Source organism: Patagioenas fasciata, chromosome 1, assembly GCF_037038585.1.
Source record: "Patagioenas fasciata isolate bPatFas1 chromosome 1, bPatFas1.hap1, whole genome shotgun sequence".
NCBI classification, from domain to species: Eukaryota; Metazoa; Chordata; class Aves; order Columbiformes; family Columbidae; genus Patagioenas; species Patagioenas fasciata.
The window spans coordinates 77,544,936-77,616,119 of NC_092520.1; the positions used below are offsets into that span (position 1 = coordinate 77,544,936).

A 71,184-nucleotide genomic window follows, 5' to 3' on the forward strand; every position below is an offset into this window, starting at 1 on the left:
TGTATAGTAATTGTTCCCTCATGGCAATTGTTTCCCTCAGGGCCCTCACACTACAGAGTCTCAATGATTCTCTCCTCCTCTCCTTTCTTCCCATCCAAAGCATACAGTTGTCTGGCCTTTTCCCTGTGCTTTTCTTGAGTCACTTCTACAGGAATACTGACAAAATTTGCCCTTATCCTGATTACTTCTTCAGCTTCTCCTTTCCATTTTCTCCTCAATGCCATGTTAGCCTCGGAACACAACACAGCGTCCAAGTTGACATATGCTAGGGATCACCTATTTATTAGCTGTAAGCTGTGTTATCAGTGTGTGTGAGATGACACAAGCTGAGAAGTTTGATCAGACAGTTTTTACAGTAGATTGGCCATGCTGCTAACCATGAACATACAAAGCCACAACTATTTTGATGTGGTTCAACTTCTTGCAGAATGTGGTTATCCAGCCCTCTTCACTCGTTTTTGTTTTGCCTTTTTTTTTCTAATATCACTCCTCTCCCATGCAAATGTATCCCTCAGCACTCAGAAGCAGCTCCCAAGGACCAGGCTCTTTGGGTCTGGAGACCCTTCTCAAGTGCTTGATGAAGCTGACCTGTTTGTTCTGTAATAATGATGTTTTCATCAAGAGAAAGCAATAGATCTTAGGGGTACATAGCTGTCATTGGCCTGTGAGATATGAGACCTAGTTTCTTCTTCTGGCTTCAATGAACACTCACACGTGTTTTACTAGTTAGTCACTGGATGAAGCACATAAACAGGGATGCCAGTCTGAGTCTTCTCTCTCTCAAGTGAGTTTGTGTTGAAGTGACTATTCTCACTTAACACTGGTGATTTATTCAATTTGCTTCAAACTTCCATAGACTCAAGCAATAAGTTCTGAATCGGGTCAATTTAGACACAACAGCAAAGTGAAAAATAATGCAAGCTAACATTGTGCTCTGGAGATCCTGGAAATGCTGAGGTCCAGTCTGATTTCAGCCCCTCATGTAGATGGAGCACCATTACAAGTGTGCTCCTTGTTTTGGCTCTTGTAAATCTCGGCTGTGATCTGTCTATCCCAGAGTTATCGTACCTATGAATTTAAAATCTTGACAGCTGAAAATAATCAGTCTACCAAGAGCCAAGCAAACCTATGCTGAGATCAAAAATGAGGCAGCTTTTTCTCACCTGCCAAGACTTCCAGTGCTAGATGTTTTTCCAGTTGCACTGTGATCTGCCAAACATAATGTTTTCTCCAGATGCCATTCTTCTAACCATGTGTTTTAATCGTTGAGAGCTTCTTGGTATTATTTCCTTTTTGGCATTCAGCCCATTTAACTAGGCATAGAAATAAAAGTGCTGGAAGGCTCTTGTTTTTATGACTGTTGGCCACAGGTAGTTTTTCAAGATGGTGGCATATCCTGACTGAAACAATAGATCAGTGGTTGTAGCTTAGTGATGGATAACACATAGTGATAGAGGAAAGATATCCTTTGCATATGCTTGGAAATGCTCTAATGAAAAATTGTATTTTTAAAATAATTATGCACGGAACTCGTACTATTTCAGTGAACTTCCAGAGGGCAGTACATGGATTTAAACTCAAAATGTCACTTTTCCTGCCCAATGTCTTAATCAACCTTCCTGGGAGCGTCAGAGCTGATGCAGCCAAGGCTCCCAAGTTCCTGTCCCCCTACCACCCCCTGACCTGACCATTATGAACTTGGAAATTTCCAGAGTCTCTGAACATCTCACCACACTGGGCGTCAGTGATCTTAGCAATACTAGAACCCCTGCTATATGACTTATGGTTGCTACTCAGTGGCCTGCTTCTTAACAACAGCTGCAAAACTTACTGAATTCTTGTGAATGCGGTAGTTGAAGCTGGTCAGTGGTGGGTGGCAGCATCATAATCTCAGCATTTTTCAGAATTTCCTGCATTCTCAGCTAGTGATAATGGAGTGATCACTTTGGGAATGCTACACTGCAGCACAAAAACATTCAGGTTGTAAATAATTGTGGATTTCAAAACTCCTCCCAGTTGAGAGAACTCATTTCTAGCAAAAGCTCTCTGCCTTTTTCTGACATGTCCGGTCTGGCCACAAATGGAAAAAAAGGTATCAGGCTTGATAAACTACCAGACATGATCCAATGCTGTACTTAGTTTGGAAAGGATATAAACCCTTAACTTACTTGATATGAAGTGCAGGCCTAAGGCTAATGTGAGAACGTGTGGCAGTGAGAACAAGCAGCACAGGCATTTGGAGCATTTTTGAGCCTGCCAAATATTGATCGGTGAGGGCTGGGAATGAGTGGAGAAGCGTTTCAATTTGACATCCATATGCGATTCTGATGCTGTCACAGTGAATTAGCAGCGCTATCTTTTCCCTGTAGTTCATCCCAAGCTTTTGTCATTGAAGCCTCCCCTTTGCCCGTATCTACTTGTTAAAAGACAAAGTGGGGAAAAAAAAAAGGAATAAATTCGCAGAACTTGTGCCCCTAAAAAAAGCCTCATTGTGTTACACTAGTATCCTCTGAATGGAGACTCCGAACAGTACTGAACCATCCTTGCTAAAGACTGTTACAGCATAAGTGTTATAGCGGGCTTAAGCTACGATTACTCATTTTGTACAGTCAATTAATCCACTAATGAGGAGAAATGGGGCAACAGTTTAAAATTATTAAATCTACTGGGATGATTTGTTTTGATAGTCTCTCTTGACCCAAGTACATGTTTCGGCTAATGCAACAGACTTAATACCTCTGGTAATCAGAGCAAGAAGTGATGGGTCATCATTAGCAACTGCAAATTAAGAGTTACATTTCTTCTGGAAAGCAGCATCTTCAACTGGGCTTATTTGTTGCCACTGCAGATCATCTGAGAGTCACAAGTGGTACATTCAACTGACTAATTTGTGTGATTTAGTGGAAGCTTTTTAATACATACTTACTGTTCCGTATGAGTAGCTTTTCTAAATAGTTGCCAAACAGAAAATGTCACAATATTGGACTTCCCCATACAGTCAGTACTACTGCTCTTATTTATATAATGTTGATGATTTTTTTTATTGTTGTGCAGTTCACAGTTCAGATGATTTTTTGATTGTAGGCTTGAAATATATTTGTCATATCTATGAAACTGAGGAATGAACAAAGGAAAGCCAGGCAAGCATGGAAAGCATCAGTAATTGGCAGCTTCAGAAGATACAAGAGCCATTCAAGGTATATATTCACATAATACTTTCATGTGGATTTCACAGATCCACAATCATGTTCAGTTCAGGAGATTGCCAAAGGCATGAATGAAGATGATGTAGCATAGATTCAATATTTTTACAGATACTAGGAAATCCCTAAATCCCCTTAGAAAAATACTGATAAGCAAATGAAGACACAGGTACAAAGGAAATCGTCCACAAACTGAACTCCATTACAAGATGCTATGGGGTGGGCACTGAAATAAAACAAGTGGGTGGATGTAATATAGCTAAATTATTTCAGATTAACTTATGCAGATCAGTAGGCAGGGAGCTATGACTTGAGAAGACCAAGATATTGAAGCATGGATTGAAAATGCTTGAGAGCAGCTGGATAAATCGATGGATGCTCATCAAGCAGAATTTAGGGGACTGTCTGTGGTCAGCTAGCTATGTAAGTGGTGCTGATAACCTGGGGGACACAAAAGAGGCAAGGAAGGTTGCAGTGCCCTCAGCAAGAACAGTTTAAGGGTGAGTCTCTTTCTCAGAAATATGTCCAGATCTCGATGGGGGTTTAAGACTCTTTCGTAAGCTGCTCAAAAAGCAACAGTTTGTAAATACTTTCTTTCATGGAACAAAACATGCCTGGTCCTGGAGAAAAGAGGAGAACCTAAGTGACAAGAGGTGTGTTCTTTCCTTCTATGCTTCTTGAAGAGTGAGGAACAAGAAATAGCCTTTCTTCACTAGCTGGTGTGCCTGGGACATTGAGTTGTTGTAGGTTTAGAGGAAATCTTTTCTCAGGAGATGGTGTGTATTAGCCTTTGGAGCTTGAGTCCATCTTGTGTTTTCTCCATTTTTAATCTTTTCTATGCAATCACTGTCAGGATAGATGGTCCCTGAGAAGGACAAATCTGGAGAATGGATTTGCTTCTGTATTTTTGGTAGTTAATTGGAGGGAAAAAAAGAAAAGGCAAGCTAGGAATCCTGAGCTTTGAATGAGGTGAGCTGCAGAAGCCATGACTGCTGGCTTTTGCCTGTAGACAAAGGTTTCACTGCAACAGCACTGCATCAGTTCAGCAGATCTCACTGGAGGGGCCTGGATTCCTCCCACTTTGGGTCTGTCCTCTTTTACCTCTGCAGATGTTTCTCTCTCTGCACTCCCCTTTCTCCTTCTCCCTTCTGATGCAAATTTTTCCCACAGTCATATTCCCTCCTCACACATGGCCATCTGCCTCTACTTTTCTCCTGTATTCTGTTCTATTTTGGTCCTCATATAACAGATGAGAGAACTTGTGATGTCCATTTTCTTCAGTGAGGTCAAGACTGGCTACTGTCTCCCATACCACCATGCTGCTTTTCCCTTTACACAAGGGCCTGTTGCTGCTGTTACCTGTACTGTATTTTTTTGTGGGTGTAAGGGCCTTTATTGGTTGGAGTATTTTCTGCCAGTCAAATAGCATTCTTCTTATCCTGTAAGTAGCATAATAAAATCCATAGGCACTAGGTGCAAATTGTCCATCTGCTATGTATGATCTCCTGCATCCAATTTTTGTAACAGCTCTTCCTCTTTCTCTCTTTGGATTCATTGAAGTCCAAGGAAATTATGAAGCAGCAAATTCTTACAGCTGGAGCAAGGAGTTTTCAGAGTCAAGAAAAACCTGTTTGTTATACTTGATACTTGATTTCTTGTTGCTTTTTCCTCAGCCATTTCCCCTTGTACCTTCTTAACAGTGATGGTAAGGGAGAGTTATTTATTCTGCAGGAGTGGGCAGGAACTGTTGCTCTGATCCTTGGACTTCAGCATAAACGTGGACTTGAACTTAAATATGCTTGAACATAAAACAAAAAGACAGTCCTTGTCCAAGACTCTGTGCCACTTTCTCTCACTATGAGGAGGGAGCTGGCGACATTCAGACCCTCTTGGAGAAGTGCTTCCCAACACAAAAGGGATTATAAACAGTTTGTTATTGTATACAAGAAAAGTGGCCAAAGCTATGCTCTTCATCTGTCTGCCAGCACCTGTGACTCTGGACAGCTGTCACTAGGATGGACCTTATAGGAACAAGAAAGTGAGACCCGTAATCTCCCCGGCTTCCTAATGCACATCTGAAGTTCTGGGTATTAACGTAACGTATGGTAGCATTAAGGAAGTTGTCTTCTATATGTCTGACTAGCTGCCTGAGGGGGCACAAGGGAATTAATGTTTTAGGGACACACTTTTAATGGAATCTGACTGTTTAAAAGTCTCATTCTCCTCCCTTGCATGCTCTGCTTGGACTTAATCCTATCCAACCTGCCTCCACAAGCCCTTCCTAACCTATTGTTCCACTTACCTTCTTTCAGATCCTGCCTTTGTCTGGCTTCCCCTGCAGAGCTTGCATGCACAGAAAGGTAGCTGCTGAGTCTTGAAGTGAGCAAGATGAAGTATGGTTCCCTAAAAATTAGGGGCCTCATCTTTTTCAGTGCCTACCTCCCATGGAAGGTGGTTTGGAAAGTAAATGGCTACATGTCTTTGCAAAGGAGTCCCCAAAACCCTGAGCAAAAAGACAAAGGCAGAATCCTGGGAGGCACAGAGAAAGGCTTGATTTGTACATTCTAGGGAAGCAGATGTCCTGAAGGTATTGGTACTCCATTAATCTACTTAGTGTTTGACTGTTAAGAAGGAACATCAGGAAGGATAACTAGCAACCACAGTGCCTGCCCTGAGGTAGCACTCTGCCTGCCCAAGTGCTGCCTTTTTCTGGCTGCTGTAGAGGCAATAAAGCAGGCAAGGAATGTCAAAGTTCAGTTTCCAGAGGAAAATAAATTATTTTACTCAAAAGTGGAGTGTCCCTTCCTTAATAAGGGACACTTAGAATCATGGGATCTCATCTCTGTCACTCCCTTCCATGTGCTGATGTACCCTTTTTTCTGAAAGCCACCAGCCCTCACTGGATCAATGAGGCCTGATCAATTGTTTTTCCCTCTGAATTATCCATATGGGGTTGTTAGCTGAGCTGCTGGCAGAAAATGAGAGACAGCTTTCTGCCTGTTTACTGTAAAGAAAGCAAAGCAAACTACAGGAGGGGACAGGCTGCAGGATATTTACTGTCAATACAGCCGGAGAGGGAGAGAAGATATAAGGAGAGGGGAGCAGAGGCTGCAGACTGCAACCTAAATGAATTATCTGAGTGTAAAAATACCCATGTGGTTTCAGACAGAAAGTGGGTGGATTGAAGACAACAAGCGATAGCTGAGAGTGTTTAACAAATGGTTTAATGAAGGGCTAGTGAAGCAGGGAAGAACTTGTGGCACAAAGAATAATAATGCTGTGCATGAGCATATGGAATCTGCAGTGCAATTGGAAAGGCACTTCCAGATCTGCCCTGAGACAGAGCAGTATCTCAGATTTTTTTGTGTGTGCCTATATGCAAGATCCAACATTTAAAAGTAATAAGATGATGAATAATGATTGAACTTAGAAAATAATAATTGGAGCTAGTTTTCTGAAGCAGCTGGATGTCACCATTGTAACTCAGACCAGAATTATTATTCTTTTTTTTTTTGTAATAGGCATACATCCTTGCTTGTCTCTCCTCTTCTTCATCCACAGAGGAATTAGGTGACCTGAGTTTTAACAGGGCAAGAAGGATATGACCGGCTCACTCTGAGTGTCCCTCTACTTCCAGAGGCAAGTGAATGAGTGAAGAGTGAAATCACACTTTGGAGAGCAGCACAGACCATCTTGCCATGAAACCATTCACAGATGAAGATGTAGAAATCTACATCCAGAGCAAGGTAAGGCTTTATCTGTCCAGATTTTCTGTCTCCCACGCTAGGTGTTGATTCTGAAGGGTGCCAAACTTGACAGTTAGTTGCTTGCCTGCTGTCTTCGTTTCTGAAACAAGACTGGATGAAATTTCATGAGAACTGTATTTCTAATGAGATTTCTAGGTTTCTGTTGCAGAATGTCATCACTGATCTCAGCTGGTAGCCTAATTTTTCAAGGTGTCTATCCTCCTCTTCTTCAGATGTCCTGAATTTTTCTCCTAATCTGGAATTCCAGAGGTGATACTAGCTGTAATTGCCAACATTTAATCTAATGAAAGGTCCTTGTTTGGCGGCCTTGACTTGACAGAGAAAAGACCGAAATCATACCAGGCGTTGCCTCTCAGAAAGATGCATGTAGGAACTAGAGAGACAGATATTGTTAGAATTCACCCATTGGTCTGTCACCTCAGCTAAGATACTTCTCTATTACTTCTCTATGTACCATGATTAAAGTAACATGCCTAATTAGCACATGCAGGCTGGAACCACATTTTCTATTTTATGAGATATTCCAGCACTTTTCTTTAAAATGATGAAATGAAGTAAGACAGAGTAAAATTGTCAATGAAATAATACTGCTTATTAAAAGTAACTCTAAGTGAGCCATAACATTTTTTAAAGCTGACATGTTTCCTCACAATACTTAGCTAGTTCCTGTTTTATAGTCTGCTTTCCCCAACAAAGTGCAAGACACTAAAGTGAAAAATCACTTCAAAATGGAAAACCGTAAGGCTTTCTTTTCTGTGAAGGGTGAAATATTCTAGTACCATGAATGGGCTGGTAAAAAAAGGTTTGTTTTCCCCGTGAAAATATTTTGGTGACAAGTAGGTGTATTTCTGTGAGAACTTTCATTTTCAGCCATGCAGTGTTGTGCACTGGGAAATCATTCCATGAGAATCTGTTCAATGAGCTGTAATCGTGTATACTTCTCTAAAGATTCATAAAGCGGAGCTACAAAGGAGGGAAGAGAGGGAAGCCACACACAGGAAGATGCTCATATGACTGCCATAAGTACAAGGAATAGAAGCAGAATGTAGTTAAGTGTGGCTCAAGGTTGCCAATATTTTAGGTTCTACTGAAAGTCTGTTTTCTAGCAGCCTTCCATGGCTGGATTCCTAGTTTCTGCCTGCTCCTGAATCTCCTGTCCAAGTGAGGCTGCCGAACCATCAGGCAGCCCCAGTTCTGCTTGTCAAATGCTGGCTGTTTTAGAAAACAGGTCAACCACCTGGTGCAATGAATCTCTATGGTACCAAAGATTTCTTTCTTAAGCACTCAGAAAAGGAAAAACTCAAGTGCACATGGAGTGGATGTGACTGGGTATATAAGAACAAATCCAAATATTCTTAATAATCCCCAGTAAATCCCAGTCCTGCTTCCTTCCTCCATAATAAAACCTCAGTTGACCTTGTTGTTCTGGTTTTGTGCATTTGTTTCAGCATGATTTCCAGAGTTAAGACCTGCTAAAGGGAATGACAGTAGGTGGTAGAAGTCATTGTCCAACAAAGAGCTTATTCTGTTTCTTCTCCCAACATGTCTGTGCTGGTGCTGAAGACATCGTAGATAAATGTCTTGGCTCTTCAGAAGCTGCATTCACTTGCTCATGTTCTGTCTTCTGATTTGTATGCCTTCCCTTCCGTAGGAAAGTTGTATCTTCCAATAGCATGATTAAGGAGCTAATTGCGGTTAGCAGCAGTTAGCATCAGCTGTCACACCGACTTTGTTCCTTTATCCCTGCCCCAGTGATGAGAGGTACGTGCAGAACGAGGTGTTTAGTGATACCTCCTGTAATATGTTTTTTGAGACTCTATACTCTCTTAAAGATTTCATGACAAATGCTATTGCCCAGTCAGCAGGTGATTAAGGCACAAATAAATGAGGCCAGGCTGGATTGGACGGGTTCTCCCAGGATACTGGAGATGGCAGAAAGTGTTCCTAGCAGGTGTCCTGAAGAAAGAACGTAGCATAAGCAATGTATACAGGGGTACTCTTAGACCTTTGTTTGAGCTGACCCACAGTGATTGCTTACTTTCAAGAGAAAAAATCTGGGATTTGTGCCTGAAAGCTCATACAGGTGGACAACTTTTTCTACCTCTCATACCATTTGCATGTTTGAGAAAGCATTAGGTGTCTTGTTGAGCAAGTCAAGCTTATTGGTCTGCTCTACGGAGTTCTTGGTGAGCATGGTGGAGAAAATAGCTGTAGCTATGGAGCTATAACTGTAAATGAAAACTGAGATGAGGAGGTGAAAATGAACATGGGCTAACATTTTTCAGTATAAATGTTCTTGATTAAAAAAAGTACCTGTAAACTAGCTAAAACTGTTTTCAGAGAAGAACGATGAATTGGAATGAGGAGAAGAGTGAATTACTAGGGAAATCAAAGGATATTATATAAATGTAAGGAACTCTATGGTGTTAACACAGCAAAGCATAAGGATGTCAACGGTAGATGAGAGGCTGCTGAAGGAAATGTGATACTGTTTGATGTGTTTTCCACTTGCAAAAACTATTCAGGCTTAGTTCAAATACCATTAACTTTGTTGGCTGGGGAGGAAGATATTCAAACTCTGCTCATCTTCAAGTTCAGTGTTAGTCAATTGCTCTTCATTGTTAATAGATCTTAGGCAAGCACTAGTCCTTTTTAGTGCATTGTAGGGGTCTGTTGTTGTGAAGAAGTGCAGCAATTATGTTTGACTGTGGCAGTTCTGCTTGATCATTCACTTTAGACAAGCTGTTAATGAATTAAACACCCATGTTTCATGCCTGCAAATAGCCCAACTGAGGTTTAGTTCTAGCTTCAAGTGAGTTTTCATGTTCTGATCTAGTCCTTTCAAACCTCATATTTGTTTCTGAATTTTGTTCTTGTCTCCAAACAATGAGATTTAGCAGAATATGATGAGAAAAAATAAAAAGCAAGAAAAAATTAACACAAGAATTTCAACCAAATGAGATAAAGTATTAGTATGCAAAAAAAGCACAGTAAACAGTCTTCCTATCTCGCCCTGCATAAGTAATTCTGGATTAATAAGTAATAAGGAATATTTTCATAAATGTTGTTAGCAGTAGCTAAATCTCCTCACTTTGGTAAATGTGTAAGGATCTTTGGGAAATATTTAAATGTCCTTTACTAACATGGTTCCTCCATGTTCCTCCCATTGAATCATCTTGTTCAGATTTTGACCACCCCCTTATGCTCTATTAATTTTTTGTAGTATATGAAGGTCCAGGTTCATCTATATTTTTCTGAGTTGTCCATACATCATCTCAGTCCTTCCAAGACTCAGACCTTCCACTGAAATAATTTTTAATACATAATTTTGCTCTACTGCTTGAATCAAAGGACTATCTGTCAAAGTCACACAAATACCCAGTCGCCTGTGGGACAACCTGTGGAAAGATACCTTCTTACTATGTAGGAATGGACTTTCATCTGTTCTTCTTATATGAAGACAGTATGGCTACTATCAACAGATTATGTAGGCATCTAAATGCTAACGTACAGGGTACCTGTAATTATTGAAGTCTTGTCAGCTCTTTGAATGAAGCATATCCTGGCTCTGAGAATGGCCAGTATATGCAGGGAATACCTGGGTGTTCTGCATCAAAATGGCTAAAGAATAAGACTATAGTTCATTGATAGCAAATTTATCCCTGAACTCCTTCCCTTCCATCCGATGATTTTGGCATGGAAATATAAATTGAATATTTCAGTTTGGAAATATTAATTAGTGCTCAGCAGTCTTGGGTATTGGCCCTCTGTTGTTCACAAGCAAGAGCTCTGCTTCATAGTAAGTTGCTTGTAACATGTAGGAAACAATAAGTTTTATTCCCAGGACAGGCACAAATGTTTCAGGATGCTTTAAGTCAATTGCCTGTTTTCCACTGGAGACAAAGACTGCAGTTACCTGTAAAATGAAGTGTCTTTCTTGGAACTGACAGATGGAACAGCGACATGATCTGGTTTCCAAAGCAGTGGAGGAGGTGCAGAAAATCATCCAGCAACTGACTGCGGAAATCAGCTATAAGGCCACGCGATTCCAGGCTATCTCCAACTCTGGCATTCACAATGAGAACATTAAGGTAAGAACAAGAGCACTAGTGTGCTCTCTGGCAGCTTGTAGTGAGTCAGTAAGTAATTTCTCCAGTGTCTAATGTCTGAATGGACAGGTACCTCAGCCAAAATGCCACAAACGATGCATTGACACTTCACTGTGGAAGTTCTAGTGACTGACTGAGTTGTGGGGGCTTACTCATGGACATCTTACAACTAGAGAAGCATCAGAGAGGGCTGAGTAAATCAGAGCCTCTTTTTACAGCTGTTGCTTTTACAAAGAGAGTCTGTTGCCAGAGCTGTCAGTCTGCAAGCAGGAGCCAAAGCTCTTTGGAAGACAGAAAGAAAAACTTGTACAGCAGTAACATAAGAATTAAAAAAATTCCTTCATGAGCTATGACTCAGATTTTCACAGGTGGAAAACCTGTTAACTCACTAAAAAAAGAAAAAAAAAAATCAAAAATTCTTCTTCTGCTGTGAACATTAGAAAGCTCCTTCAGAGAAATATGTTTTTTCTTAGTCACAGATTGGGACTTCTTTTTTACTGGGAAGAAATATGCTTATTGGTGGGAGAAGTTAAATGCGTCCCCTTTTTAGACCATCAAATACCAAAATAATAATGTTCTATCCCAGCTGTGACAGCAGAAGACTTCATTTTCTGTGACTACTTAACACAAGAGCAACTACTGTAAGGATATAAGAAACTATCACAGCAATGGCAGCTTCAGATTGAAATGATCTTTTTCATCTGAAGTAGTTTATAGATTCCAGCTCTGCCAACCCTGATGCTAAAATGCAGCCAGTTACAGATCAAAACACACCAAACATGTAAAAGCACAAAGGAACTTTTGCAGCTGTCTGAGATTGAAAGGGGAGAACTCTCTGTGTTTCAAGCTACTGAAAGGACATGGAGGTGAAGGCAGAATATAATCATCCAGTCTGAAATGTGGCTATTGCTCTGAGGACAAAAACATTTGAATCTATATTTTTTCTTGAATTTCAAGTATCTCAAGGCATGTAGCTTTGCCGGTAGGAATGACCGCAGTGATGTAAAAAGGTGCCAAATCTTGGTCCGTGTGTTCTTTAGTGCCATAGTCTGCTACCCACCTCCCTGCTTGGCTAATGGAGTCTGACAAGACCAGGGGCAGATTAAATTGCTGTTCTGGAGAATAAAGCAGAACAAAATCAAAGCAATCTATTCTGAGCAGTAATTTGGTATTATGGTAGACTGATCTGAACAACATCTGCTTAAAAGGAATCCCCAAAATTAATTTTCTTTAGAAGTAGCAGATTTGTTCTTCATAATTAACTGAACCCAGTGCTATAAATATGTGATAGTCATATTAGAAGGGCCTGGGTAACTGTCCTGTAGTTATAGGGCAGCAAAGACTGAGTTAATAAGAAATTTTTTCTGTCTTGGGCTATTCTGTTTCCAAAGAATAGAATCTTTAATGTTTCTGCTGACGTAACTCAACATAGAGGAGACTTGTGTCAAGGGAAAACCAATGTATTAACTATTCTGTGCTTCATTTTGCAACATCTTTTTTTCCTGTCAATTAGATTTACATGAACTTTTCAGAACTTTCAGCTTCTGCTTAAAAAGACTTAATTTAAGCTGGTGAGGGGTCTAGATTTGTTTAGAAGCTACAGGCCTCCTTCTAAATTTGCAGGGCTGGGTGGGGAATATAGAAGAAATGTCTTTAGATAGTCAATGTTTTTCTGTAACCCAGGGGACAAAAAGCCAAAATATTTAATAAAAATCTTGAAATAAAGTTCAGGTGGACAAAATTGAATATTTTGGGTTTTTTTTTAAACTGTTAGGTGTTTATTTTTTGTTGTGGCCCACCATTTTTGCAGCTGTCAACTCTGCAGGGCTGATGCAAAAGCCATGGAGGCTTCAGTAAGGCGTAATGAGGAGGTCAGCATCCAGACTAATTACTAGTACAGCACTGCCCAGCGGCATTGCTAAGTGTTTAACTGTGCAACTATGGGGAGGGAGGGGGGATTTTCCTTTAATAAATAGGCTCAAAGGAAGCTTGCAGCTTTGCTCTGTGGATGAATGACCTGGCACATGCTTTCTCTCTGTTCTGTGTACTTCTTGCTTTCCTTTCTGCTTCTCTCAGGATCAGCCAGCTTTACTGGCCAAGTGGTCAGCTATGCTTCGGGGGAAGCGCCCGTTCCACCCATCCATCCAGGTACAAAGCCTTCCTGGTGCCTGCTGGTCCGTGTGCCTGCTTCCTCCTCGCCCACCCTCTTCTCCAGACAACTTCACCCATCTAACTGATCCCCTCCCATGCTTATTTCGTCCTCTCCACAAGAGACTTACTTTTTGGCTCAAAGCCTAAATATTTTATTTCTAACCTAATGCTTCTACCTGCCTAGGATATCCTGGCCATAATCACACAAATTAAGCTGTATTTAATTTACCCAGCATACTGCAGGCAGGTTTTTAATACGGCACAATTGGCGATAAGTTACCCCAGAATTTAGTGCTGTTGCTTAAGCCTGTGACTTGCTGGGGCCTGTGGTCTGCATATGGCATGTAAGGCCATGGTGTGACAGAACATAGGTGTGGGACTGGGATTTGTTTAGGCCAAGAGGGACACCAGCTGTCCAGCTTTACAGTGCCATCCCAGCCTCGTGATTTCTGGTGTTTCCTGGTAAGACCCAGGTGGAGGAGCCTTGTGACTTCTGTTTGGAGGCACCTATGTAACACCTGCAACTCTTCCCTTTAAAATCTGGTTAGTGCCAGTGCATACAAGTCAACATCTTGGTACAGGAAGGAATGTTTTTTTTTATCTGAACATGTGTTGAAGCAGTGAGATGAGCAGTAACTGTATGACAGCCATTGTAATTTTTCCTTGTGGAGCCTGGCACTTCACTCCTGAGCTGTTCACAGGATTTCTCAGCCCCAACAAGCCTGACTTATGCAGGTCAGCTTCATCTGCAATGTCATCCTCCCAGTATCCTCCTGCCTTTAGGTGGTTTATACTGGACAAAAGAAGGGCTTTCTGGTGTTTTCCTTTGCTATTCCTGTGCTTCTTGCTGGCCATCTTTTGTATTTCAAATCTCTTGCCAGGGAGCAGAGAAGACCAGCTGCTCCCTGTGGGAGAGGGAACCGGGAGGTGAACAACAACATGGCTGTCCTGTGGTCCTGGAGCGAGGCAGACCTAGAGAGGGCAGCTGGGGTCAGCTGAGAGCCTGGATCATCAGGCAAGTCTGTACCATTAAGGCAGGTCTAAGGTCAAACCAGGAGCACTCATCAGGGTCAGGATCAGGCCCAGTGACAGTAACCAGGGCCAGATGCAGTCTATGGATTGCCAGGCAAGTCCATAGTGGCTGGGTGGGTCTGAGGTCAGGTTGGGAAGGCAGTCTGCAGGTAGGACAATAAGGTCAATGGTCAGTCACAGGCCTAGCTGTCGCACAGCTGCAGACTGCACTCCTATGACGCAGCCCACTGCTGAGCTGAAATGAGGTTCCCAGGCCCATGAGCAGAAGGTGTGGGTAGAAGCTTCAGAAATGTTACTCAGGGCCAACAAAGCCTATTAGTGCCCTCAGGACCCTGGCATCTCTGCAGTAGTATTTTAAATCATCTGAGCTACCAGGAGGGCCACCAGAATGTTTTAAATTATTACAGGAGAGTGACAAGGGCATTTTGCTCACCTCGAGCTAACCACCTTGCAGCAACAGTGGTCACTTCACATCCTGCTCATGCAGCAGCCTCGCCTTATTACTCTCAATATAAGTTGGGCTTGGTAGCAAGTAGAGCTGAAAAGCTGCTGGGTCGATGTGATAAAAGACTGAAGAGTTTGAATGCCCTTTCTGAATACCTGGAGCCACGATTGCCAAATGCTTCCAAACAAGTGTTTGGACATGTCTGGCTATGCCATGGGCCAGTATGAGGTTTCATGATATTTGTGTCACCCTATTTACTTTTTGCAAATACTGGTTCAACACTGGTTTCATTGGAAAATGGTCATTCTCACAGTAAGGCCAATTAATTGGCTTGCAAACAAGCCTATTTGAGGGTTTGTTGTCTATTGGTTATTGTTTCCATCCTTACACTGTTTCTGGCTTCCGCTCAGCAGAAGACACAGATTCCTGCAGTACAGCTGGCCAAGACCTGAGAGTTGCCACTGCCTGCATAGGTTCAGGCATGACACTTACCTCACATCTGTCTCTTAAAGGACAATCATGAAGAGCGAAACACTTGTAAAATAGAAAGGGTGATCCTTTTATTTTACTAGGGTCTATAGTTTACTTTGAAAGAGATCAGAAGAGTGCACTTTCTGGCATAGTTATTACTACTATTGAACTCTAGGCTTATCTCCAGTAACAGTTCTGAGGTAATAACTTGCACTATGGTTTCCCTTTGCTGGATTTCAAAACACACTCCCTGGTGTTTTCCTGCTCCATCAAAGCTGCTAGTTATTACATCTCATGCAGTTGCAGACTAGAAATAACAAGGAATGAGGGAGACCATGGCAGGCATGGTGCCAAATCAGTCAGTGAGCTTTTGTCGTCCATAGGCCACAGCTATCACATCAGACTCCTCCTAAGACAATTTCCTTTTAGTCTGTGTACCTCCAAAGTAACCTTCAGAAAGGCATGGAACAGGTCCTGGCCGTAATCAATTGTTAGTAACAGAATCAGTTTTGTGAAATGTTAGTAACACCATCACACCATGGCTTTTCCTTTCCTTCAAAGCCCCCGGTTTTACCTGTTACTTCCTTAACCCTCGTCTCCTTACTCATGGATCTGCCCTTGTCTCCTCTGTATCTTTCTCCTAGGTCTTAGCACCCAGCCAATTCATCATCACGGTCCCTCTGCGTGGCCTGAGCGGGTACAGGGAATGCCAGGTACGGCACTGGCGTTATTACACCGTGCATGGAGCCAAGCTCCTCTCCTCTGTGCGGGACCCTGAAGAGCTACATCAATGGCTAGAGGTGAAGCAGTTCTCAAAAAGCCTTCAGCAGTGGCATGAGAAGGATGTGAACATTGAAGGTGATCTGGTTCCAGCCAAAGTACTTATCATCTTCCGTGACCTGGTGGAGAAGTCGATCATCTCCTGTAATCTCTCCAGTGAGTTCAGTGCGGACAGGTTTAAGGGGAAGTGGCTGTTTTCTGCAGCTGGTAGAGGGGAAACCATTACACACACAAGGTGTTTGATTGACATGATCAGAAATGAAAAAGCAACAAGCCCTTCCGAAATCAGGGGGGGCTTTAGCCCATTTTAGCAATGCATATAGGCCTGCATTGAGGATAGACTAATTTCTTGGTCTCTTCATACCCAAAACGTTGTTCCTTTCTTAGGAATTTGGGTACAGTCTCCAGCAACATCAGCCTGACATTCAGCCAAGATGCAACACAGATTTTCAGAAAGTTTAAGAATTTGTTTGGGAAAAATCTTTTTTTCTACTACAGCAGCCATGGTATATTACTATCTAGACTACCAAGGAAGATACTACAGGAAAATTGGATACAGGGAAGGTGCATGAGTCAGAGGAAAAAGTGTGTGAAGGTGTTTATAGGGCAGATAATGCTCTGGGGAAACCTTAGCTGCCCAGAGCTTTTTGGCATGGGGTGCTGGGAGCCAAGTAGAAGGATTTCTTCTGAAGTAAAGTCTGTTGGACATGTGCTGTTTTCCCCAGTGCCCAGGCTACTCCAGTTCCATTCAGCAGAAGTGGACTCACAAGGTTTGCTTTTAGTAGTGGTGCTGATCCCTCTGTGAGCAATCCAGAGTGCCTGTTTATTTCCTGTGGCTATGTATACTGGAAGTGCTCATCACTGACGTAACGCAATCAGTGGTGCATGCAAAATGTCTTCATAGCTGCAACATCTGTAGCAAGATACTGCCTGAGCAGTGATCCTCATGCTCAATTCTTGGTATCCTAGAAGCTAATTATTGATATCCTTCAGCTATTAAACACTTGGCTTGGTCCAAGCTAAGTAGTCTGTGTCCCTTTTATTCACATTAAAATATTGTGACATGCTCAGATCCAGACTGTGGTGCCTCTTATAGGATGTTTCCAGGATGACTTCATTCATCAGCAGCCTGATATGTGTCTTCTGTATTCCAGCAAAATAGGAGATATTTCTACTCATCTCATTGCACTCCGAATTTTAGTCACAGGAGAAAACATGTTAAAGTCATGCTCAACTACATCTTTGCATTCTTCCAGGAAATATGGAAAGGTTGATGGGCATGAAGTTTCACTATTGAGGCTCACAGAAAAGACCAGATGGAATGGGCTTGCATCTGAGGCTTTACTCATTTGAAAATCATTGTGTTGAAGTGAAAACCTGCTATTGTGTCTAACATCAGTGCACCAAGATTTTGAGCCAGGGACTGATGTTTGGGCTGATGATTCTGATGCCTTTTTTGTAATGCCACATGGGAGGAGATGGACATAGAGGAGATTAGCTAACGTGAAGTCTGGAGAAGTAATCACCATTGTTGTTTGTTTCTGTGAAGAATGAACATCCTTCATTCCATAGTACAACTAAAGTTACAGAAAAATTTCCCTGATTTCATTGCTTTCCTGGTTTATAATTATTTGAGAACCAGCAAAACCAGTTTTTGAGGTGTCTCACTTTTCATCGATAGAAAAATAGGTAGTATGATTACAATGCTTTTGGAAATACTATGAATGTATTTACAGGCTGACACACTGGTCGCTCTAATGATTTTCAGTTGCTAAAGATTCCCTTTGAGGGCTTGGGAGCAGTACAGTTCCTGTTTTGGTGCCAGGCTTGGCTCAGCAGGGAAGTAACATGCAGATTTTACTGAGGGTTATAAAGTTCTGGTTGGGATGGACTCCACTATTTGTAAGGTAATTGACCTCTCTGCTTGCTGGAAAATATGCTAAATTACCATTGGGAGCAGGCAGATATTTCCTTTGTGAAGGCAGATGATGTTCCTCACTGTCCTTTCAAGTCTGTTGTATGGGCTTCTTGTGGAATTGCTCCTTAGCCCATGCCAGTCAAAACGGGGTGGGTTAGCACGTAACTATTTAACCTGCTTATAGTAATCTGCTCTGTCTTTTACTTCAGTAGGTTAGAGCATGACCACGCAATTGGCTCAAATGGCAAAGCTGAAGGGATAGTGATCCTGACAGAGTGACAGGGAAAGGTGGGGACAGAAGCTTTGTCCATGAACACAACCAACAGGAAACATCTCACTAAGTCCATTCATTGCACTTTTCATTCCTTTCTGCTCTCTTAGAGCACATTTTTCCTGGAGACAAGCCATTCTTCTTTCACTGAGGAAACTTCCTTTCTCCAAACCACCACAGAACTAACTCTTTTTGACATTCACAGTCCCAGTGAGGCAAGCAGCCCTCTTGGCATGACTGATCTGCACAAGAGCCCATGAATTCTGGCATTATCTTCTGTGCAAATGTATCTCCAGAGACAAAACTTAGGGATACCCCACAAAACATTCAGAGTGACCAGCAAGGGTAAGTCATTTGGTCTGATCACAGGTTCTCTGAAGGAATAAGGAGATCTTTAGACATGAAGTGTTCATCTGATCCCCTCCAACCTGCAGTGATCTCTTTGTTGTACTGTACCATTAGAAACGTTAAGTTGCACCAGCTGTCTCTCTGTACTTCTAAGAGAACCCACAGAGGAAAACAAAAGGAAGGTAAATGAGAGTAAAACTGAGAACTTAGTTGTTCCTTAATCTTTCTCCTGTTCTTATTCCCCAGGGTAGATTAAGATTATAACTTTTATTTTGTATTCTTCTTATGGCACTGAAGAGAAAGTGTTAAGGTAGAACAGTAGAACTGCAGGGCCCTAGACAGCCTTTTGCTTGGTTTGTGGAAAATGACCTTTTCCTCTTTATTGCTGTCTCTCGCTGTTCCTTCACAGGTAAAGTAACGGTGCTGGAGAGCTTCAGCTCAGTTGTCCGAGTGGCTGTGGAGACGTCAGAATCCCAGGTTGAGGTGGAGCTGGTCCCTGCTGTGGAGATTCCAACTTGCTGGCCTGAGAAAGCCCGGTGGCCTCGTTGCCTTAAACGTTGGCCTCCCCAGGAAAAAGTGCAGTGTGTCAAGGTGAACAGTGTAAAAAGCACTATTAACTCTGTGCTGATACCTCACAGGTGTCTGACAGTGGCTTCCCAACTGAAGGACTGCATGGCAGGCAACAGCATGGTTGGAAGTTGTATTCTTGAGAGAAGTGATATTTCAAAGTATTCTGTCAGATTTTATTTGGATTCCTTTTTCCCCTTTACAGTGGTGAATTTTGAGGAAGAAAAACTGAGTTAACTGTTTATTTTATGAGTCTCTCACATCTCTGCCTGTCTAGCTCAGTGCTGATGTGCATCATTCTTTCTGTTCTGCTCCATGTGAGCCTTCTGCAAATGGGCTGCTATCTTGTATTTTTCCCTCTGGCCTAATCCCATTTCTCCATACCAAGCTCATGGCTGGATTCTGGCACTCCATCTCAGCCCTAGCTGCATGTTCCTGCAGGTCCTGTTATGCCTTCCAGTCCTGCTCCCCTCTTATGCACAACCTGCTGCTCCATGGCAAAGTGCCTACAGAGCTGAGTCTCTGCTTTAGTAGCACTGCTGGTGCTGCACCTGGTGGCTCTGGAGATGGATGTCCTGGGAGTAATTGATGTCAGCACATGAGGAAACAAAACAAATTGCACAGTCATTTGACTAGGAATTAAGATGGGAGCATTATCCATGCTTGCTGCTTCTGCTAATCCTGTTTAGAATACACTGAGCGATGTCACATGTCCTTTTTGTAACATCTCTCCGCATTGCTCAGAGAAGTTTGCCTCTGATCTGGTGTCACACTTTCATCCACAGTCGCTCGGTTTCGACCTCTTGGCCCGCTCCAATTACCACTGGCAGCTGAGCTTCTCCCGTGCTGAGCATTTACTCATGGAAGGACTTGATGAAGATGGTGGTTGTCGCATGAGGTGCTTCAGGGTCATGAGGCAGATGAAGGAAGATGTCTGGTGTGCTGGAAATAAGCCTGTCATCACGGCTTATCACCTTCAGGTAGGTATCACCATGATACCAAGATACGGTCTCAGTATCTGTTGCAGGGGCTTCCATCCAGTGATGTCAAAATATCATGGTGTAAATCACTGTAGGGTTTATGTAACTTCTAAGGTAACTGTTAAAACTGCAGTACCATTTCATTGCTTTACAATGGCAAGAAGTTCAGTAAATATGTTCCAGACTTCAAGAAGAAACTTAATCCTGTAGAACTTTATGATTGCAGCAACATAAATAATGTTAGAGTGGAGGCGTCTGCTCTGTTTTGACTTCACACAGACATTGTAATACTGTCATTAATTGCATGGTTACCTCCTGCTTTTTTACTATCCCAGCCATCCATATCCATCTGTCTGTCTGGAGGAAAATTGTGCATTTATCTTTGTGGATGTCCCCCAAACAAACTTCTCTTAGGTGTGAGCATTATTTCATGAATAAGGTGCAAACTGGAAGTTCTGCTGTTGTTTCACTTGGGATGGGAAGGGAAGAAAGAGGTAGAGGGGTGGTAGCATCTTCCCTACACATACTTCAGTGTTCAAGATGGCTTGAAACATTTGTGAAGAAGAGACAGAAGTCTCTGCTATGACTGTGTCCCCATATCTGACAGCTACAGGCACTGGCAGATAGATCGCACCATCTATCAGACAGTAGAGTAATCCTGTTGTCTGGGCCTCCATCCTCCTGGAGCGTCCAGGGACAGGCTGTTCTTCTACCCTGAAGCCTCAAGCCACCAGGCTTCCGCAGTAGTTACTGATCTTTTGGTGTCCAAAATCTGATGCAATCTCAAGATTTCTCCTAAAGAAAAGGTTGCAACCATCAAATGTTATTATAATAATGAGACTAATCTAAGTCAAGATGGAGTCAAGAAAGAGTTGACATGGCTGGTTATAGCTTAGCAGAATGCAAGACTTCTCGGTGCCTGTAAGAACAACCTGGTGGAAAAATTGTCTTAGGTAGGAGAAAGTGGAAAACCATTTAGCCATTAGTAACAATTTCTTTCTCTGGCTGAAGGAGAAGAAAAATAAAAAAAAAAAATAAAAAACTCTTTAGAAGCTCTTCAGTTCTTTACTGTAACTGTACTTCAGGCTTTTACTGCAAGAGAGGATTGGTTTAGTAGACAGAAGGAATGCTTTAATATTACTCACATTTAAAAAAAAAAAAGAGAGAAACAGTCAGTGGATAAACCAGCAGCAGAGCAGAGGCTTAGTGTTAGGTTTCTTGGTTTCTTTGCATTATTGGGTTTCCCCTGTCAGAGGTATCCAACAATTATTAAACAAGACTCCACATGAAAAACCCCCTCTATGACAGAAAAAAAATCCTTCCCCGAGAAGTTATGAAAGGCTTAGAGGACCCAGTAAGCATACTCATTACGCTTACCTCCATCGGAATGAAGTTCAACATCAGGAAGTCCTAAAGACCTAGGTACATTTTGCAAGCCAACTCTATGCCTCCAGTAGATGGCTGGCTATTAGGGATGGTTCAGTAACTGCTGGGGACAGATCACCTGTTTGTCACCTGACTGGAAGAGCAGCGCTGTTTCCTTGCCTCCAGAAACTTCACTGCAGCTGCTGCCCATGGATCTTGCTGAATTAGTTTTAGTGTGACAAAAAGTAACTGCTCTGCAAGTCTCCCAAGGATTAGCTCTCGCAGAGTTACAGCTTGAATTCCACACTACTTATTTTGTTCCCTGGAAACATTAAAAAACTGCTCTTTGTAGCTATTGGAGCTGTGAACAAAAAAATGTCCACATTTGAAAAGCTACCTGAGAATAAGTTTGTCAGCAATACAACTATTGCAAGGCCTACTAGAGGAAAAAAGCAAACTAGACAATCCAAAAGAGTGTGACTTATTTTGATGAAAATCTACCTCTGAAGAGACAGGAGTTGAAGGTTGTAGTTCAGCCACATTTCCCAGCATCTGTGTGTTTCTTTTTGGGTCACTGAATCTGCAAAATAAAATTCAGATTCAGAGGACAGTAAGCAACTTAGCAGAATTATTGAACCCAGGATGGGTGACTTTGAACTTTAAAAATTTATTTCAGGTTGACCAGGGCAGTCAGTATGGTTTTTTTGGTACAGTAAGTACCTTGAGAAAGTTCTTAGTCCTACTAAAGTCTGAAAAATGCCACATGGCTAATGTAAAAATAATACTGTAAGAGCAATAGACATATGCGTTTTGTTATTTTAATTATGGATTTTTGGAATGTAAAATCACATGAAATAAACTCGGGAATAGAACATAGCATGTGCTATAAGTATCACATGTCAGAAAAGAAGAGGCTACACTTGACCAGAAAGCATGCCCTGCACCTGCAATAGCTGCTTGGAATCTCAGTCTGTTTGGGATGCAGATCTGTGCACATTTTCAGCACAAATACAGCTGAAGCCAACAAATAATTATGTTAATCTGGTTATTCTTCTCTCCCTCCTTGCACCTACTGGCTTCTGCACTTGTGTAATAAGCCATTTTCTACAGCCTAAAATACCTGGCTTTTCTACAGAGGCTCTTGCTGGAGAAGGAAAACTAGTCTCAGATTACTTTAGCAAGGCAATTTTCCTTGGGCTTTTGGCCCAGTCAATGGAGAGGGGCTCCTCTGGGGAGGGATCCTAACCAGGCACATCAGAGCTGATCTGCCTGACCCCCTGATGAGCCTGGAGTTGTGATCCCTCCATCGCAGAAATGTTAACACAGGGAGACAGCAGTGCAAGTCTCTCTGATTTCCAAGGCTGTCAACCATTTACCAGCACTAAAACTGCCTTAGTAAGCTGTGTGAGCCCTCGACAGAACCTCTAACACCTCTTCTCTCCCATCTGCTTCCTGCAGACAGTGCTATTCTGGACGTGTGAAAAATACCCACGCACCAAGGATTGGCGCTGCTTCCCCAAAGCTTTTCTGAGGCTGGTGCAGAAGCTGCACAAGTGTGTAAGCCAGCGCTTCCTCAAGCATTACTTTGTCAAGAACACCAATCTGCTCAAATATGCCAACACCAGTGACCTGGACCTGGTAGCCAGCAAGCTTGCGGTCTTCTTGGAGAACCCTGTCTTCTGCCTGGAGTAAGGCAGGAAAAGACCTCCTCACCCCAACCTTGAACTGATCCCTCACCTCCTCTCCCCACCAGTGGTTGTTCTTCATGTCCTTCCAGTCGATGTTGCAGCTGGCTTTGTAAGACACTTGGCACATGCAGTGTGAAAGAGAGGTGTCAAGCTGGCAGCAGTGGGCGGTGAAAACTGATGGGAGGTATCGCTTGATGCCCAGCTGATCTAATTTGCTTTCAACAGTGACAGCCTGCCTGGAAGCTACAGCCAGCGAAACCAAACTTTCTGTGTCAGAACAGACAACTGCCTTGTTCTCTGTCTCTAGCCTTGTGGCACCTGAGCAGAAAGACAGAGCAAAGAACTCTGGCTCTGCTGCCTACTGGTTGTGTAGCCTAGCATGTGTATTGTTGCTGCCTCCTCTCTCAAAAGGACAGCAGGTTTAATTCCCTGCTTACCTCACAGCCCATCTCTGCAGAAGAGCAGAGGAACACTTCTGAAGTGTACTGAAGCTGGAAGCTTTCTCAGAGGCACTTTGCCTCCATCTCCAATTAAATTGGGATCGGCTCCAGTATGAAGATAACTGTGCTGCTAGTGTTGAGTAGGCTCAAGGGAAGCAAAAGGAGGAACAGTGGTTTTTTGCCACCTCGTCATTTTTCTCTCCTCCACTTCCATTTTTCTTCCAGTTGCTTTAAATATGTTGTCTTCATGTTTGCCTTTGCCAGTTACACTAGTACCATACAACCAGGGGGCTTTGCCAGAGCAGATTTCACTCCTACCCCTGGCTTCATCCAGCAGGCTGGAGGAGGAGCAGGTCTTTCCCTAGTTGTTAGCACCCACGTATTTTTGGGTGATGTACAGAAGGAGAATATTTTACAAAGGCTGTTAGCTCCAGAACCCCCAGTGCTTTTAATATTATGGATGTTTAAAAATAAAATCAGTTTTAGTGTTTCGAAAAAAAGAGTTCTAGAATGAGTATAAAGAATGTTGGTTTTAATGTTATTAAATCACTGAAACGAAAGCAAAGTGGGCTTTTGTTTTGTTTTGTTTTTTAAACACCTGCGCAAGAAAGTAAATAAGTGTCTCCTTTGCCAAGGTAGGTGACAGAGAGAGGATTTGCAGACCATACTCCAGGGAGCTGCTGCAGTGGATGGCCTGCAAGATGATCATCCGTGGCACAGCATCTCCCCCTTGTGTCAAATTATGGTCTAACCGTGCATCTTTAGCATAGACTGTGGTTTCTGGCTTAGTTTTGTACGCAGGAGTACATTCACAAGTCCGTGGGGCCTGATGGGATCCACCCCAGAGCACTGAAGGAGCTGGCAGGTGTGACAGCAGGAGTCCTCTTGATCATCTACCAAAGGTCTTGGGAGGTGGGAGTTTCCTGCTGGCTGGAAGCTGGCCAATGTAATTCCAGTTTACAAAAAGGGTGTGAGGGAACACCCAGGGAACTACACACCTGTTAGTCTAACCTCAGTTCCTGGAAAAATTGTGGAGAAGGTTACACTGGCTACTATTGAAAGGCATTTAAAAAAATAATGCAATCATCAGGCACAGTCAACATGGGTTCACAAAGAGAAAGTCCTGTTTGACTAATTTGATATTATTCTATTAATATGATAAGGCCACCTGCCTAATGGGTGAAGGGAAAGCAATGTATGTGGATTTTTCTGGATTTTAGTGAGGATTTTGGTACTATACCTCACAGCATCCTTCCAACCATCCAGCTGTGGGATGAGCAGGTTCACGGTACGCTGGGTGAAGAACTGGCTTGAGGGCAGAGCTCAAAGGGTTGTGGTGAATGGGCTTGCAATCTGGCTGGTGACCGGTCACCAGTGGAGTTTCTTAAGGCTCAGTTCTAGGGCCAGTTCTGTTCAATATATTTATCAACAATCTGAATGTTGAATGTACCATTAGCAATTTTACTGATGATGCCAAACTGGGAGGTGCCATTGACTCTTTTGAGGGAAAAGAGGCCTTGCATCTAGATAGACTGAAGCACTAGGCAATGATTAATGAAATGAAATTGAACAAATCCAAGTGCTGGATTCTGCACCTAGGGTAGAGTAGCACCTGGCACAAATATAAATCGGAAGATGAATGGCTGGAGAGCAGCCCCACAGAAAGGGACTTTGGAGTCTTGGTTGACAGCAGCTCAATACAAGTCAGCAGTCTGTGCCCTGGCAGCCAGGAGGGCAAACTGCATCCCAAGGTGCATCAAACACAGCATGACCAGCTGGTCAAAAGAGGTGATTATCCCACTGTATTCAGCATTGGCGTGGCCTCACCTCGAGCGCTATGTGCAGTTCTGGGCGCGACCATTTAAGAAGGCTGTGAAGATCCTTGAATGTGTCCAGAGGAGGGCAACAGAGCTGGTCAAAGGGCTGGAAGGAATGTCCTAGGAGGAGTGGCTGAGGATATTGGGTTTGTCTGGTTTGGAGAACAGGACACTGAGGGGCGACCTCATTGTTCTCTGCAGCTTCCTGAGGAGGGGATGTGGAGAGGTGCTGAACTTTTCTCCCCGGGATCCAGTGACAGGATGTGTGGGAAAGGTTCAAAGCTGCACCAGTCAGGAGAGGTTTGGACTGGACATGAGGAAGCCTTTCTTTACTGACAGAGTGGTCAAACACTGAAACAGGCTTGCCAGAGAGGTCGTCAGTGCCTCTAGCCTGTCGGTGTTTAAAAGGCATTTGGACAATGCTCTTAATAACATGCTTTAACTTGGTCAGCCCTGAAGTAGTCAGGCAGTTGGACTAGGTTGTTGTAGTAGGTCCCTTCCAACTGAAATAGTCTGTTCCTTTTTACTTGCTTCCCTATCCTTCACCCAAGTATAAAAGGAGGCTTTCTTCTACAGTTAATTCTTTAGCAGAGAGGATCTGAGTCAGGCAGGATCCCAACTTCATGGTCATTCTTGCACTGGTCTCCTGCATCAGATCCAACTGTGTGCAGACCTGACCCTGCCATGAAACCAGCACCCTCTTTGCTCAGGACCTGAGGATACCCACCAAGTCACCTTTCCACCTGGGTAACCACATCATGTGGAACTGTTTTGAGCAGGTAACTTCTCCTGCTAAACCTTTGTTCTCTGGGCTCATTTCTAAATGTGGCACAAGTGGCAGGTTCCTGATGACACTCCCCCTGTTAAAGCATGGCTTTCCTCTTTCTGGCGAGCAGAGCTGTTTTGGTAAAGAGCAAAGAGGTGCCAATCTGCTGAGCAGAGTCCGGCAGATGAGACTATGAAGTAATGTCTCCTGTTTTGTCTTGGGTTTGTCTTGCAGATGAAGCTTCTGAAATTGGAGGAGGGCAAAAGCAGTTTGAAAAGACAGTGAGAAATGTTCAGGGCTCTTAATCCCAAATTTTATATTCTAGGGCCCTGATGCATGATCTGTTTGGGATTTAGTTGTGGCTGTTGAAGAATTTATCTCCCTTTGTAGCTGGGGGGAAAAGCGTTTCGGTGGTGATAACTTAACTTAGCTGCAGCTGTGTGTCAGAGTCCTCAATTGCTGCTGTTCACAGCCTGCTAAGAGGTGAAATTGTGGGCAGACACAATTTCGTGTGCTGCAGAGCCATGAGGTGGAAGGTGCTGCCGCTTTGTCAGGGCAGCAGCCTCTCACAGCCAGGAATGAATCAGCTAAGCAACTAAGTAAGCACAGAACAACAGGCTTCTGCTTTGAACCAAATCTGATAAATTTTTTTCCTCTGTTTTCTTGTTGATGCACAGGCAAATGCATCAGCTAGCATATGCTGCCACAGGAAATATCCTAATGACTGTATAAAACTAAAGATCTGCCCAGGAAGGTATGTTGCTACTGACCATAAAGGCACAGGAACCATTCCCAGCTTTTTCTTCAGAATAAGAAGACATGACACAGCTGGCCACTAGCTAAGCATGAGGGAAAAGGCTTTGAAGGAAGAACTTACTTGTTCATTGCAGTGGTGGAATACAATAAATTATTCCTTCTGAGACAGGTGGAGGGCATACTACATACTATTTTATATAATCTAGTGCAGGTCTGGTTGGGTGTGTTTTTCTTTTTTGTGGTGGTAGGAGAGTTGTGCAGGAAGTCTCTGATAAAAAAAAACCTTGCCAAATGTACTTATTGCATTTGTTATCATAGTAAACTTTCTGCAAATAGCTTTCACTTACACATCCAGCCTGACTGCAAAAATCATGCCATTATGCCAAGGTTTTCCTGCCAAAAAGGTTATCATATTGTTTGGTTACAGAATAAGTTTTGCATTTCGTATTTTAAATTTTTCTCTAAACCAAAGTGAGCATCTTGGCAAATACAGACTTTGTTGAACCATGTTAATTTAATCTAAAGCTTTATCTTTGTTCAGAGCATCTGGAAGGAATGTCCATTTGTTCTCCCTCTCTTTTTAATTGCTTTCATGAATATTTGCTCTGTCAGGGAAGGAAAAATAATTCCTTACTTTCATATTTCTTTTTGGTTCTCTGTGACTTCTCACCTCTCAGTTTTGATTTCTCTCCTTACCTGAATTATTGTCTTTAAAAGAAGAAGGGGCAAACAGCGACCAAAAGGGAACTAACTGTCTTGCATGCCTGTGAAGCACAATACTCCAGAACAGCAGACATTCCCAAAATATTCACATAAGCAAAAGAAGGAGAAATTGAAATTCATATTTGTGAAGATACATGGGGTGCATTGAGCCAGTAAGGCGCCCTTGTGGCCAAGAAGGCCAACAGTATCCTGGGGTGCACTAAGAATGCGACCAGCAGGTCGAGGGAGGTTTTCCTCCTCCTCTACTCTGCCCTGGTGAGGCTGCATCTGGAGTACTGCATGCAGTTCTGGGCTCCCCGGTTTAAGAAGGACAAGGAACTACTGGAGAGAGTCCAGCAGCGGGCTATGAAGATGATTAGGGGCCTAGAGCACCTTTCTTATGAGGAGAGACAGAGAGCTGGGTCTGTTCAGCCTGGAGAAGAGAAGGCTGAGAGGGGATCTCATCAATGTTTATAAATATCTCAAGGGTGGGTGTCAAGAGGATGTGACCAGACTCCTTTCAACGGTGCCCAACAATAGGATGAGGGGCAACAGGCACAGACTGAAGCACAGGAGGTTCCATCTGAATATAAGGAGAAACTTCTTTACTTTGCGGATGCCAGAGCACTGGAACCGGCTGTCCAGAGAGGTTGTGGAGTCTCCTTCTCAGGAGACATTCAAAACCCACCTGGATGCATTCCTGTGCAATCTGCTCTGGGTGAACCTGCTTTAGCAGGTGGGTGGGACTAGATGATCTCCAGAGATCCCTTCCAACCCCAACCACTCCAAGATTTTGAGTGTTTACAGAAATCCTCTGTTCAGGAGACATGGAAACAGAAGCTCTGAGGGAATGACCACTGACTCACATCTGAGTTCTTTGCCAAGTTGCCTTTGCACAAGGTGAAGGCATTCAGGCTGAGTGCTAACTAAGGATGTTTTCCAAGGTACCCTCAGCTTGTTGCTAGCTGCTGGCTGTGCAGGAGAGGTGTGTGTGATCCTCACTGTCCTGGAGCCTTAGCTGGAACTAGGGATGCTTTCCTGAGATGGTTCATGCTGGGTGCTAAGCACCTCCTTACACCTATGGGGCATTCTCAGCACTCACCACAGACACCATTGCTCTATCTATCGGAAACTTCAGCTTGAAATGTGTTCCTGTTACCATACAAACCCTACAAAAGTCTTTCTCTTGTACTTTTACAGTGTCTGCATTTAAGTCACTAGAGGGCAATGTCTCTCAAACATCCACACGGATCCAGGCTCTCACTTGCTCTTAAAATCAGCATTTATTAGTATTGAACTGAGACAAATGAACTCAATTGATTTAATGCTAAATTCTGTTGCCAGAAGGAAACAGACCACGGGAGAGCTTTCTAATAAATAGCAAGACTTTGGTAAAAAGTCTCTAAACTCTTGGAACCACTCCAAGAGGCAGATTATGGATTTATTGCTTTCTGCAGCAAAAGATGGGCTTGCAGTAATTCCCAACAGCCTTGTTTTGGGGAGAGCACCGACAAGCAAAGCGCAGGCAGGGTTCTGGGAAGGAGGGAACTTGTGGGAATAGCCATCACCCTGCTCTGTTAGAACACATGTCCTGCCCTCTCTCCATGGGGTTGAGCCATGGGCTGGGTGAGAAGGCAATGTGGCTATGACTCCCACATGTGCCTACCTCCCCAGTGCTTCTTTTTCCCTCTTTTTCTCCTTCTCCTCATCAACACCACTGCCCTGGGAGATTTTTCTCTGAATAGATTTTCTGGTTCGATGCCTTTGGCTCTGGTGGACATGGTCATTTCTAAGCGCACATCGTATCTTTGTGTCATGGGACCCAGGTGTAAACGAAGGCTATTACAGTCCATCTACCCTTATGCTCCATCTTTAGTTTGGAGTGATGCCCAGCACTGAAGTTAGATCACCTTGCAAACTACATTCTCAGTGGGAGCAGCCTGGCCCCTCTAACCAAAACTGGGTCATGGACAGTGTTAGATGAGATAATAGGCTAATTCTGCTGAATGTTTTTCTCCCTACCAATGCTAGGATTGGTGTTTTTAAAGAAAAACATAGTATTAAAGTAGTAGATAAAAGTAGTATTTCTGCTTAGGACTCTTATCTGAGGCCCTTACAATGTCACATGAGACACACACCACCAACATTCAAAACATGCTGAGATCCCACTTGGCCTATCAGGCTAACATCTGCCACGTGTGCTGCAACTCCCTGGTATTGCCATAGGATGTGTGTGGTGCCCTTGATCTCTATGGGGTCTGACTTCTCTGGCTGGAGGAAGATGCACAGTTTCAAAAGAAATTAAACAGCTCCAGGTAGAAAATGTGTTCATATTTTAGCCTTCATGTTGCAGCACAAAGAAATGGAGAAAGCTTTTCTTGTGACACAGATATTTGTCAGTTTTGCTCCAAGTAACGCCTTTGGTCTGAAAGAAAGGACAGGATCAGAGTCTGGTTTTAAAAGCATCTCCTGGATGTATGATGAGGAATGCACAGATGCTACCAGACACTAGGCCTGTGGAGAGTGCAGAATGTATTTTTCACAGGAAAGATTCTCTAATTTACCCGTAGCATCCTCACAAATAGAAATTACAAGGAAATGCATCAAGGAAAGAATTAATCAGATTGAAAGGCTTTGTAGTAATTAGAAAAAAGAATGGCATCTTCTCAGGCTCCCCTGGGTGGTGGTAATTACCAGCTGCACAACTGCGGTTTGTGCAATGTAAAATTTTCTGGATTAAAAAGCTAAATATCTTCTTGTTTCCTTCCTTAGAGAAGCCACTCTTAGAATCAGGCAGCTACAGAGGCCAACAGCTCCGAGAAATGTGCATCAAGCCTCCTGCGGCTTTGCAGGGCACCGCTTTACATGTGGGGTGGTCCAGAGCCTGAGCCCAATCCACAATCCACTTGCATCTGATCTGTCAGCTTCTACTGTTGCCTTGGAGGAGATGGGGCACCATTTGTTATCCAGCAACCCAAACAGCCAAACCTCTGCCACAACATCAGGCAGCCTTCGACCCACCTGCTTCTAAATCTCATCCCAGCAGTAAAGGCCAGGTCATGGCCTCTTCTGAAGGCAATACATGTGACTGACAGGGCTGGAGGCCTGAGGGGCCAGGCTGCATGCACTGTAACTCGAAGCGGCTAGGTAACGCTTACAAGGGAAGGAGTTTTATTAATTCAAGAGACCTTATGGAAATCTGGTTCCAAGCTAGTAATGAATCAAAAAGAAAAATGCAGTTCAGGAGAAATTTAAAAAAAAATCCCTTGTAAAAAGAGTTTTTAAGGAAATGAATATCAAGTGGTGAGTTCTTATGACACAGGGCTGGGAGGGACCTCATCAGCCGCTGAATCTATCCACTGCTCTCTCTGGTCCTTTCCCCCAGATGAGCCAAGAGCTGTTTCAAAGGCATTTAGGTACTTTGCCACCCTGTTCCGCAGGCAGGCAAACTGTTTTGGACCTGCACACATCATTAGGAGCTTTCTTTGAACTTTCAGCATAAGTCTGTCCACAGCCAGCATTATCTGGTTTGTACCAACACAGACTCCAGCTACTGTTCTCCCTCTGTAGGGTTTGCTGTCTGTGCAACCATCACAAGGGTAATCATAAGTTCCCTTGGCTTTAGCTGTGCATGACCAGATATGCCAAACACTTGTAGTCTCTTTTTCTCTGATAAAAAACTCTGTTCCATTCTTGCTTTGTGCCTTTTCCAAGTGTAATTCCTCTCAGCATGGATAACCAGGGTGGTTTGCAGCACTCCAGATGGGGATTTGTCAGTATCTCCTCTAATGGCATGTTACACAGATAGTACTAACCTATGCAGCACATCCCCTGTGCTGAAGAGGAAAGAACACCCAAGGGTCAAGTTGCCTTAAAAAATAACTGTGACTTCAAAGGAGGAATGACTATTGTCAATTATTTCCTTTGGCAAACCAGGTTAGGCTGGTTGAAAGTCTTGCCATGGTCCGGTTGTCTTGGAAGTGAACTGAACTTCCAAGGCTGTGAGCCAACAGATTCATCACCTCTGTGAGACCTGAGCTCAGGCCAGAATCAATGAATCTCTTTGCTCTCCCCAGTCAATAGCATTCTTTGGGTGCTCTTTCTCCCCTACTTCTTTCCCTTGAATCAGTAGTAGACACTGTCCCTCCTTGTAACATAAATCTGGCTTTTTAACACTAAGCTGAAGAGCTTGGCTGTTTTTTAGCTGTATCGTTAACACACCATAGACTGGAGAGGCAACAGATAAGTGACCAGTGCTAATAGCAGCAAAAAGGATTAAATGAACAATAGGTCTTGAGCATAATTTATGAATGCCATTAGGCACTGAGAGGGAATTACATTATGGCTGCAGTTCTGAGTGGGGAGGGTGGGTCTTATCTAGGCAGGAAGAAAATAAAAACATGTCTGATTGCATTTGGATTAACACAAAATGATATTGATTCGCCATGTGGTATGTCTCAGGCTCTTATGTTTCGATCAGATGTAATAACATCTGAACAAAACCAAACTGCACTTGCTGTATTTTGCATTCAGACACCTATGGCCAGCAAATGTTGTGTTTGCATCTCAGGGCTGCTAGTCACACAGCATCCACCTACCCTGCCTAGTCAAACGCAGTTCTCCATCTAAACTCTTGCAGAAAGGCAGGTTTTCTTCCTTTCCCAGGTGTGGTGGCCTGTAGGAGGCACAATGGTTGCACAAGCGTTTCTTTGCAGCCTGTGCGCCGGAGCATGGGGCTAAGCAAGCAATGCCTTTATTTGCAGTATCTCCTTCGCTTTTCATTCAATGGCCAACACGGTGTCTCATTAAACTAAGCTTGGCATCTGGGGCCATTTGTTACAGTGTGATACGAAGGATCACAATCAGATTAAACCTCAGGATCATATTGTGGAGGGAGTGATTAGACTGGAGAATAAAGAGAAAGTTTAATTTTGCCTGACAGTGCAGAGTTGCCTCTACTTGGGGTAGTGAGGGGGATAGAAAGCAATTGCAGAGGCTCAAGCTACAGATTACTTGTTTCGCTGCTCCCATGCTCAGTTTTGAGCAGAAAGGTTCTAGCACCCACTTTGAAATATGGGGTATCTCTGCAGCCATCAGCCCCTCACAGGGCTGGTTCACTCTGCTTTGCTTCCCAAATAAGGACTTGAAGAGAGGGCTCACATGGGGAAGAAAAACCCAGGGGGTGTAAACGGTGTCAGAAGGGGATGCCCTTGGCACTAGACACTTAATTCTCATTATCTCTGCGCTGGAGGCCCAGGTTCTTGAGCTGAAATGCTGTTCCCCAGCTCCTTCCCAGCCCAGTGCATTTCATACACCATCCTATGAGTCCTCCGGCAGTCTGGGGATGTGAGACACTCTCCAAAAGGCAGCAGGAGCCCCGCAGTGTGAATGTACAGCTAGGAGGTCTTCTGTGAGCTACTCTGAGCTGATTTGGCTACTATGAAAAGTAGAAATAAGAGAAAAGTTGGCAGGTTGGGGAAGGCAGCATCCAGATTAATTTCTGGCATCTGTACCACCAGAGAGGAACATCATCATGGGTGAGAGCAGCTCCAGTCTCTGTCCTGAGCCCATTTAACAGGCAGGTCTTAAGGAAGGACCTCAGCCACCACTGACTTCAGAAACAAACTCAGACCTCTGCAGGTCTCTCCATGGGCATTGCAATGAGTAGCAAACCCTACCGAAAGGGTTTTTCTTAAAATGTTGGCTGCCATAGTGCAGCTTGGGAATCTCTGTCCTGTTTTTTTTCCCCTTAGTCAATGGACAGCTGATTCAAAGAGGGGGCAAAATCTGTAGGGAGAACTCCTTTGGCTCAGGGGAGCTCCAGATTCAGAGGAGGTGCATGCACTTACATAATCACGTGTGTCCTGTCATCATCAGTGAAACCAGTGGGAACATATAAACATACCCACTTTGAAAAATGGTGACTAGGCTGAATCCTATCCCAAATGAAGTAAACAGCTGTCAAAAAAGTTGAGATAGAAATGGGTATATATATTTTTTCTAAAACTGTACCTAAGACCATTGTAAGCCCTGTTCCCACACTCCCTATGTTACTAGTCCTGGAAATACACTTAATGAATAATATATTCTTTTATCAGCTTGATCTTTTGCTCTGATATTGTACCCTCTTCCTTCTTTGTCTGCTCTCCATTCCCTAGAGACTAAGTACTTCAGGGCAGGAGCCTGGCATAGAAAGATCTTCAGTTTCATTGTGTTTCCTGAAGCTTAACACAATGCAAACCCCTAGCAAAACCTCAGACTAACAGAGGAGAGATCCTGATCTAAACAGCTGGAAAGCTGCCAGAGCCTGTCCAGCCACCCAGAAAGGCTTCTGGCGTAATGAGGAGGCACTTGAGGGGGGCCAGATGGATAAGAAACTTGCACCCCAACTCCGTGTGAGTGCTACAACCATGCAGATTGCTAACAACGTCCCCTGGTTTGGGACGATGAAGTGCCAGTGCACAGGGGATGGCAGTGCCAGATGCTCAGTATATGGCTTCAGGGAACTCACATCCAACATTAATGACTGAAAAAAGACGGCAGCAGACCTCCTGGTGCGTGACAGAAACTGAGAAAGGGCACTCGCACAGCAGGAAAGCATAAATCTAGCTGTGACACTCTTTAACCCTGCAGCTGGATGGGAGGGCACTTGCTTCTCCCCCCAGGCCAGCAGGAGCCCTGGGCTGTCCCCAGGACCTCCATGCAGCATGTTGACTTTGGGCAAGCTCCTGGTCCCATGAGGAGCTGGGGAAGCTGCTCTAGAGGCAGAGCCCTTCAGCAGCACTTGGAGGCTTTTCTGCTCAGCCCACAGGAATGGCAGGAGCAGGGCAGAGGCAGAAATCCTACTCCCGCTGGCTGAACCTGCTTTGGGTTCAGGGGTGTCAGAGCCAGTGCTACACAGGGGTGAAAGCAGCTACGTGCCCTCAGGACCTCCTCCCTGTGTGGCACTGTGAGCTCCTAAAAGCGTGCCTGATGGTGAAAGAGTTGCTTTCAGCAAAGCATCTCAGGTTTGCTGATGGTTTTAATAAGTTATGATGATCATATGCAATATGGATACGATATACATTATATAGCGTATATACCAATCCAGCCAGACCTAGGCTATATTTTCCTCCATCTCTATATATGTACCTGAGCAACAAGTATTAGGGGCAGAGCCCAAGCTCCCTCTGCCTGCCCACCCAGCTGGAACCAAAGTTGGCTGCCCCAGTAAACACACTGCAAAGCTACTGCTGAGAGGAGGAGACAGACCCCATCAAATATTGTTTTCCTGTTGCCCTGGTGACTTTGTCAGATAAGGTAGCCCAGGCGCTATCCTTGTATTAGAAGCTCTTAAATGCAGTGACTCTGCTAAAGCCTCGACACAAAGAGGCCCTGGTCTTTATTACACTTACTGGAGGTGCCGCAATACAAGAACTTATTTGAAAAGGGCTTCAGGTGGGTCCTGCCAGGCACTGTCCCCTGAGAAAGGGCAATATCTGAGACACAGTGGTGAGACATCAGAGGTGGTAAAGTCAAACCCCGTGATAGATACAGACTTGGGGCCTATGAAAAGGGGACAGCAACACCTAAAACTATGGGTACCAACCTTCCAGCTAATGAACTTTCCATCATTCAAGAGATGTTAAAAAGACTACAAAACAAGAGCAAAGGCCTGAGATGATCCCTGCTCTGACTGCTATGAGTGCAGCAGCCACACGGTGAGCTGGACTGATGGAGGTTGGGATGTGAAGGGGGTCAGGAGGTGAAGGAGATTGGGATGTGGAGGTGGCATCAACCTTATCGGGCAGCCTGGGCAAAGCCATCTGATTGCAGCATGGAGAAGCTGTAGCAACTGCTTGTTTTCATTTGCTAGGATTTAACAAGAGCAGAGTTTTTCCATGCAAAGTGGAGGCTCACATCCCTGTTTCTGTTACAGTATTTAACTTTCCCCTTTTGCTTATGAAACCACAGCAAAGGCCACTCCTGGTGTTCTCAAATTGAATCTCTTTGAACCTTCAGCCTACAATCAAAACAAGAAAACAGAAAACAGTGCTTCAACAAATAGTCACTGTTTACATCAAAAATACATGTAATTTATCCAAACCCAGCATCTGCTCAATGAGCTCTGCATAGCACATGGGTAGTGAACAGGAGGTCACTGGCATCCGGGCATGTTTTTCTGAACAGGAAATATCTCAAAAAAAGAAACAGAAATGTTGGTGATAGTAGTTAAAATACAGCCTAAAGCAGTCTGGGAGAACCTTAATACACATTTCTGTTTTACCTTATATCATGGGCACTGCAGGCATAGGTCTTTGAGAGGCTGGTTGGGTACCCACAAACTTGCTGTGCTAAGCCTACACTGAAATGGTGCACAAAACTTAGAGGTGCACCCGTTCTTTTGTTCACAGAAAGATTGATCCAGTCTGTGACCAATAATAAAGGAAAACTATAACATGTGCCAAATTCTGTGGCTTAATAGACAGAAGCAATAATGTCTGCCCAGCAAGAGTCTTGTAATACTGACAGCAGAGCTATGGTTCTTACACTGGACAACTGTTCAGTCTAAATATCACTCTGTAAGAGGCTGCAATTCAAAATTAGCTTTTATTGATTTTTTTTCAGTGGTCTGCTCTTATGAGCTGGAAAGCCCTATAACAAAACCCTGGTCAAATGAAATGCATGTGCTGGAGTCTCATTTGAAACACTTATGATGTAAGGCACATTGTAGTGCTTTGAAAGAAAAAGACCATTAAAATCACCTGCTCTCCCTCTTTTTCTTCCTTCAATTTCCCTTCAATTTGTCATCACAACATCCCCAAAATCATCCTCAGACCACCTCTTCTCTCTGGCTTGGGCAAGACATGAAAACATCAGCCCACTTCCAAGTGCCTGCAAATTCTGAGTAAGACTCGAACTGGATTTAGCAGGACTTTTGAGATGGGTGAGATGTAGTTTCTCCTTCCAAGCATGGCTATTTGGCACAGGTAGTACTACGCCTTATTTTGGGAGGAGGGAAGGAGGTGAGACCGCGGTGTTGCATATTCTAGGCTTCTCCCTGCTTGTATCCATGCATGGGGTGAAAAGATGGCCAGTAGCTCGTCCAAGATGATGCAGCAGAGGGTGGGAGGTTGATTTGGATCCTTCTCTCCCAGCCCTCTGGCCTGACTCCTTAATGTGTGGATGGGCTGAGAAAGTAATCTGTGAGTGTAGGTCTGCTCCTGAATGCAGAGAAGCTGTTGCTGCTGCTGCTGTCAGTGCTGCTGTCCTGTCTTTCTCTGTTGCTATTTGATACTCTTAATGGCATGGTTTCCTTTCTGTTTATTTGCTTGTTTAAATCATTCTTGGTGATAACAGAGCTCTCTCTCCTTAAATTGCAGTCTGCAACATTTCTTGTGCCTTAGATGTAAACAGCTTTCATTAGTTTCAATAGTTCCTGGCTGTAAATGCAAGATTGTCATGAGAAAAGCATAATGTATACTGATGCCCTTGCGTCTGTTTAAAAGGTGGTGTTGCAACAGGGCAGGTGTGACTGGCATGATGGTATTTCTCACACTGACCAGAAATGGTATTTACAGTAATTCTGTTTCTCTAGCCTGGGCAGGAAGCTATTGAATTATCTGGATCACTGTTGCTTTCTGCCCAGAAACACAGCGGCTGTGTGTGAAGGGATGCTATCGCACTTACCTGCTGCAGGGAGGCAATACTTCTCTGCTCCTCTTCTGCTACATGATCCAGCTGGCTGGCTCAGATGAGAGCCCTGCCATGTCTCAGTTCCACAAAAACACTGGGGGACTCATGCTATATTTGGGGGCAGTTTCTACACTGCAGCTACATCTCCAGATGGAGAAGGGCCTCCCTGTACTTATTTGTCCCCCATCGGGGCTATTGCTCTGACTCTGCCCTCGGCAGCTGGGTACTCTGGTGTCCATCAGAGTGACAGTGGGTGTGCAGCTCCTGCAGACCAAGCTCTGCCCATCACCTTCCAGGAAGAGCCCTCCCTGCTCTCCTTCTCCTTCTTCTCTGCTCCCTGAGCTTGTAGGGTCTGGAGTGTGTGAGCTGGGGAGGGGGCAGGTCCGTCGTCCCTCTGATACCCTGCAGCCTGTGTGTTCCCGCTTGTGCTCTCCCAAGTGCTGCAGTGCAATTTTGTCACTTCTTACAGAATCATGAAACTGTTCTGGTTGTAAAAGACCTTTAGGACCATCAAGTCCAGCCATTAACCTAGCACTGCCAGGTCTTCCCCTGGAAAATCCATGAGCACTGGGAAAAGGGGCTGGGGGGTACTCCAGGTTACCTCGGTTGTGTTCTCCCTTGTGGCCCACATCTCTTTGGCATTGTGGAAGAAGGTGCTGCCGAGGGTCCTCCTCTGTTTACTTACTTCACACACACATGCCCTTATCTGCTGCAAGCAGCCCCTGGCTCCCCAAAACCTGCACCCACGGTACTTGTACAAGCTCCTTTGGCTGCAGAGCTGCACTGTGTTGCTGGAGGGAGGCTGGGACAGAGGGGAGGCAGGGTAATGGGAGAAGCTATCTGGCACTGAAGTGGCATTAATACTGAAAAGGTTTTTCTGACAGAGAGGCATCAGTAATGCACAGAAAGGTGCCAGGGAGGACTGCAGGCTGCAGGCAGGCGCTGGGGGCTCTGGCAGCAGGGAGGCCTGTGAGGATGCTCCAGGGGATGCAGAAGGAGCCCTCTCCCTCACACCCCACCTGGGGCAGCTTGCAGTGGGCACCCAGGGGCCTCGGTTTTTGGGAGCATGGCGGCCACTGGGGTGCAGTGCAGCCCCGCCATCTGCCCCCCAGGCAGTGGCTGCCTGCGGGCACCTGCCCTGGGGCTGCGGCTGCAGTTTTGCATCGTGTACCCTCCCGGGCTTCCACATTCAGGAGCCATGAGGAGGGCTGCTTGAAAACAGCAATCCATGTACATGTAAACATCATTCTTTCCCCCCATTACCTTCTTCTGTTCCACCAAAACCTGATGTGAGCAACGTGGTCCCCTGGAAAAGTGCACTGTTAGGAATAAGCTCCACTTGTGTGGGCTGGCAGAAGGCCCCAGGGCAGGTGAATCTGATCTCCTGTCCTATTGCCTGTACTTCAAGCAGAAGGCTCCTAGATTTCAGGGTAATTCAGCACCAGAGCCATCCCTGCCAGGCCTGTCAAAAGTAAAACATGCCTTCCCTGTGCAGAAGCCACAGCTGAGCGTGTCTGCACCCCTGGCCTGAATTTGCCCTCACAGTCAGGTAACACAGAGCATTGCTTCACACTTGGGCAGCTCACCTGAACACCTCCTGAAAAGCTTCTCATGCATTTTAATTTCACTCAAAGGTGCATGTTTTGTTTTGTTTTTTTTCCCACCTGCTCTGATCCAAGCTAATTTTTCCTCTGCATTAGCTCTGCCAGCACGAGTGAGCAGGCTCTCCCTGGGCAGTAAACGCACCCGTTGCCCTGTATCTGCTCCGTTGCCCTGTGCCCCTCCTCGGCACCACCTTGGGCCAAGAACATCATGTACCTGTTGGTGGGTGGTGTGCGTCAGCGCCTCCAGTGCACTGTTGTGTTCCTCAAGCCAACACCAAAAGTCGTCCTTTTTTTTTTTTTCCTCTTTTCTTTTAAATGAGTGTGTTAGATTTATTGGGCAATGGAAACTTTCCATTCCAAATGATTCAAGTCGAGCTGGAAACTGAAATATTTAAACATTTCTCAGCAACCTTTTACACAGCTTCCTCCTGTTCCTTTTCTCCGGAAGAGCTTTTAAACCCACAGATGAGCTGAGGGGGGCCACTCACCACCCCCCCCGGCTTTCCCCAGACCGCAGTGCAGGCTCCAGGTTGCTGCGCACTGCAGCTCTCCTTGCTGGGAGCGAGGCGTCCTCAGCCAGCGCGGGGTCTAGATGCAGCCAGGCACTTTGGATGCAATCACTAGTCCAAACACCAGAGTTTTGGCTTGCTAGTACGGCCATGGCGTTGTGCACCTCCTTAACAGCAGCGCTGTGTGCTGGTAATCAGATCCACTGGGTCCAAATTCCTTCCCATCCACCCAGATACCAGCTCAGGGAGGCAGCTGGTGCTGTGCCAGCCTGCAGGAAACTCCACGTGTGAGGGGAGCTGGTGTGGAGGGCACCATGCACTACCTAGCACAGTGCTTTTGCCCTCCTACTTTGATTTGGGGTACCCCTGGCCTCCCCTTATTCCACAGAGTAGTCTGACAAGTGTGGGGTGATGCCATGTGAAAACTGTAGGCAGTACCTTGGTATCTGCTTTGAGCCTCATCCATCTCAAAGAGTTTGTCTATAAATGGAGTTATTTCAGAGTAAGGGAAAAGCACTCACGTTTCCTCCACACATGGTGTTACTTAGGCAGAGTAATTAACATGCGAATGCTGCTTGCATCCAAATTAATTGCTGAGCAAGGGCATGCCCTGTGTCAGCAAGTCAGCCCAACCCTGAGTAACATGACTTTTGAATGCAGCGCTCTCTGGGACGGGCAGCTGGGGCACAAAGAGCAGTGTGCTGTTGGTGTGACTCTCTGCTGGCACTCAACATGGCCCTGCTCAGCCCTGGGGACATCACCTGGGCTGCTGCTCCCCTGTAGTGTGCGCTGTCAGCAATCGCCCTCCCACCCATCAGCTCCAAGACCTGCAGCAACCCCTGGGTGCAGCTGGGAAGGGGTGACCCCAGCAGGGATACCTCTCCTCCTGTATGCCATGGCAGCACAGCTGCCAGCTCTGCCCAGCGTGCAAGGTGACGGGGCGTGGGAAATACAATGTCATGGGGGACCTTGCCCCCACAGGTGCCCCCCACTCCAAGGAGTAGCAGTAAAAAGTGGGCTCTCTTGCTGTGCTGCTGCTGGTGGGGAGATGGGTGCCACTCGTGAGTGCGCTGGTGGGACCCTGGTACACACCTCTTCTGTCCCGTGTGGCAAACATGTTCCCGTGGCACGGCCAGGTGCTTGCAGCCGCAGGTGTGGGGACCACAGAGGATGAGTGTGGCCTTGTTGTAGCCCGTGGGGTGAGCATGCTTTGTGCAACTGAGCCAGCTCCAGGGAGCCCAAAGCATTTGGCTTCGTGCTGCTGTGACCGAATGACTAATGTCACCCTGGTTTTCCAAAGAATAACAGGCGTTGGCAAGCGAGGGTGAGGCTGAGTCATTCTGGCTGGCGTGGGTACATGCAAAGTGCAAGGGGCCATCTCGGATCTGTCCGCAGCAGGAGCACTGCCACAGTCAAATCCATCTGTCCATGGGCTGGGTGGGACCGGGAGCAGGGGCTGGAGCCACCCGGCAGCAGCATCAGCATCGGATCAGCGTACCGCCTGTTGCAGCGCAGCTGGAGACTTGGCTCTGCACGAGAGGTTAAAATAATCCCTCCCTGCCCTTTGGGGGTGGTTGGGTTTCCACTATGAGAAACATCAGCTTGGATGGGAGATTTCTGACTGAAGTGCTGCTTTGCTGCAGTTTCTGCAGGGCGATGGACAGAGCAATTTGTGCCTATTTCCCCTACACACTCCTATTCCTGCCTCTAGCACCATGCATGCTATTTGCTGTCTTCCCCTCAGTCTGCACCCAAACCTTCTTCTACAGCCCACCGGGGTTTTGTCTGTGTTACCTACAGGGAAACTTCTAAATCTGGGTAGTTCCCCTCTTGGTAGTGATAGTTTTCCAAAAGAAAAAAAAAACAAAAACTTTTCAATTAGTACTGTTTTGTATATCAAAGCTGTATCAACAATCACAATTATTTATAAATCACTTCTGTGGTTTTCATATTAAATATTACTTCTCAAAGCCCTAAAAATAAGATGAGAGGCCTTGCTCTTAATCTTAAATGTAATGGAAACCTCAACATTTCTGTGTAGGTGGCTGCACTGGGCAGCACTGACAAGCACTCATGGTAGCTACTCCAGTAAAGCTGCAGAGCTTGGAGCCATGTAATTATGAAAAACAGCACATTTTCATTTAAAAATAATAAAGTATCTTTCCAGGCTTGGGTGGTGTGTGTGGGCAAGTGTGAAAAATGAGCCTACAAGCCTCACATTTCTCAAAGTAAGCAGCAAATAAAAACCCTACAGATTTCTTAAAAAAACAAGAAGTCTTGGCTTTTTTTATCCACCTTTATGACACTTGAAAGCCTCACATATGATTTTTTTTAACTACTTTTTTTTCACCCCTGAAAGCTAAGAAGCTGGCAATAAAAAAGCAGCCATTAATCCACCCATCACGTGGTTCTGAAAATACAACCTGTGGCAATGTAGCTGAGATGGATGGTGGTGCCGCCTGGCTGTGTACCTCGCCAGGGAGGAGCCTTCTATATTTAAAAGGCTAACATGGTGGTTAGAGCAGAAAATAAGACAAGTGAGTCCATTAATTAGGAATAGAAAGCCTCAGTCCCTGCAGCTCTGGTACACATCACACTTTCCTCCAGCCCTCAGCTTCCTCTCCACCCTGGTTATTTCATCTTTCCTGTTCATCTTATATTTGATTATGAGGTGTTGGAGCAAAGGCTGTTGTGTGCCAGTGCAACAGGACAGTCAGCTGCAATGTCCTTTCCTACTCTTCACATCCCTAAAAGAGTTACTTGGTGATGCCCATAAGAAGTGGCAATAGTTCTCACAACTACTCAATGTTAGGCAAGATGCCTTTTACCTCGGAGTGCCATGTAATAGCAAAGGATCACCTGGCACACAGTGTCAGCAACCAGAAGATGATGTCTCTTTGAGGTATCAGCTTCCAAAATCTTCCTGTACCCAATGTTGTAGCGATGTTTCTGCTTGAGCAGCCTTGAAAAAGCCAAAATATTTGACCTTCAAGATTACAAAATCAACAAGTTTTATAACTTGTGGCTCCGTGTTGAACTGAAAGAGTCATACCAAAATCTGTGAAAGCAAGCGCTGCTGTGTTGGTTTTGGCCTGGTATTTGAAGCAGGAAGTGCCCGAGGTCTCAGGAAGCCAGTTTCCAAAAATCCAGCCTAATTTTGGCAAATTCAGGAGGCCTGGAAAAGACAACTGGCTCTTACATGACCTTAATCACATGTAAGCAAGGGAGTGGGAAGAAGTCTGGTTCCAGGGTATATGAAAGGTTTCCTCATTGCTGACACACAGCCCAAGTTTTACAGAACAAATCAGAACACATCTGCCCCAGCCAGTCAGAGACGCCTCTGTGTATGGTACCCCCTCATGAGCGGAGTGCAGGGGGATGGTGTTTCCCCATGCCTCCACGTTGTCTATTGCTGGTCAGTCTCACCTAGTGTACTGTTTCTTTGTAGGCTATCATGGCCTGTTTCCCTGCTCTGGTGAGACAGGCAAAGGGTGTCTTGGGCTCATCCAGCAAAAGCAAAGGCTGGATTGTGGATATTCTTGGAAAACAGGGTGGGAGGGGGTATCTCCCCATCACATGCTCACCGTAATGCTTCCAAAGGCTGCACTAGACTACCAAAACCAGTAATTCCCTGGGGTGATGATGATCTGTACCACACTCCCTCCTGCTGCTTGGTGTTGCTCCACAGCTGAGAAACCATCCAGCAGCAATCAGGTGATTTGCCATCAGAGGTCCATTGCACTTAATATCAGCCATCTGCAGAGCTCTCTGCTCCACTTGCAGCCTTAAGATGTCTCTTCTCTTTAATAATTCAGTGCCTCTGGATACGTAAAGTAAAGATTTGGTTCCTTTCAGCATGGACTTTGCCTCCCAGGCAGAAGGCAGATGTCTCTCGGCGTGGTAATGCTGTCCTTTCCCTCCGGGATGGGCTTGCCTCGGCTGATCCTGGAGGCAGAAATGCAGCTTTCTCCTCAATGCTGGAGAGCCACTGTCCCCACCTGAACGTCCTTGAAGAAGCCAGTTTTTAGCAAAGCTGTAGCCCTCCGGATTTGCCCTGCTTCTTTGATTGCTGGTGGAATCCAATACGGGGCACCCCAGGACTTCCCAACAGCTGCCTATGTGGGGCTGATGGAGTGGCCCCACGCCCCTGGCAGCTTCCTATGGCTGGTGGTGCTGAGCTGATTTATCGTCCGTGGTTCCCTCTGCCCCATGACTGCTCCCGGCTGTGCCAGCGCCCGGAGTGAAAGAGCCTGTTGTTCCCCACAAAGGCTAGAGTCTCGCCAGGTATATCATGTCCTCATTAAGGCAGGGCTGCTTATCTCCTAACCCGAGGCGAAGATTGCAATGTGCCCTTGGTTCTGTGTTCGTCCAACTGTACAAAGCAGCTGGGACAAGTCTGGCTATGGGGAACATGGGGGTGCACACACACATGTGCTCCTTCCCCACGGCTGACCACGGGCTGGGTGACCTGCACACCCCCCCCACCAGGCTTTTGCCCTGAAACACAGTCATCCAAGAAAATTCAATTAGATAGCAAGAAGCAAGGAGAAGACACAAGGAGTTAAAAGGTTGGCTAAGAGAGAAAAAAGTAGTGAAATCTTTGTTAGCCTTCATCTGTAGACAGAGAGGATGCCCCATCTTGCTGCTGCTCCTGAGAGCACCTGCAGCTGCAGGCATCCCTCTCTTGAACTTTATCCCCGGCCACACTGATTTTTAACATCTATCAAATTAACTGCTAGTTATATGTGAGGAAAGGCCAGAAATAAACTGAAAATCCAAGTTGCCCACCAGCTGATGTGTCCAGTTTGAGCAGGAGGAAGGAGAGCCAGGCACCACTGCAAAGCCCTCTGTGTGGCTTTGCTGCTTTTACTGAATCGCCACGAGTATCAGGAGTGGTTCAGGAATGAACTACACTTAAATTAGAATGCCAGCTGAAGGAAAAAAGCAAAACCATGCTGCACTCTGTGCTGGTGGACACCCCTGTGGGGAGGGTGGGATGTAGCAGCCAAGCACACAGCTGTGCATCCAGAGGTACCTGAGCAGAGAAGCTGGCTGCTCCTGGGTGAGCTGGCCCCAACTGCAAGGGACACATGGAAAGCCACGCAGGGAGGTGGGTGGTCAGCGTACACTGAGTCTGAAGTCTGTGCAGTGCCTGGCAGCATGGCCCTGCTGCCTGGCATCACAGCTGGTCTTGCCAGCCCTCCCACCTGCCTGGTGTGTGGCTGTGTTTGTGGCTTCTGCTGTAGTAGTTTTCCATTTGGGAACATGTACGAGGCTGGGTATTTTCCAGAAAGCGAAACAAAAATGTTGACATCTTCCAGGACACCCCCTAGTCATCAGCTGGTAGAGTTGACTCATTTTCATCTTGCTTTGAGGGCTATGCCTGCCTTTGTGCCTCTTCCTCTCTCCTCACCCCTGCATCTCACCCCAGCATAGCCTCTGCCTTGCCTCCCCACACACACAAACGCCGTCGGCATTGCCAGCACCCCAGGATGGCTCAGACCCCTGTGTGGCATGTGCCATGCAGGAGGCAAGAGCCAGCCTGCTGCATCCCTTCTCCCAGCTACATCTCCAGAAACCCTACTGGTCTCTCCTCCCCCACCAAGTTTCTTACCTGGCCTCTCCACATCCTCCAACTTGGCTCATCACAGTCCTCTGCATTCTCCAAGCTGCCCACAGCTGCCTGCAGACCCTCTCCCCTGCCCGTCACGAGCACTTTTTGATGCTTAGTCCCTCTGTGTCTTTACTGCATCATTCTCCCTCCTCACCCTCCTCCGTGGCTCCACCACACCTGCAGGCAAGGAGACAGAAGCCCCCCCCGCAATGTGGGGTGGCAATTCAGCTGGTGGGTGGTGCAAGGGCCAGTATCGTTGTGTGGGGGACAAAGTTTTAACCAAAGCTCTGCAGAAAGACTTACATGTTGGGTTGTGCAGTCCCACCCACCCTTTCTCTGCAAGGTAGGGGAGTAAATTACTCCTATTTTAAATGACCTTAATTGCTAACCCCACATTTTTCTGCCCTTTCCAACCTCCAGAGCCCTCTTCTTTATGGCTGAGCTCTGGTGTGCATCTGTGCCCCCAGCCTCAACTGGCACTAGTCCCAGAGAGGGCAGCAGGGACAGCCTTTGCCACTCCACCTTGGGACACCCTCACCCTTTCTTGTCTCGGAGGGTGAATGAGAAGAGCTGCTGCACTTCTCCAGCTCAGTGGCTTGCAGCTTCAGGGGCACCCAGTCATTATCTTAATGAGCAGGCTTATCTCAGGATCTTTTCCATGAGAGCAGCACACAGGCAGCAGGAAGGCTGGCTGTCCCCGAGGCCTTTTCCAATAGACGTTTCGCTCCCCTTCGCCCCTCCTTTTCCCCATCCCTCCATCTCAGCTTTTGTCTGGCACGATTCCAGCCAACTTTGGCACACGTGGCTTGGATGCACGTGTCTGTCATGTTTACTGCAATAAAAAGAGCCAGCAGAGGAAGATGTACAAATGCAAGCGGAGGTGCAGGCAGGAGCTGGAAGGCGGACGTGGGGAGAGGCACACGAGTGTAACTGAGCAGAAAAAACCAGCTGCACATAGATGTGCATGGAGCCGCTAGGCAACCCGAGGAATTATTAAGAGCAAGACATGCTGAGGCTAAAGGAGACGTGCAAATGTGAGTGCACACACAGGCAGGCACATGGGGACAGGAAGAGACAGACAGACATAGCCAGGCAGACAAAGAGCAGGCAGGTGAAGAGGGACAAGGACAGGAAGAGTTGCAGAGACAGGTGGCAAGGAGATGCTGTGCGGGGTGTCCACACAGGCGTGTGCCACAGCCCCTTTTCTCAAGGGAAGGGGCGAGTAGTCCGGTCTCCTCCCTCCTTGCTGGCCAGATCCAGACTGTAGACAACATCTGCTTTCAGTGCTGGGACCCACCCAGAGCAGTCGTGCTCTCTTATAGGTAGTTTCCTGCCCTTGGCTGCCTTACAAAACCTTGCAGTGAAAATTATGGTGAAAGAAATTTTTTGGATGCTGGCTGCTGACCCGCACAAGCCCAAACCCGACAGCCCAGAAATGTGGGCTCATTAATGCCTCTTTGCATAATGAGGAGAAAAAGTAATACCCTTACTTGGTCAGGAAATTTTGAGGCTGCCTCCTGGCTGGAGTACTTGCTTGGCAGCTCCAGCCTCTTGCTATAGGCTCGACCAGACTAAACCTTTTCCTCTTGGCTTCTTGATCTCCCCAACCTGTCTCCCTTCCCTCCCCCGAGAAGGAGAAGGATCAAGTACCAGCCTCCAACAAGAAGGTTTATGGAGCCCCTTTGTAATGGGAACTCCAGACCAAGTGACAACTGCGAACGGGGCCACCCAGAGGTGCCCTCCCCAAAGCTCACCTCAGCACACTTCCTCCCCTTGCTGCTCTGGCTCTGTGGATGGGAAACCAAATCCACGTCACTTGCTCTGAGCCACCAGGATCTGCTTGTGGTCACTTCCTGGAGACACTGGCTTTATTCCTTGGACCAGTGGATGGCTTTTGGCACGGGAGCCAAATCAATGAATGGAAACATCCTCCCTGCAAGCTGCAGTGACATCCTGCTATTGTTGGCACTACTTGGCAGGTTTGTTCAGCTGCTTTGTACCAGTTGACATCTCTGGGCTTTCATCAGTGCATCGGTATCACCGCAAGACACATGGGCTTCCTGACCTAGTGCCCAAGGAAAGCCCTCTTCTTCTGTTTACGGTCAGGATGCGAAAGTAAAGGAAGTTGAAACGCTACTCAGGAATCCATTCCAGGCTTTAATCACTACTGTCACTGCTAGAAGACGTGGGGAATGTTGAAAAATAATCACCATGCTGTGTAATAGGATGCAGATGTTCAGGTTGTGATCTATCCAGACCCTGTGTGACCTCCTGGCTACTGGAAGACAAGCCCTAATCAAAACTCTGGAGCTGAAAAAAATTGGTCCCACAAGACTCCAAGAAATCGGGAAGAGCTTTGTGTATGATTAGTAGATGCACAGTGGCTCCAGCAGGACTTTGGCTGAAGTGGGAGGGATCTCCCTGTCGACAGGACGGGAGAGCCGCGATGGCCTCTCCTTATTGTGGCATCATGGCCTAGGGGGACAGGAGAGAAGCACTGCCTGGTATTGGGGTTCACCCCTGGTCCCAGCCATAAACATGCACTGACACTGTTTAGGGGACACAGGGGAATCTGTTCACCTGCTGCTGGGGTGTCCCTGGTTGCAGATGAAGGGGTGGAGGTGACATTCCCACAGTGGCAGCTCCTTTCTCCCCCATGCAGCCCACTTCCAGGCACAGCATAGGGCAGCACAGGCTAACCACAGCTAGAGCTGTTTTGGAAAGGTCCCTGTTAAGACAAGAAAACTAAAATTATGAGTAAGCTGTAGGGCATTAAGGTACATACACACACATGTGTACATACACATCGGCGGACACCCACATCTCCCTGTGGAGGGGAATGGGTTCCTCTTTGTGCGTGGTGGCTGCATTTGTCCTGTCCTGCTCTTTCTCATGCTGGAGCCAGCTGTCTGGGAGCCACCAGGGCAGCTTTGGGAAGAACAGAGGAGAAAACAGCCTTCTCTACAGACTGTTAAGGTCCTGCCATGTCCCTGGGGGGCAAAATTGTGCAGACCTCCTTCAGCTGCCACAGTGACCCTTCCTGCGACCACGAGAGAGCTGGGGTGGAGAGAGGAGTTTGGGATGGCACCTCCACAGCTATTTTGCCCTCTTACCTGGCCTCCTTCTCCCCTCTCCTCCAGCCCTTGGTACTCCCAATGGCAACTGCAGCCACTGTCTTGGCTGGGGACTGCTGGGCCATGGTAAGCAGGTGGGCAGGGCTGCACTGCTCCCCAGGGAGGAAGAGGAGGCAAAGATGGGGATCAGGACTCCCTTCTGCATCTTCTCGCGGTACCCAAGCCTCACTGAAGCTCTGGGTAAAAACTGATGCCCTGGCCAAAAATACCAGCTAAGCAGCACAGATGGTCTCCCTTCTGTACACACATCGTTGGCACAGACAGTTATGGCAAATCCAAAAATAGCAAAGTTAGATAAATACAGAGAAAAGAGTTTACAAATTTCTGAGAGGGTGACAAACAGCAGTGCTCGCTCAGGAGAGGAGCTTTTTTTAACCAGAATGCTTTTTCTTTCTGCAGATTCTTTCCCCACATAGAATAAAATATAATTTACTTTTAAAGGAAAATGACCAGAAACGAAGACTGTTTGAGTGATGGAAAGTGATGCTGCCAGTTGTGGTGCAGCAGAGAGAAAATTTGTAGCAAATACATGCCTGCCAGACAGAGAATAGCCTGGGACTCAAGTTTTATTTTTCACAGCTCCATTGCTCTCTGCCTGATGAAAGCCTGAGTAGCTATTTAGGAAGCATATAGGAAAACAAATATATAATCTAACTGGAGCAGGGAACCAAGATGCCTGCTTTTCCTCACAGTTCTGCTGAAAGCTTCCTGTGTGAGCTGGATAAATTGCAGTGCTTCGACGTACCTGCATGGAAACAGATCTTGGTACCAACTTTGCTGGAGTCAGTGAGCCACATTCACCTGCCATTTAAAGTCAGCTGCACCTGGAAAACCTTCACACACTGCAAACGCACTATTTTAAAATCATTATTTTTGGTCATAACTGATCCTTGTGCTGTACTTGATGAGGATGAGAGAAATGCATGGCTGTCTGTTGCCTGCTGGGGATGCACCATCCTCTGCTGGTACTCTCAGAAGCTGCAGGGGTGCAGCTGGGGTGAGGGCAGAGAGGGGCTGGACCCCATTCTCCTTTTACTGACAAACAGGCACTGGGTGCTTTCAAACACCCTGCAGAGAAGACACAACTCCTTCCTGAGCTCCTGTGCATTTGGTGGTGGGGCTGCTGGGACAGCCAGCTGCTGCGCCGTGCCCAGGGCAGCCGTGGGGACACCCACCCAGCTGAGCCGCGGCTCGGCTTTCAAACCAGACTGGGTGCACTGGGTGTACCGGAGACCTTGCCGGTGCCCCTTTCTGAAAGGAGCATTGTTATTCCACGGAAATGACCTTTGGAGTCCAAATGTCTTTATTTAAAGTGAAACAACACCAACCCTAACCGCTCTTTAAGCAAAAACAAATTAGCTGTTGTTGCTGCACAGCTTTAAATACACCGCCACGGTAATCTTCCATGCTTCTCTCACAGGTTGATCAATACATGGTGCTGCCTCAACTCACCGCTACCACCGCTCCCACGCAGGTGAGAAGGGCAGGGAAAGCAGCAGGTCTCCTCCCGCGCCTCATATTTATTTTCCCCTCAGAAAAAAACATCTTAAAATGACCAGGAGAAGAGGAAAACAGTTGTGTTGGTTTCAAACTGCTGAGCAGGAAGCAAAAACCACTGCAAGTCTGAAGTATATTATTTAATATTTAGAAAAAAACCCACTTTGTCTCACTAGGGCTCTCCTTTTCCTGCCATGAGTTGCTGGCTTTTTTCAAGCATCTCCCTTTGCTGTCACTCCTGCAGAAGGTCACAGCTCTCCTTCATCTGCCTCTTGGCTGGGCACTGAAAATGAATAAAATTTGGAAATCAGTTGCTCTGGCTATGCTGTTTGTTCACTTCGTTTTTAGAGAATCGAACTCTTTGCTTGGACCTTTCTGTCCAGAAAGAGCAAAGCACAAAGAGTTTCCCAGCCAAGCTTTGTGGCAGCAAAAAAAGATGTGTGCTCCTGTTCCTTCTCTGCCACCCTCTTGTTGTACTGCCCCAGCCAAACACGGTTCATGTTAAAAGTTTGTGACCCTTATGTGGTATATTTGAGCCTTTTCAAGCCAAACCCAGAGACTTTGTTTCCACACAAACTTGAATTTTCCACTTGGGGGCTGGATAATCGCAGTGCAGAGGAGGACACTAAAAACAGGGCTTGTGCTTCAGAGTCACATATGTCTGTAGCATCGCTCATGCAGAAAAATCCTAAAAGCCTGCTGAGGGGCACATTGCTGGTCGTGAGAGGCAGGTGGTCGAGCAACCTGCTTGCTTTGAGGACGTTGGTACTTGAGCAGCTATTTTGGGAGGCAGGATAGGGCTACCTAGTGAAGTCAGGAGAGGAGGGCTGACCTGGGGAGGAGGCTCCAGTGTGGCCGTGCAGCCACAATGGTGGGCACAAGGCACGATCAGACACCTCGTCTCAGCACTGGAAAGCAAAGCCCCATGCACCTCAGAGAGAATCTCCACAGGCACTGCCAGCACCTTCCCTCTGCACTTTTGGCTTTCTCAGGGTGTGGTTCAAAGAGGGGCTGTGCAGAGGGGCATGGAGCAGGCAGTGTGTTTCTGCACCAGCTCCTGCGTGAGCCTGCGTCCGAGGCAGAAACAGACTTCCCAGCCTGGGCAGACACGCTGTCTCCTCTCTCTAATTGCAGCCTTGCGCAGGGCTCCCGTGTCCCACAACGGGACCTGGCTCCTTCCCCTCCATCTCATTGTCTCTTCTCACAGCCCGGCTCCCACGGGGTTCACAGCTTTTCCTCTCCGGCTTCCAGCCTGGCTGTGCCTTGCTGGCTCTGTCTCACCCCTCACATCTCAGCATTGTCTCCTCCTCTCCTTTCCCCCTCCTCTTCATTCAGATTTTCCATTTTTTATCCCCCGCCCTAGTGTCCTCCCTTATGTCGTCTTTTGCACAAAAGTTCGCAGCACAGTGGGTCTGCAGAGGAGGGACACAAAGGTAGGCTGTCCACTCTGGAGGCTTGCCTCCATCTCCTTCACCTTGTCATTTGTGCTGATGGGCCATGGAGGTCCCAGCCATGCCTGCCTGGTGGGGATGAGAGGCGCCTTGTGTGGCCCCGGACCTTGGCTGGACAATAGCAGCACTATGCTGGAGAAAGCAGCTCTGTCCGTCTGCTGCTGTGCTCTGCATCCACTGAGCACGTGGGAGGGAAACGGAGTCTCTCCGCTCCCCTGTGTGCTGCTTTCTGTGCAAAATCAGGGAGAAGATGAAGGGATGAAAGCCCGAGATTGGCATCACCCTGCTCCCTCGTGCTCTGTGAAGGCTGGTGACACTTTGCAGAGACTAAGGTGGCCCTGCATTTGCCAGGTGCTGGCTGGGTTGGACCTTGGGCCTTTGCTCTGCTACAGACTTCCCTGGGAACCTTGGGCAGGTCCCTTGGGCCACGCTGATGCTTTGTGATCCCTGCAAGATGTTGAGGCTGCCCAGGCCAGCTGCACCCAGGTACAGGCAAGGGAGCCTGGGCGCAGAGCCATGCTGGTATGCCCCAGCCCCGGACCAGCACTGTGTACAGGGCTGTGAGATACACCAGCTCAGGGGTCTCTGAGGCAGCCCCATGATGTGCAGGGCTGGGGAACCCACAGACTCTCCCTGTGTCCTTTGTCCAGGTGGCAGTGGAGGGAACAGTAGCACAGCTCCACTTCATTGGGGCCATCAGAATGATCCTGGCCATGCTTCTGACACCACTGCTGGGCTGGTATAAAACTTGGCTTTCTCAGCCCTCTATTCACCCATTGGCACCTCACAAACCAATGAGTTACCACAGAGGAATGATTGCAGCATCAAAACAATATTGCTGCCACTTGCAAAGCTGTGGTTGTACCCAATGCCCCTGAAGAGGGCAAGAGGAGGGAGCCTTCTGCTGCAAGCCCAGGAGGAGAGCTGCTAGTTGCAACAGGATGGCAGAGCTGGCTGGGTGGCAGGAGCTGGCTGCTTTGCTCCATGGCCTTGCAGTCGCCCTGGGAGGGACAGGAATAGGGACTGATGTAGAGGCTTGCCCACAGGTAGGCATTCCCAGCTGTGTGCCTCACCTAGAGGGAGAAAAGGCAGCTCCTTCCAGGCTCTGTGGTGCATTGCCTGCCATCCTCACATAGAAGAAATCACAACTTGATTCCTTCTGAGTTGTCCCTAAAGTGTAGTTTATGCTGGGACAGAGGCAACCTTGAAAATAGACTTTCCCATCAGAACTATAAATTCCCTTCAAATCTTGACTCAGAAAATACTCAGATTTCTTTTCTTTCCCCTAATGTTCCCAGCTGCTTCACAGCTCCAGGCCGTAACACAGTATGCACATTTTAGACTCACAAGGGTAGGTGCCACGCTTTGTTAAGCTGGGGCCCTTCCTAAGCACTGGCCCTCTCACTCTGGTTTGGCCAGGGAAGCAGTGGGTTAGTTTGATGGCATCCAGGAGAAGATATGCTGCTTGGTTATTGTAGGGCAGGTCGAATTCCTGCAGACAGCTGACCTGTAGGTGAAGGTTTATTATTGCAGGCTTGCTCTCAAGCATTGCTGTGTGACCACTTGTTTAGTGGGTGACTGGTGGTGGTGGTCTGATGATGGCTGAATCACCGATACTGATCTCCCACATCTTCCTCTTTCCTTCCCACCTCCTGAAGGCCACTACAAGTGTCTTTTGGAGAAGGAGGAAACACAAAGGGTTCTGCAAGCCCATGGCAAGGAACAAAGGACCTGTCTGGGTTTCCCTGCGTGCCTTGACTCCTTCCATGCACATGTATGCACATGCATGCCATGGGCACCATCCCTGTTAAAAAGCCTCATCTGCAAGCTTTCTTCTAGCTCTTAGAGAAAGAGAACAATCTCCTTTGCTTCAGTTCATGTATTGAATCAAAACCACATCTTCCTGCTTCTCCCCTGCAGGGACAAGAAGTTCAAGTTGGGAGTTAGGAATTGGGAGGAAGGGAGTGGAACTGGGTGTCCTGTCCCATCTACGGGGCAGTGGCAGAGTGACCTCTTTCAGCCACAGGCTTGCAGGGAATCTTGCTCACATGGGGCTGGCATGGCTCATACAGGGACATCCCGGGGCCAGTCCTTCCTACATCGTCGTCAAATCCAGTTGACTTCCCAGCAGCAGAGCTAGGAAGGGCCTAAGCAACCAGCAGGCTGCAAGCCAATCACTTTGTGACTGTGCAATGCCTGCAAAGCTGGGTTCCTCAGCTCCAGCAAGCCCTCCATCTGGGACAAAAGCCCTGAAACAATGGCCTGGCTTCCCAGCAGCCAGGGACCCAAAGGATGCCGTGTGCTGAGGCAGTCAAGCACTCAAGGATTAATGACAGCCAGAGGAAGCCGTTCTCCGGCTGCACTGCTCTGGGACTTGGCAATACAATAGCCAGAAGGAGCACGCAGGCTCCTCAGCTTTTTCTCAGGGCCTAGGTAAATAATCCCCTTCCATGGGAGCAGTGTGGATTCCCACAAAGCTCAAAAGCAAAATGCAGTTCCCAGGCTTATGGGTAATAATAATTGTTTCCCAGGCCACGTAATTATTATTTTGACTGTCAGGAACCTGGGAGAGAGAGCACAGACACAATATTTTCACAGTCAGCTCAGGGAGAGCAATTTAATTCCACCTAAAAGGAACCAACTGTGAAATGGTAAGCACACCTCGAGCCTCCGGAGGGGAGCATGGCCAGTGCCTGTGCCTGGTGCAGCCCCTGCAGACCTGCTGCCCCCTGCACTAGTGAAGACTCAGAGCTAACAGCATGTGACGAAAACCACATCTCCACATCTCATGAATTTGTCTCTGGGTCTCAGATGCCACAAAAATGCACTTGAAATTGCTGCGGGGCAGAGTGAAGCAGGGAGGGAGGAAGGAATGTGCTCAACCCAGCAGGGGAAAGCATGGCAGCTTCTGCGCAAGGGCTAGGAAGAAGCAGGGTGCAGGATATTTCACATGGCTCACACAGGAGAAAGTAGTTGATGGGCGTTCATTCACAGGCGAGCTGGCAGCACAGGAATCCAGGTCTCTCCTGGCTATGTGGTGGTTGCAGCTCAGGGCTTTCAGCAGAAAGAAAATGAGAGCAGGAATCCCAGCAGCTCTGACATGTGTAGATAGTGCAGAGCATCGATTAGATCACACTTCTTGGTTACCAACAAATTAATTTGCATGGCTGGAGAAAAACGATGCTGTGGGCAAAATCCTGCCTTTACAGGTCGGAGCAATTCCTCTGCCAGCAGGGGTGGGACCAGCCTGAAGATGGGGCAGCTCAAGCCGGTACAGTCCCACAGCACAGTGGTGCAGATGCCAGCAAGCCCGTGCAAAGAAACAGGATACTTGCCCTGTCGTTCACACGTGCCTGAGCCGGCCTGCCGCAGCCAAATCCTGCCCTGGGGAGCAGCAGGGCTTGGGCTGGCAGAGGAGCCAGCTCTGTGGCATGGCAAGGCATGGCACGGTATGCTTGCTGAGACAACGTGTGCTGAGGTTTGCAGGCTGCACATCACCCAGCACCTTCCCTGCTCTGCCTGGGAGCCTCCTGCATACGCACGGTCCCCCAGATGGGGTGGCATCAGGAGATGGAAGACAAAATGCAATTCGGTGAACAGGTGGACACGTTGATGACTTTGGTGGACACCAAATGCCAATACTTGAAAGATGTGCAAGGTGAACAGCACAGAATCATGGAATCATAGAATAGTTTGGGTTGGAAGGGACCTTCAAAGCCCATCTAGTCCAATCCCCCTGCCATGAACAGGGACTTTTTCAACTAGATCAGGTTGCTCAGAGCCCTGTTCAGCCTGGCTTGGAATGTCTCCAGGATGGGGCATCCACCACTTCTTTGGGAAATCTGTTCCAGTATTCTACCACGCCCATTGTAAAAAATTTCTTTCTCATGTCTAGCTTGAATCTCCCCTCTTTTAATTTAAAACCATTACCCCTTGTCCTATCACAACAGGCCCTGCTAAAAAGCCTGTCTTTCTTATCTTTCTCATCTGTGCAGGTCTCCTGTCTGGTGGCTTCCTGGACTTGGCCCGGTCTGGCTTGCCCTGTTTGTCAGCAGTGCCATTACCTTGTTGTCCAGATTTGTCCACACTTCAAGGCAGAGATAATTTGGGAGAGTAACTGTGAGGAAAACAGTCTCTCAAATGGATTTGTCCATCTCCTCTCTCCCAGGCCCTTCAGAGAACGCGTGGGTGTTTGCCTCAGTGATCAGAGCCTCCCACCTGTATCTCCTTTCCAAAAGGTTTTCACCTCCTGGTATTGTGTAACTGCTTTGCAGTGCCAGCACCGGTTTTGTCCGCTCAAGTTACAGGAGGATTGCAAGAACCATTTGAAATAAAGGAGCAGCATTTAAAGGGGAACAGCCGCAGCCCCAGAGGGTCTGCTTGTAGCAGCACAGATGCAAAATCTGCCAGCTAAATGCAAAGACTGGTATGTGCTGGGCTTGCAGAGGAATCCACATTCTTGGAGAGTTAAAGCAAGATTAGGAAAGGCTACTTTTAGCAGGTTTGAGGTGCAGGCAACCGTGGCAGTGACTTGCCTGAGGTTATACACAGCAGCAGGGTGTAAACACAGCCTTCTCCCCAGCATTAGGACTGGTGTGCTTTTGGCTGCAGCCTGGTTTCAAGGCAGTTGGTGGTGATTGTAGTTCCACGCTATGGAAGGAAGAAATGCTGGCTTTTCTTCTTCCAGGCCTGAGTAAATGGTTCTCCAGCTTCAAGATTTTTCTTGCAAGCAAACACACAACTGCTCTGAGGCTTGTGGGATCTGTGATTTCCTCAGAGAAGGGGGAGCCAAGTTCAGGGGTCTACCTTGTGCCCATTTCCAGGATGGTAACATCGCCAGTCAAATGCAGAAAAATAAATGTCTTTTCCCTGGATCCAGTTCTAGGGCAGATCAGTCATCATGGGTGAGATTTCAGCTCAAAAGGGAGTCTTCTCCAAATAGACCTTCTCCAAGGACTCTCCTGGCATCGCATACTCTGCAAACCTTTCTCTGCAGATCGTGACACTGTCATGGAAATAGGCAGTTGAAGTTGCTGGACTGTTGGAGTGGAGCACAGATAACCCATGTGCTGTAGCTCTCCTGCTGCATGGGGGTGGAGGAAGGCAGGTGGTTCAGGACAGCTGCCAGCAGGGAAGGGCAAAGCAGGTCACCTGATGGACACATCGCGTCCCTGAGTTCTGCGCTGCATGTGCAGCCCTGGGGAAGGTAGGGCACAGCCCAGGCAGTGGCAAAGCAACCTTTCCTGATTATGTGCTCCTTTGCAGGACAGAACTTATTTGGACCACTCACTCCTTGGCCATTCAACTGAGCCAACCAGAAGAGTGGCCACCAGCTGGCAAAGGTTGCATTTCTTCAGAAGATGTAGACGCCAATGACATTCAGCTTCTGCATAAAGATGGTTTAAGGTGGTGCCATGGGAGACAGGCACCTTCTGTATGGTTTGAGCTTTTGAGCAATGGGCTTGTTGATGCCTCACAAAGATGCTTGGCCCCTCTGAGCAGCCAGAAATTGCTCCCAGCCACACAGATGACAATAGCAGTCCTGTTGCCTTCAATTGCTCTCATATTTGAGCCATTGTATCTGTTGACAATATGCTGTGGGGAGAGCTGAGGAGCTTCCAAAAATGTCTCTTCAGAGCCAGCCTGTGAGCGATATAATTATTCGGTACCCTGCTGAGGCACCAGTGCAAACATCAGCTCAGAACCCTGAGTGTCAGCAGCAGTGGGATGCTGGAGAAAAAGCAATGAAAGACAGAAGAGGGGGTGAGTGGAAGGATGGAGACTATTATCCAGTTCTTGTATTCCTCTCTCTAACAGTGCTTCCTGTAGTACTTACAGTGAGATAACCTGTTTCTATTTTGCTTCTGTTCCGTTTCTTTCTTGGGACTTGATAGGAAAAAAAAAAACAGTGGATGCAATGGAAAAATGAAGTGAGAACAGCAATGCTCCTAGGTCACCCTCTTTTTCCTTTCCACTGCGCTTGCCAAGCACAACCGATTTTGGTCTCTGCTAATAATGCTCTGTGCTGCACTACAGTGTGCTCCAGTCCCCCAGGGCACGGGCTGAAACAGAATCTTCTGGCAGCCCCCAGGGAAATGCAGCAGTGAGGAACTCGCCACCAGGCTTTTACCCTGAGCCCAGAGATGTGAAAAATCAGCCCTGTGAGATATGTGTGGAAGGGTACTCTGTGAGCGTTGCAAATGGCCAAGGAAGACACCACATCCAGCATCTGAGCAGACGGCCAGCCACTTCTCTGAGTGTGTGAGAAATGGTGTGGCAATTATGATGAGGTTGTTGATGAGCCCCATGGGGTTGATAGACCAGTCTGTCCTTGTTAATAAAAAATGTGGGTTTTTTTCCCTCACTGCCTATCCACAGTCCTCTTGACTCTGACCTCTTTGCTTTTTGGTCTGTCCTGAAGAATAGCTTCAAAATACAAACTGCTTCCTGGGAGCATAATCCAAGGTAGAGGCCCAGGCAGTATCATGTTCAGATGCTTGATCCCTTCCACTCACTTTTAAAGAGCTTAAATTTGAACTCTTTTCAACAAAGTGGCCTTTGGCCTGTGGTCTGCAGACCCCTTATTTCTGAAAGGTCCATGAAAGATAATTAAGGAGAGCAAGCCTTTTGCTGGCCAGTTTAAATTCACTGTACAGGGCCTGCGTCTTCAGAGGGAGGAAATCTTGTGAAGATCTACAATCAGAAAGGTTGAAAGCCACCAGTCCGAGAAACTGGAGGCAATTATGGAAGAGATGGCTGTGCTGGCTCTGGTGTATCTTTTTGTTCCTGACGGAGAAGTTTTGCCTGCTTTTAGAAAGCACTGCAGGACCCGGTTCCTCTCACAGTTCTCCCTTAAGGCTTGGCTATGGAGTAAATGGAGGATGTTTTCCTTCCCTGAATACCTGTTTCCTTCCTAAATTAACCATGGGTGAGTCTGTTGTGGTTTTTGTTGTTGTTGTTGTTTTATGGAAGAAACACAAACCAGTAGGGATCTTACAAAGCTTTTAACAGCTGCATTTGGTCCCTGGGTACTATAAGGACTGGTGAAATCACTGAACACAGAATAGAAAAGGACCTTGGGATCAGCTAACCCGTCCTCCTCTCCAAGGCAGGATTAACTAAACCTAGCCCATGCCTAACAGATGGGTTTTTTTGGCATGCCTTTAACAGCCCTCCAATCCTCCAACCTACTCAGGAAGTGATTCACTCACCTTATTATTTAGAGATGGTTCATTTTATTGACCTGGATCTTCACACTCCGTTTTAAGCATGTGAGCTTCACTTTTCCTCAGCGGGAAAACAGAACAAGTTATTCCCTTCCCTTCTGCAGCGACCTTTCCCTTGCTTGAAGCCTATTACTGTGGCTCCTCTCAGTCTCCTGTAAATTGGATGAAACCACAAGCCATGCTTTCTAGACCTCCCATCACAGTTCAGGGCAGGGGGCAGGGGGGGTGGGCTGTGATGGGAAAGAAGCTGGGCAACCCTTTGTGCAATTCTTCCACTGTCAATGATGGTGATGATACAGAGGGAGTAGATAAAACTAGGATAGGTCAGATGCCACCCATGCTCTATACTCACAGAGCTCAGCTGAGAGCAATTCATGGGCACCAGCACCATGAGGGTTTGCCTTTTGGCAAACCATCCAAAGGCCTGAAGCCATGATTCTGCAAAACTTCCCTTGCCCTCCTAAGTGACAGGATAAAGGAACTGCTGGATTCGGACTCTATTTCCTGGTCTGTCCCCTTGACTGATATGAACCCTGTGATCCCTTCTACTCTTACCTCTTACACCACTGAGCTTCCCGGAAGCTTTGGTCTGAGACTGAAACACCCACTCTGCGTGGGCAAGTTCAGACACAGGTTTTTGCAAGCAGGTCTTTGCTTCACCTATGGACAATTTTTATCAGGGTGGTTTGCCTCCAGCCCCATTTGTTGTTGTGGTCGCACACACACAGCTCATGGCTTGTTCTTGCCTCCTACTTCTTGGCGTGCCAAAGCCCCATCCCTGTTGCAAATACCATAGCCCTGAAGCACACAGGTACGGTGTTCTGTATCATGTTACAGGAAAATTGATCTTTTTAATCCACAGAGAACTAAACTTGCATTTCACTATTTTCTGACTCAGCACCACTCTCGAAGTTAATGAAATGTCAGGATTTCATCCATGATTTCTGCAAGGCTGTGATATGGTAAACCTCCCTTATGTGTAGGTGAGGCCAAACTTTGTTTACGACAGGACGTTGCTCCACATCTAACCTATTGCACAGACACGCTTTCTATCTCTAGTGTTATTGTCTAACGTTCCCACACTCGAAACCTGCTGTCACCCCATCAATATTGCAGTGGGGTGCAATATTGTCTCGCTGTATTTGGCAAAACTCAATCATGTTTGCAGGTACCATTTCAACAACTCTCCTTAGCCAGGCTGAAGCATGGGGCATGCTTACAGCATTTGGCTGACTAAGTGTGAACAGCTTCATTTTGGCATGCTGAGAGGACCTTACACTGTGGCCCTGTCCTCCTCCCTTAGCTGCAGTGCAGAATCACCGCACCCTTTCTGCAACCACCAGAGCAACTGCATGCTGCAGGTCAGGGTGTCCTTCATGTTGGTGGTCGGGTGGCCCCTCCCAATGGTGGTTTCTGGTTGGTCACACATGGGGACCACATCTTGTTCTCCGCAACTGGCACAGCAATGCTTCTGACAGCTCAGCCTCTCTGTGTGCTTGGTGCTGAACAGTTTTTCCTCTGTCCCCACAGGTGCTGTTTCACTGACCTTGGAGCTTTGGTTGACCTCACAGGTCCCCACTCAGGTTGCATGCCAAAGAAGCATCCCTGAAGCCATAAATGATCACATATTACTTCTATTGAAGGCAAAACTGAGAGTCTCTGCCCTGAGACGAGGGTTTTCCAGTGGAGATCTGTGCAAACAGACATGTTCTGTGCAAACTCCAGTACCAGCCTGCTTTTCACCCAAGGTCTGAGTGAGTCTCATCTCCACTGCAGAAATGCAGTTGCAATACAAACTCTCCTGATGCACAGAGACCAAACACAGCCTGTGTTTTTGAGTTCTCAGCTCCAAATGATGACTTTTAAAGTTCCTGGCAAAATTTATTCTGAATTTGTATTCTAAAGGGGGAAAAACTGTTCATGCATTTCCTTGTTTCAGAAAAGGCGGAAAAGCTTTGATGACACCGTACCCTTTGGCATGCCGCTTTTTTCAAAGGGTTTCTTACACTGAAAGCCAGGTCTGATGCTTGCTTAATTGCTCTGAGCAGTGCGAAAATGTATTATGCGGTTGTGAGAAAACCATGATGAGGCTTGTCCACTTGGGAAATTTTACTGACATAACTTCTTTGACTGTATGAATTATGCTGGCATAGCTAAACAGATGATAGATATGACCACATAATATATGTCATTCCTTAGCTAACAATACCGTGCAAATAACATGTTGTGGGCAATAGTCTGTTTTGATGTCTCTGGCCTGCGTAGACAGTGGCTTCCTCAGACTGCAATTAGCTCCCAAGATTGCACAAAGGTGATGGACTGCCTCCAAGCTTCCAGTTGAGGTTCACTGTTGTGTGTAGGGGTATAGTAACAGCTAAACTATATAATTACTTCTGATCACATTCACATCAGGGACTTCAGGACCAGGCCTTCCCTACATCTGCTGCGAGTTAAGGATGCATGATCTTTTGCTTACTGAGCTGTCTCAGCAAGTCCCTGCTGTCTTGTACATGAAGAAGTTAAAGTAAATTCTAACTGGTAGTTAGCATAAAGCCCTGCATGTTTTGCTGTGCAATAAAGTAGGGAAGTAACTTAATACAAACCTTGCAAAAGAATGGCCAGCCAAGACAGTTTTGCAGCTAGCAGCCTGGAATCAGCCTCACCACGCACCTGCATGAGGAAGGAAAAAGGGTTTTGTGATCTGAAGTGCAGCAGAGGCAGGCCCCAAAGCAACCGAGTCCTGCAAAGTCCAAGCAGGGCTCAGATTTGTGCAGCACACTGTTTGATAGCAAAGCCTGCACCTAAAAACCCTACGTGTCCTGCCTGGTCCTCTCTGCCTGTGGACCTTTCACCAGTCAATGGGGGAAGCAGACTCCCAGCAAAGAGAAGTGAGATAGCCCTCTCCTGAACCCCTCTGCCCCACCGCTCAGTCCCAGGTCACTTAGCCTGACCAGCTCCATTCAGGCACGACCCAGACATGGGCAAGACGCAAACACAACTAAAGCAGAAATGCGAGGCATTATTTTTTTTTTTTCTTGGCTGCAAGGAACAAATAGCTTCCAGTCTTTTGTGTTTCCTTATTTGAGAGGGCTGATTAGGAAAGGGCAAAGCTGAGAGACTGAGTGCCCTGGTGTAACCGAGATCCGTGTTATGCTAAACAGGAGCTTTGCTACACACGGTGCCACTTGTTTTGCTGCTGTTTGTCCAGGCTCCTGCTGCTCAGCCCGTCATGCTACAACTTCTCGCTCTCATTAATGCTAGATTGGGTTCCCGCCGCCGTTCTCCTGCTGTTTTTAATCATGTGGCCACCAGCCAAGGACTGCTGGGGAAAACCCTATCCCTTCCCTGGGTGTCAGCTGATCCTAACTAAACCACAGAGCTCTTGGGGTTAGGGGAGGGAGGCATAAAGGAAAATAGCAGAAATGGAGACAATTCATGGGAGAAAAAGGGTGAAGGTCAGAGGGCTAAAAGTGCAAGAACAAGGAGCTAGGAGAGGACACAGAGCAGAGCCCCACCATTCATGCCCACCTCTCCCTGAGAGCATCTGAAGTGCAGGGAGAGAAATAGTCACTGTGGTCCCCCCTCTTCATCCTCCTCCTCCTGGGGCTGCAAGTGGTCAGCCTGACCAAGGCCAAGAGGAGGCGGCCAAGGTCTTGTGACATGGTGGGGCTGCAGGTAGAGAGGGTGTGAGTAGAAAGACGGGGAGAAAAACACTCAGGCTTTGGGAGCAGTGGGAAAGGGGCCTGGGCATGCCAAGCACATGTGTGCCAGGGTCTCTCTCATGTTGCAGACGGGATTTGTGTTCAGGGACCCCATAAACCATGCCAGGACCATGCTTGTGCCTACTGTGTCTGCAAGATGTAGAGTTGGCTCGTGAAACTAGCAGTCCTGCTGGTGTCCTTCAGTATCTTCTGAGGGTAATAAGGGTTGACTCCATTTAGGGGCCAGGAAAAGCAAGCAAGTGGAGTTCAACCACTTGTAGTCCAGAAAGGTTCTGATTTTGGTGACACCTGCCAGGATTTTCCTCTGGAGAACTAAGGCCTCTCTACCATCTGCATGCAAGAGGTGGAGGATACACAGTGGGGGCTCAACAAGGACACTCCTCCTCTGCCTGCTGCTGGTTGTAGGAGACTTGGTTGCTCTGAGATGTTCACTCCAGGCTGGAGAGGAATCAGTGGCAGAGGCAGGCCTGGGCAGAGCGTGGACCTGGTGTCCTCAGGGGTTGCACAGAGCACAGGCAAAGGGACCCATGTGGCTGACATTCTTGGCCCCACTGGTGTGGGCAGGGGAGGCTCTCATGTAGGTGATCAGTCAGTCTCCATGTGTACCAGGGCTGCTGGGTGAGGAGGAATGCTCTTCAGAACACGCTGCAAGCAGCACCTGCAAGCCCAGCTCTCAGCATAAGTCCCCTTGCCTCACTGTGCAGAGAGATAGAGGTCCCTGGTGATTCAGAAGGTCCAGCCTGGCCAGGCCAGCTCAGAGGCACTTGCTGTACTGGGGTACCGCTGTAGCACTGGTACTGCAGTGGTATTCTTAGGAGCAATGACACTTGTGTTCTCATGCATGTAGACACAAGGTCAGTCTGACCCTGGTACTCCTTCCTATTCCCCGGCCCCAGACAGTTACCCACACAGGCCCTCCGAATTGCTCACCAGCCTTCTAAGCGGCCCTAACAATTCTCACTGTCTGCACATGAGGGCTTGGGAGGAACACAGACCACCTGAATGAAAGGACAGTGTGATGGGTTGACCATGGCCAGCTGCCAGGCATCCACCCAGCTGCTCTCTTTCTCTCCTCACCTCAACAGGATAAGGGGAGAAAATAAGATGAAAAAAACCCATGGTCAGGAGAGTGACAATTTAATAACAAAAGGTAAAAGCTGCACATGGAAGCAAAACAGAAAAGAGGAATTAATTATTTTTCCCACCAGCAAGTAGATGTCCAGCCATGTCCTGGGAAGGAGGACCTCAGTACACAGAGTAGATGCTTGTGAAGATGAACATTATAACCCTGAACACTCCTCCTTCCTCCTTTTCTGTATCTTTTATTACTGAGCACAATATATGGTATAGTCATACCATATAGAATATCCTTTTGGTCAGTTTGGGTCAGCAGTTCCACTGTCCTGTTTCAACCTCTTGTCCACCCACAGCCCACTTACTTGTGGGGTGCAGGAAGGAGAGAGACAAGCCTTGACACTGTGCAAGCATTGTTCGGCAGCAGCCAAAACACTGGTGTGATATCAATGCTGTTTTGGCCACAAATGCAAAGCAGAACACCATATGGGCTGCTGTGAAGAAAGTTAACTCCCAGACAGACACAGTACAGACAGTAGGCATGTTTTGTCTCTTTTGTACACACTTGCAACAATGGCTTAGCTTTTTCTTTTTTTTTTTTTTTTTGCATTCTCTTGCCATCTCACTCAGACCTGGGTCTGCCTCTCCAGTGATATCCATTTCTTAAATGCCGTTGTGTCAGCTCCATCATGTATACAATGAATACTCCTTAACAACCTCGGGGTGCTTCCACTCAGAGATGCCCAGTTCCCTCAAACCATTAACACCTGCAAATAAGGCATTACAGATATTTGTGCTCACACACACCCATTTTTGTTCCTACCACACATACAGCTCAAACACAAATGTGAACTTCTGCACTGGCGAGCTACTTAGCAACCTGAACTTTTAGCACAGAGTAGACTGACTGCACTGGTGAGCAGCACTTACAATAAAAATCACGTTAGCTTCCCTTCTGGCTTCCCATCCAGACAATGTGGCAGCCTGGGAGTCAAGTTAGGTCAAGAGATGTAGAGGTCTGAACTCGGTGCAGCTGCCTCGAACAGCTCTGCAAGAATCTTCGTCTGTTCAGTTTTGATCCTGCTTTAATAGGCAAGAGTAACTGGTTTAAGACAGCGGGCAGAGTCCCTGGGAAAACCACTGCTAGAGCAGATGCTTGGCTTTGTCAAGTGCCTGGGCACCTTGTGCAGAATGGGGACTTTGTGTTTCCTTTTAGAAGATAACTAATTCATATAACAGGTTCATGAATATTCAGCTTGTGTTTAGGGTTGGGGAGTACAATTCCTAAAACAAAGAGGCAAATTCTTTTACCCTTCATTTGGGAGAATGCAGTTCTCAGCCTACGGGCTGCGAGTAGCCTGCAGTCCCTGTTTGTCACAGTAGGATCCATTAATGACCTGTGTTTTTCCAAGCTCGAGCGTGCATAGCTTGTGAAAAAAGGGATGCAGCCAGAGAGGGCCTTCTGGATGAAGGAGAGTTTAGAGGTGAGTCCAACAGCATAAGGAGCCAACCTGGAGTCAGTCAATCTGGCTGTTGTAGCCTCTCTGGCTTTGTCCCCTTTCTGTGGCTGTACCTGTCCTGGGAGGCTGCAGCAGAGAAGTCTCCCAGAAGTGCAGACATGGGTTTTTCTGCACAACTACTGTAGCTGTTCATTTGTGCAATGAAAAAAAACTGGTAAAGATTTTGTCTTCACCAAAGAGGCTTGTCAGCAGCATGCTATTCCCCAAGCTGTATATGGTCTCCTCCCCCATTTTCCTTCCACAGTACACATTGTAGAGCTTAGACACACTGTCTAGGTATTGATGGTAACAAACTGCTAAGAAATAATGATTGTACCTTGCTTGTCTATGTTCAATGACACTGCATGTGCTGTGAATACAGGTATTCCTTCACAGGCAATCTGCAGCTGATGAGCAGGAGTTTGCTATGCTATGGTGACCTGGGCACATATCTAGGCTCTCGTATACATCTCCATACAAAGCAGTTGTTGACATTGTTTGCAGGAACTTCCAAGTGAAATAAGCTTTCCTTGTAAAATGAAATAAGCTTTCCTGGTAAAAGTGCTCTTTTGCAGCATGACTATGCCTACACTTGGGTTGTTATTGCTCTGACAAAGTGCTGTCTTCTCTTCCCAGCCCCCTCCCAAAGTGACTACATCAGTAACACTTTTAAGGACAGCCTTGTTTTCCTTGTCTTCACCCCCACAGGAACTCTCCAGGTTCCTGCAACAGTTCCGTGTTGTCCAACCAAAGCAGTAGAACAAGTTGTGTGTGAGCACCAGCCTGCATTGGGGAAGGTAAACAGTCTGGGCTGGAGCTGGGTGAAGTGGACAGTGCTTGCACCAAATGAAGGGGGTGTTACTTTTGTGGATCTCTGGTCTGGTCCTGAAACTCTGCTCCAGCAGAGGCAGGTGAAGATGGTTGCAAAATGTGTACCTTCACTGGTGCTACCTCCTGGCTGTGCAAGGCACCTGCCCAGAGGTGCGTGTGCTGGGGAGAAGGCTCTGCGTGACCTCTCATCTCTGCTATATTTTCCCCCTTGCCAGGAAATGTATGCAACACCAGCACCCATCGCCAGGGCCTCCTCCATACTTCCATGCATTGCCTTCCTTTTATGAGGGTATCTGTGTGGTCCTTTCTCCCCTTCTCTCTTTTACCCCAAGATCTCCACTTTCTCCTTCTGCTTAGCTCCAGCTCTTCCCCCTGCCCCAAACTGCAACCCTCCTTCCCCCTTCGTTGCCATTCCTCTTTTTGTTTTCCCAGGAGACCAGCCATCCAGGCTGTCCATCTGCTGACTAAGAAGGAGGAATGGGGATGAAGGAGAGACATGGTCAATGGGCAGCAGGACCTGGTGCAGCATAACCACATGTTGCTTTTTCCCCGAGCAGTGAAGGAGAGGACTGTCACACTGGTGCGGTTGTGTTGGCACGGCAAAGGTGGGAGGGAGGGCGCTGGGGGAAGGGACTTGAAACTTCAGCTACCCCTTTGTGTTTTCACCTCCTCCAGTTTATCTGGTGCCCTGTGGAATTTACAATCCTGCCCCCTGCAAAGGGCTGGTGTTATTTCAAGTCACAGAGTGCCTTCCAGCTGGGTGATAGACCTCGCATAGTTTTGCCAGCTAGCCTGACCTTTAACAACCACGAAGGGCTTAATGAACAATAACAAACTTTCTCCCAGTAACAGATTTGGGAAGACTGATTATCTCTGGTTTACAAGTGGGGAAACAGTGCTGGTCCTGTCCAAGTCTCTGTGGTGGAACTGAGCAATGGATACAGCCCATGGTTCCTCATCTATTATTCTGAGGCTGCTAACAATCCATTGTCCTTTCTCCCTCTCCATGCTCAGCTGGATATTTGTCTGACTGTACGAGGATAAGGACATTAAATCTTACCATATGAAGAGGCAGAAAACAGGTAAAGCAAAGGAGAATGGGAGCGAGTCCAATGGAAGTGAGCCAGAAAAGTCCCATCTCAGCAGCAGGAGCTGTCATCTAGGTATTGCTTTTCAGGTAAACCAGGTGAAGGACCTTAGGAGTGTCAACCTTATCTGTTTCTTATTTCATTGCTATAGTGTGTTGTGAAGGGGACAAGAGGCAAGGTCTGAGAGGCCCATGACATACAATTGGAAAACCACAGCTTCCAGAGCAGTTCTGCTAGTCATGCTTTTCACAGACAGAGCAGCCCCTCAGTGAAGTCCCAGTGCCAGCAAGCATGAGAGGCAGCCCCATGTTAGATCAGTGATCAGAGTCGACCTTTCCCTTTCCTTCTGGCAGGGTCACATGCTGGACGGGTTCCAGCAGTGCCAGGGCAGCCATGGTAGCAGCCTCTTTCCAAACACTGTGCCTTTTTCTTATTAATGGGACACAGCTGAGAGCCATTGGGAATTAGAGATAAGCCCCAGCACTGGGAGCATGTCTTCTGCTAGCCCTGTAGTGTGGTGAGAGAGGCAGATGAATGCAGAGATGTGGATTTCACATGTCCTGTACAAGGTTTGAGGAATGCTCAGCTCCTGAGGAAGGAGGTGAGCCCTGAGGATGTGCCAGGCTGACTAGAAGCCCTCTGAGGACATGGGTAGGTGCCACTGCAGCCACCTGCATGCTAGGTGAAGCATCAGGTGCCCCAGCTACTGGGACAGGTGCAGGGCTGCAAAGTATCATGTGTCACTGGTGGCTCTGTGCCTCTTGCCAGTTCACCTGAAGGGTGGAAGGACACATAGACCTTGAGCAAGCAGGGTGCCTGGCAGGTATGGCTTTCTTTGAGCATTACCAGTCCAGCTTGCTTTGCCTAGAGTCCTGGGGTGGCTTTGCTGTGCTGGTACAAAAGCACCCCAAGAACACCTGTGTATCACCACACCCTGCAACCCTTCCCTTCCCTAAGCAGCCTGAGGGCCCCATCAATCCTCTGTTCCTTCTCTTTGTCTATGCATGTACAGTGCCTTCAGGCTGTAGTAGGTAGCCAGAAGACTTTTAACCCCTTCTTCCTCATCACAGGAGGGAAACACACAGATGCAGTCACACCAGGCAGAGCTCCTGTGCAGCTGAGACTCAGACCTTTGGCTCAAGAGGGGTGGCCTCCTCTACGTATCACCTGATGTTCTGGATGTGTCAGTGTTCCTCTTGGGTGCTAAGTTTCAGAGGTCAAGTTAATATCTGTAAGATTCAGCTCTCTTGCCATTGCTTTCCTACATGTGGTCTCTCAGATCCTCAGAAACAGGGACACATAAACCGCAAACTTGTTGGTTTTGTATTTATTTTGCTTTTCATAGTCATAAAACAGAACAGGCCTGTTCTTCAGTAGTCTCCATTACTGCTTTACTGATAGCCTCTCAGTGGGATTTGCAACAGGATAGCTGAGGGACTGCATGTTTCTTGGATTGATTTCAGCTTGCCTTCCTTCTGGCTCTGCTACAGCTTCTCTGGTTACCACACGTAGATGTGCTGAAACCCAGATCAGTAACTCACACCATGCCTTCTGCCATCTGCACTTGCAGGAGAACAAGAAGAAAAACCACCTGCAAAGGCTCCTCCACCTCAGCTGCCACACAGGGCGTGTGCAGGCCTCGGTGCTCAGACCTGCAACTCAATCCCTGGGCACAGCCCTTTTGGTAAATCAAGCCGAGTGTCCAAAGTTTCTAATTCTCCTGCATTATTAATGTTTTGCTCAGGAATTAATGTGGGCCAGGCTCTGCTTATGGGCCTATGTGCTCATTTCAAGTGTAAGCTTATCTGGAGTTTGGAGATAGATAAAGGGAGGATTTTGGCTCAGTCTTTCTTTTTTAAAAAAACACCCTATCAGTTTGTGACCCAGGGACAAGTATCCTTATAGATGGGACCCATGTTTCAGCTTTGTTTCTATTCCCTCACCAGGGAAACTGGTCACTTAAGGCCAGAGATAATTTTATGTTGTGGCCAGAATTCAGACTAAGTTTGCATTATATTGGGTTGAAGACTTGGAGAGGCGAGCAAAAACCTTAAGAGAAAGCAGCAAGCTGGGCAGAGGGCTCAGAAAACATGACTTCTGAGGAATGTATAGTCTGGTGTGTTTTCCTCTGGACACAACAACTGGAGAGAGACCAGAAACCCTGCCCTTTTGTAAATGTTGCAATGCATTATCTTACATGTCCACAGAGGCAAGGCAGGCCTGGCTTGATTTAAAATAAGGATGACTTATACTAGGCACTGGGGAAATATTTTTCAAGTTTTTAAGGGTTGCTACTCCTCCAATAAGTACCCACAGCCTCTGCTGCTGCGCTAACATCCCTCAGTTCTTAAAAGTCTCTGCAGTTTGAGCAGGGTGGGGTAGGTATCCTTGGTGCGGTCTCAGAGCAACGGGTGGGTTAGGTCAGCATGAGCTAATCAGTGAGGCAATCGGGTACGGTCCACGGCCTTTTTCCTTGGAAGAAGGTGGCTTTTGGGGCATGCATTCAGCCAGCATCCCCTTCATTCAGCTGTGTAGGGCTGGGTGATGAGAGCCGGAGATCTCCCTGTTGTGCCACTGTAGGAGAAAGCTTGGGGGCACCTTGTATACAAGTGCATGGTGCGGTGGGGAACTACAATTTTCTACTAAGGATGTAGCTGGAGTTTCCTAGGCTGCATGGTGAATCCTCACCAATTAGTACACAGTGTTTTAGAGGTAAATATGGCTAGAAATGGGACAATGCCTGTGCAGTGAAACTTAAAACTTGATCTTCTTCATGGTTTAGCTCTAAACCCTACCCTTTGGATCAAACTTTTCTTTCTCTTAGAGGTTTAGGGTAGAAATCTAGTGTCATGGTCAGATTGGTGTAAAGGTCTAGTAAGAGTGAGTAACATTTCAGCTACACAGTGCTAAGCACAGAATTAGGTGCAGTAGTTGAACTACCTTTTTTATGACACTACAATCTTCCTTCAAGGCATTCTTTTTTATAGTGGCAATGACCCAGTTCAGACTCATTAACTTCAGTGGACTGACAGCAAAGAGCTTGGCTTTCCTGCCCCAACCACATCAAACAAACAAACAAAAAATCCTGCATCAACAGAGGCATGAATGCTACTTGCCAGCAAGAACCAGAGGTGTAACCTGCATCCACTTGCAGGGTTGTTTTGCACTTCAGCCTTCTCTGACCATTACATTTGCTAATGCTGTTGCATCTATGAGAGACCTTTTGCAATTTATTTCATTGTTCTCAGGCAGAGGAAATGAGGCTCCACATGGCACAACAGGAGAGTCAGATTTAAGAAGTTAACAGCATGAAGCAGAGTACCAGTTATGCCCAGGTCCCTCTGCAGTCCTGAAGACCTTCAGGTGAAGAAGAGGAACTGACTTGTCCCATTCTGACCTAGGTTGCCACAGCTGCCTCAGGACACCCTCCCTGGAGTCCTCATCTCCAATCACACACTGCTCCTTGTTGTGCTGTGATTTTATTTTTTCTCACAATCTTCTAAGCTGATTTCAGAATTGCTAAAAGGCCACTGATCATGAAGGCACCTGTGTCTTGCTGTCAAGGACTCTCGAAGTGCTGCTAGAATCTACTTGACCCCTGAGACACTGCTGCCTGTGTTTGCAACATGGACAAAATGTATTTCCAAAACGCAAATGCAGAGCAGACTCCCTATTTGGAAAATCAATAAAGAAATCTCCCTCCTCTTTTACCCAATCAATTTTTTCCCCCCCTCCTACTTCTCAGGGGGGTTATGACCTTTTATCACCCTGTCTGTTGTCTGTCATGTGGGAGAGGCAGAAAACCCGACATGACAGATCCATCTTTCTTAGGATGAACGCTCTCCCAAAAGCCTCAGCATGATCATGAATTCCAGTACCTCAGAGAACCACCCACCTCACTCATGCTAAAACCATTTCTTGAAAGATCATATGAAGCAGTTTGTTGCGCAACTCCCAGAACATCAAATAACCCCCTTATTTATAGTATATACACCTACAACAATAAACCTCTCTCTTTTACAGCACTGGCCAATATAGATTTAAAAGGCTTTTTTCCTTTCAATCAACATCTCAATTTGTTGTTTAAGCATTCAGTGCTTTGGCTTGAGAGGAGCTGGTCTTGTGACTTCCCACAGGACTAGCTGATTAGGTTTGCAAAACCTTCTGTTTCCTCTGCTGTGGGAGAAGATGGTAGCACTCCAATTTAGTAATGCCAGCTTCTTGTAAGAAGTTAAGCTTGTATCAGGAAGCCTGTGTTTTGACTTTGGAAGTATACCTGAGAAATGTAGCCCCAAAAATGAATGAAAAGGAATAAAGGATATTTCTTCAAGCTGTTAAGCAAGATTTAAAAAAAATATCTGTAACATTCAAGAGGCCCTTTCTGCAATAGCTCAAGCCTGTAAAGGTCAGCAGCAGAGCATTAACCATTTGCAAGCAGTCCCCTCCATGCCCATAGCAGCTCCTTTGGTCGGTGAGCTGAAATAACATGTTTCTGCCAGTGCCCTGGGCACCATGTCAGGTCCTAGAAGTCACATATTTCTCTCAGCTCCATGCTGGTGGCATTGTCCAAAGGCAGCTGTCCCTTGACCAGATGAAGTCCCTCCATGATGACCAGGAGATCCACACTGGCTTAGGCCGGGTGGCAGGTACTGGACAGGTGCAGCACCTGAGCCACCCTGGTCCT

General features: G+C 46.7%; 1 protein-coding gene across 2 annotated transcripts; it reads left to right on the plus strand.

Annotated features, from left to right (window-relative positions):
• Positions 1-1,883: 1,883 nt before the first annotated feature.
• MAB21L3 (mab-21 like 3) lies at positions 1,884-24,027 on the plus strand. Of its 2 annotated transcripts, XM_071809404.1 has the most exons (8): positions 1,884-3,197; positions 6,765-6,949; positions 10,921-11,061; positions 13,156-13,227; positions 15,823-16,114; positions 18,905-19,086; positions 19,848-20,042; positions 22,866-24,027. In XM_071809404.1, exons 2-8 carry the CDS (start codon positions 6,902-6,904, stop codon positions 23,097-23,099), a joined length of 1,164 nt encoding a protein of 387 aa, XP_071665505.1. In that variant the 5' UTR covers positions 1,884-3,197; positions 6,765-6,901; the 3' UTR covers positions 23,100-24,027. The 2 variants fall into 2 exon arrangements, with proteins under 2 accessions (XP_071665505.1, XP_071665513.1); XM_071809412.1 differs by lacking the exon at positions 13,156-13,227.
• Positions 24,028-71,184: the final 47,157 nt, after the last annotated feature.

Coding starts and splice junctions, on each gene's coding strand:
- MAB21L3 (XM_071809404.1), top strand. CDS start 6,902: ATGAAACCATTCACAGATGAAGATGTAGAAATCTACATCCAGAGCAAG. Junction 13,228..15,822: donor CGTTCCACCCATCCATCCAG/GTACAAAGCCTT, acceptor TCTTTCTCCTAG/GTCTTAGCACCCAGCCAATT. Junction 20,043..22,865: donor TCACGGCTTATCACCTTCAG/GTAGGTATCACC, acceptor TGCTTCCTGCAG/ACAGTGCTATTCTGGACGTG.